The sequence below is a fragment of the Pinus tabuliformis genome, chromosome 3_1 (assembly GCF_031772625.1).
Source record: "Pinus tabuliformis cultivar Carrire ecotype Pingquan chromosome 3_1, CPIR1, whole genome shotgun sequence".
Classification (NCBI taxonomy): Eukaryota; Viridiplantae; Streptophyta; class Pinopsida; order Pinales; family Pinaceae; genus Pinus; species Pinus tabuliformis.
In genome coordinates this window covers 515,303,953-515,376,041 of record NC_142301.1, presented here as the reverse complement: position 1 = coordinate 515,376,041, position 72,089 = coordinate 515,303,953, and the positions used below count along the sequence as shown (strand labels likewise).

Below are 72,089 nucleotides of genomic sequence, written 5' to 3'. Positions count from 1 at the left end.
GGATGGAATGGTGGAGGGTGTCACCACAGCAGAAGTGGAAGGTGCTAAAGGCTCAGGCAGGGTCTGCCTAGGCATAGAGGTGTGATCATCTTCAGAGGGGGGCACGAAGGGTGGAGTGCACAATAGATCCCTGGAAGGCGAGGGTTTGAAAGGAAGGGATGACGGTGAGCAAGCAGTAACAAGTGGAGGGTTGCTAGCGAGAGTGGAGAGAAATCAAGCTTCGGGGAATCAATGGAGAGGATGGCAAAGGGGAGGCTGGATGTAGATGGTTCGAGGAGAGTAAAGATAGGAGGTGAGACAGAGAGGAGAGGTTCAGTCAGTTCCCAGTCATCAGCAGACGGATAAACCAGCGTAGGGTTAGGGCTACGAAAAATATAGACATAGGGGTTAGGGTCGGCAAAATAATCCAGCTCCTCTAATTCCATATCCGACATAATGCAGCAAGCCCAATGAAAATGAAAGGAAGTAGTGACAACGGGAAGCATGGAGAGTATCCAATAGGTGACGGAGAGTGATAGAACGCACATGTACAGATCATGCGATTAACAGTGAAAACAGGGCAACATTATCTATAACCCTTGTTCGGAATGGTCGCCAGAGATAGGGTTTCCATCCTCCATCAAGGAGGCATTGTTGACATGTAGTTAAGGAAAACAAATTTCACCACCATTTGAGAAAACTCGAAAGCCACACACTGAGCACGGTACAGAACGATGGTGATGAAGAGAAGCACTGACGTCAAGGCACTTGCATGAGGAAAGAGTGGCACCGATGCTTATATAACATAAAGTATATTATAGAGATTTTTTATAATATCAAATATTTAAATTTTATTGCAATAATATAAGATGTTTTTAAAAATAGAATCTATACAAGTGAATTAAATTTAAGAAAATGTGGAATAACATGTTATTATTTCTTTTTAAAAATTAATAGTTTAAAATTTCAATTTTTATATGTTAAATGTAAATATTCAAATGTAATTGATGAACAAAAATTTATAGACTGTAGTGAAAGACATATAAGCATAACTTATAACAACTAAATAATTGATTAAGTAGTAAAGTGAGAAAGTCAAAGATAAGTCCATTATTGGTCTTGCACTTTCAGTTTCGAAAGTACATCAATTAATTTAGAAAAAACATCTAAAGAAATTTGTGATGAATTAAACAACTTATATGAATTAAAAGTGACAAAACAAAAGTTTTCCTTGAAGCTACATTTATTCAAATTCAATGTTTCTACCAGAAGCACTATATCTAGCCATATAAACAATCTAATATCTCTATTACATAACTCAAAAATATTAATGCTATGGATTAAGAGGATGCCAAGGTCATTTTGTTAAATAGTGCATCATCTAAATACAAAAATGTCATTTTTGCTCTTAGTTAGATGTCTTCACAAACTATATAAAACATGATTTCATCTCTCTTAACTTAAAAAAGAGAGAAATTACAAGAGATTGTCATTTAGAGTTTACCTTAAACGCAAAAGAAGGATGAGGAAGAGAATGACATGTAATATAGAAATTGAGTGTTACTTTTATAGAAAAACATGCCATATAACAACAAATTGAAAAATCCATACTAATAACATTTTCAAAGGGAGTCTTGGGGGCAGATCAATTGGTAATCCGAGATATGTGAAATCATTGAAACTCGAAAAACCCAGGTTCAAATCCCCCCTGTTGCGACCCGGGCTATGGGGAAGAGTCAAAGATCATATCCCTTCAAAGGTTTACTAGTAGTTACGTGTCAGGAAGGTTGTTGGGTTCCTCTGGGTCACCAAAAAAAAACAAAAAAACAAAAACAAAAACCTTTTCAAATGGAACCTTAAAGAATCAACAAATATCACTATTATTAAAAACTCATAGGACACTTATAGATTTTATGATCTTATTGAAGGTAAAACATTTTTAACATTTTAAGAATCTTTCACTTTGAATATATGGAAGGGGGTGCAATGAAAGAGATATAGTTTTGCAATGGTGTAGGATGCTTGTGAATTCTAAAAGCTATATCTCATTGGGGTTATGAGATGTGCATGTAGGGATCATTATCTTATAGTTATTGGGAGATCTAGGATATGGATTTTGACATCCTACATTTGCAAGGGTGATAAGGTGTTTCATGTGCAAATTATGTCCAATGACATGGGGAACTCTTATATTTTTGGACTATACCTTTCAAAGGGATAGGAGGTAATGTGAATGAGTCTTACTAGTCTAGGAACCATTTTCAAAGAAGAAATTTTTAAAGAATGTTTGTTTCTATTTTTTTTTGTTCACCTACTGTGTATTTACTTTTAGAGCTATAAATATTGGAAGGAGATGTTAGAATATTAACTTACTTTCAAAAATCATGTCATTAATAGATTATAAATAAAAGTAGATAGATGATGGCTGTGATTATTTATCGACCTTTTTCTCTAATAAGGATCAATTAGATTATGCAACAAATTGTGAACTTTATAAAAAAGATTAACATGATTATATGAAAAGGATCTACATATAATTAATTATGTTTCTATGATTTATGTGTTTCATGGTTCATATTTGTTATAAACTTTAGTGAAATAAAAAAAGTTTTAAATTCAATTTAATATGGTCAGAGTCAGCTTATAATAGTGATAATGGTCGAAAGTAGATGTGTTGTTGGACATGGAATCCACCCAAGGCATGTTTTGGGGCTTAAAGCCCAAGTTTTGACCAAATCTTGTTGTAAAGCTCCGCGAATTACGGGCGCAGGGTGTGAAAGTATGATAGAGTCATAGGGTTATCCACCCTAGTTTTGTAATGTAATGTTGGCTGGATAGACCTACCCATGGTCCGCGGACCATGGGATTGTATAAATAGAGCAAGGCTCTACGTGTAAAATAAGACTAATGAATAATGAAGGAAGCATGAGAAGTCTGAGTGATTGAGTCGTAGTGTGAAGTGTGTCTTTGGGCCGTAGAGTAAGGGAAGGCTCTATAGCTAAGTGTGTAGAGTCCTAGTAGTCCGCAGCTAAGTGTGCAGACCACTACAGCTAAGTGCATAGGGGAGTTGAGTCTATAACTGGGACAGAATCAATAAAGAGAAGCTTTGCTATGATTCTATGTATCTGTTTTTGGGTTAATGCATGATTGATATAATTTGCAAATATATTGTTTATTTACTATGCGCACCTGTATGAAGGTCTTCTGTTGTTAAGTATAACTTAAAGCACTCAAATAGGCAAAGATAATTAACTAACATTGGATTATAAGCAAGGTCTTGGGTAATAACACAAAGCACAACGCTCAAACCCTAGGTAGGGCTATGCGAAGACAGTATATCAGGCCGCGAGGAATGGGAAAGTGCACGAAGCAACCTGCACGTAGGGACAAACCGCGGACCAAGCAAACTCATCAGACATCTCTAGGGTGCGGAAAACTAGTTCTAGCACCCTCCCATACTACTTCGGGTGAGACATCAGTCCACAATCTACGGAATGTTTCCAAAAGGGCCATTAGTACCGAGATTTGTTCAGCTAATTAAATCCGAACCTGGGTCAGGCCCAAACAAGCCAACAAATGGTTCCGTTGTCGAGACCGAGATCTGCATAAAGATGTCTGATGTCGTATCACTAGAATCTGACAAAGAAAGGAACTGAAGAGTGGTTGGACAGAAAGATTCACGAGTTCGCGGCGCAGGAAAACAGGAATCCACGAGTATCAAAGGAAGAGTGGTTAGATTTCTACTTGTATATGAAAATCTGCAAAATTTTCTTTACGTCCTTCCCTACTAATTTGTACAAGTGGATTGCGAAGCTAGAAGATAGCCAAGGAAGGTGTAAACTCAACAAACCTAGTGTGTGGACTCCAGAGTTGGTGCGCAGACTGGAAGCATCAAAAGATAGGATCGTGCACGTTGTCGATCACTGGCTGGATCAGATCATAGGAGGGTTCATCACCGAATTCGTGGTAGATACTTAGGTCAGCTATAGCGAGGCAGAATGAAGCTTTCTCAAGGGACTACGAGGTAAGTACGATAAATCTTTGAATAGTTGGATTAAAATTCTACTGTGTGAAATGCAGGTTATTCAAATAAATTTATGTTTGGGGCTATGCGGAGTGGGAGGATCTATAGAAATGAAGGTAGCACAGAACTAGAAACTAGCCCCTTGATTTCACCTCCACGAGGAGGCGAAGAAAATCTCGCAAAGGTTTCACCAAGAAGTGTGATCAATCTGATAAAGTAGAGAATTCTACACATACCATCTCCATCCACACCACCACCAGTTTCACCATCTTCACCCCTGACTTCACCCATACCACCTCTGCCACCACCATGAAGCAGTATGGATAGCACGATAAAGTTACCAATGTTCAAGGCAGTATGGAATGAAGATCCAGACCAATTTTGGTTCATGGTAAAAGCGGTATGGGAAGCGCAAGGTGTCACAGACGACAATATACAAAAGGAAACGTTGGTCAGTGCTCTACAAGATCACGCGCTGACCTGGTACATTAAGCATTCCAATGAAAATCCGAATGCAGGGATAGCGGATATCCAATATGCGCTAAACAAGGAATTTAGCAAGCCAAAATCGAAATCACAGTGAATCATTAGATTCAAGGAAATCACAATGCTACCTAGAGAAACCTCGTGGGAGTTGGATCAAACACTGAAGTGCATAATTCACGAAGCAAACATGACCTTAAAAATGGACAACACCGCGAATGGTTTGTAGCCTCATTAACACCGCATCTACGAAATGCGTTGTCACAACAAAGGCTAACCACTCAGGCTAAAGCTTTGGAGGTCGCAATGAGATTGCACGAGACTCTGATACAAGATCCTAACCTAGGAGTCCAACAGATTCACGTGCAGTTGAAGAACTTGTGCCTTGAGATGCAGAGTTTGAAACAAGACATGATGGCTCGTCCAGACGTGCGCGACGAGGTATGGTGTGTAATGTGCAAGGGCTAGGGGCATGATAGGGACCATTGCCCAGTGTTCGCGAATTACCTAGCGGGAGGAGGACCAATGCCATTGAGACCAGAGGCACAAGTAGGACTAAGCGTGGCACCTACATTGTGGTTTGCGATTTGTCAGATAGGAGGGAAGCATGCTACAAATAACTGTCATCTATTACAGAAGTATACGCAAAACTCCCAGCAGTTGTTCTGCAATTTATGCAAGTTAGTAGGCCATGATGAGCGCACTTGTAGAAGTTATGAATTGATGATGGATAAGACTCCTACCTACAGATTTCAGGCTGAAACATGGCCCCTCGATCAAAATGCAGGAATGATGCGCACTGGATTTCAGAGACGGCGATGAGGTCGAGGTGGAATGGGACCAGGAAGAGGTCGCAGATAGCTGATATGTTACAATTGGGGAGGGTTGGGGCATTATGCCCATGATTGTACAAATCCAACAAGACCATCATGCTTATATTGTACGCAATTTGATCATGAGACAGAGGAATGTCCCACACTGATAGCAAGGTTGCTCAATAAAGGAGCACTCTAGCCTCCCCAGACTCAGAACCTGCAAATGATGAGGTCTGAGCCACGCGAGGAAGACCCGAATGTAAATATTATGCTCCAGAGTGGTATCACGATAGGGGTTGATAAAGGTAAGTAGCCCGAAGAAAGTACCTGGGTTCGCAAGGCTCCAAAAAAGGAACCAGAATTTGATTTGGAGCGCGCTAATGGAAGCTAAGAAGATCTTCACAGATGCCTTCACTTCAGGAAGTAAAGACAGAATGGAGTCAGAAATGGACCCATTGATGCTCACTACATTCTTGGAGACATGCATGAAGTTGTTTTGCGACAAAAAAGCTGTGAAGGGGCTACAATAACTCATAACTAGATGCGATGGGACCACACCAGGAGAACCACGTGTAGTTCGGAAGCTCAGGAAGCACATGACGTGAACAGGAAGGGAGATGAGATTGACTGTGCAGATTGGGGAATATGAAATGGATCAAGTGATTTTGGATCTAGGATCGAACGCGAATGTCCTACCAAAGCATACATGGAAGCGCATGGGAAGGCTTGCACTCCAATGGTCTCCTATCCAACTACGAATGGCGAACCAGCAAAAGATCCTACCTATGGGGAGATTGCAGGGAATCACAGCAGACATCGAAGGAGCGAGCGCACTAGCAAATTTTGAAGTGATAGAGATTGTGGATGACAGCAATCCCTATCCTGTGTTATTGGGAATAGATTGGGCCATTGATAGGAATGGAGTAATAAACCTAAAGGAGCGCAATATGATTATTGAGACAAAGTCACTGCACGTAGTGGTACCTGTAGACCCTGTGGAAGGATCACGTTACATAGAGACAGTGCGCGATTACGACAACAACGACGATCTACACTGCATCTACAACATAACCACGTGGGAATAAGATTCGGTAAATCCAACCGCGGATGGCCAAATATCTTGGGAGTGTGAAAGTTCCTGCACATCAAATTTTAATGAAGAGACAGAACGATGGCAGAACCAATTACACGAGGTAACCACGCTCAACTGTAACATGATGACAAGGTCACTGCGCTACATAGCAACAGAGGTAAGGGATATTCCTATGTACGATGGGTTAGGTGAAGTGGAGGAGTTCCTTAACAAATTTGAAAAAGAAGTGTCGAAACAACAGCGTTTCGACACTCTGACATGGGTACTTCGCGCTATGCCCGCAAGGTGGTGAGGTACGCACCAATAGAGTTTTGAGGATTGGCGCAAATGTAGGAGGATGATGCGCCTACGATTTGGGAAGCCTCAGATGCAGATAAAAGTCGTATGATGGATGAAATGTCCCACACGCCCACTTCTCCATATGGATACATGCATATGGCGTGCAACCTGTACGAAGGCACACTATCCTCGCCGTAGGAAACATGATCGGTAAGCAAGAACTGGCAGGGCAATGGCGCGAATGACCCCTATGTTTGGGACCGGGGAGTATGGTAAGGCCAAGCGCGCAAATGGAGGCCAAATGGAGCAGGCGACAGGCATTTAAGAAGCGATTTATGGGCAAGATCTAGGAAAATATACTACCAAGGGAGAATTGATGAACCGGATTTTGGGGGAACAATCGAATTCAAATTCAAAATGAATTATAAATTACAAAGGTCTGCCCAGCAAACAACACTTGGTCATTTGCGAATTGAGCTATTGAGCAGAGCCATGAGTGTTGTGAGCCGAGCGTTGATTGAGCCCCTGAGTTCGCGAGTGCTATATTTCCGGAAGAATATGATGGCAACTGCTCAAGACATTATGGAGATAACTTAAATGACCACCGGAAAGGCTGCACAGGCCCTGGCTGTAGAAGATGCTCCGAAAGGAAGCGGGATTGTGGTAGAAGTCCTGAAATCACCACGCAAGCCAAGACCTAAGAAGGACAAACAAGAAATGGTTCCCATATGAGTGTCCCCAGGGAACCCGCTGCGCACCAAGATGTTAATGGAGGAGAAGGGGAAAGTTGTCACCATAGAGACAAATGAAGAAGAATAAGATCTGGACGATATTATCATCACGGAGGACGAGGATGAAGGCATGGAGGAGGACACTCAACCTGCGCACCATGCGACAAAATTGTCTGCATATGTCCCACTACGAAAAGGGAAGGCAAATGTGCCCAAGGACCTAGACAAGACCAAGAGATCGCTCCAAACCCCGCTCCTTCCAGACAACATTATGTTTGAAGGAATGCACCTAGGACGCGTGTCAAGCCTGAAATTCGAATATTGGGACCTCACTGACCACGAGAAGTTCCCTCACCTTAAGAACAGGAACCTTATGAAGCCCAAGTAGAACACCGCGATGGGGGTGACAGAATTAGAGCCACGAAAGTGGTTGCGCGGAGTGGAAAAGGCTAGGCTACCGAGCCTTCTCTGGGTGCGCACTTCCACCGTGCCCCAATAACTATTTTCGTCATCAGGAAACTGCTCTGCCTAGTGCATGATGGGTGTTTTTGGCTGGAGGAGCCCATCCCCATCACGACAGATCTGATTCACCACATCTCCCAGCTTCCATGCAAAGGAGAGGACCCCGTGGACATATCAGAAGGGAAGGGCAGTGACTTGGCCATTGTGGAGGCCATGAAAAAAAAGTACAAGCTGAAAAGAAGAAGAGGGACTATGCCATCTCCAACATCAAAGAGAAAGCAGTGCACGTGGTGACCCAAATCCTGGTAAGAAAGGTCATACACAAGTGTCGCACGGACGAAGTACCCGCACCGGTGGTAGCACTAGCTGAGCAGTGCACGGAGGGGGTCCAGTTTAACTGGTCTAAGTTCCTCTACAAGGAGTTTTTAGAAAATTTCCACGAAGCTCAGGAACAGGGCAAAACGTTCCACTATGCATGGCTTCTGCTATCCATAGTGCTCGTGGCAAGCGAATTACCAAAGGACAGTCAATTCCCCATAATTGGCAGGGACCTGCCAGAGGCTGTAAAGTATGCTTCACTCTAAGCCACAAAGGACGCTAAGAGGATCTGCGACAATAAAAACTTCTAGGTGTTCATGGAAATGAACCTCCGAATGGGGATCAACAGCAAGTTGCGGTTGTCGCCCATTATCTACAACAGTCTGCAGAGTTTTGCATAATTCAAAGTGGACATGCATAACATTTATATCAAGGCAGGTAAGGAATCTACTAAACAACTAATAGAGCTACCCTTCATAGCCATAGACGATGTCATTTTCAATGTCCTCGAGGCATGGCCGCCAGAGTGGCATGCCCCAGACATCTCAGATATTGAGAAGTCGGCGGCACAAAAGAAGAAAGACTAAGCCAAGCTACGCATTTCACAGTTCGCTGAAAATCGAAGGAAGGAAGCAACGACAACAAAAGTGTGAGCGGCACGAGACGCAGCAAAAAAAGCAGTTGAGCAGGAGAAGTTTGCAGTAGCACAGGAGGCAACCACGAAGGCGAGCGAGGGCCACATGACATAGGGCAGGAAGCAAAGACAAGAGAAGGAGACGTGGACCCACAAACCGCATCAACACAGTTGAAGCGCCAGCACCCAGCAGAGCGGACAGGGTCACATAAGAAGGTCAAGGCCTCGAAATTGTCCATTGACCCTATCACCTTAACCGAGGGTGATCTGCATGACATCGACGAAATGGTGCGTGATGTCACCAATGAGGCTCTCCAAGATTTCATGTAGGAGAACTAGATTGTGTTGGGGGCCCTCAAAACGCAGTTGCAAGAATTACAGGCATGCCCCCTCAGGTTGGTACCCTTTCAACCAACCTCGCAGTCGGATCCATGGCTGCAAAGCAGATTTTGTGCACGCAGATGACAAATACCATAGTGTCGCTAGAAGGGGCACTAGTGATATCAAATGAGGCTGACAAGCCTACGATAACTGTGCTAAAAGGTTTCGATATCAATATAGCTACACTCCCACATGAGACCTTATATTTGTTGCAGGATGGGATAACTGTAGATCTGCAAGCTAGGGAGAGCTGTGCCCTCCAAGTCCTTAGTGAGCAAAAAATAAATATCGAACAACTAAGCTTGCAGTGCGACAAATTGGTGTTGCAGAATTAAAAATTGGTACATGTGATAGACGACACTTGCCAAAGCGTCCCAGAGTTGGCCATCGTAGCAGACATACCAGTAGAGGCGTGGATCCACAGGTTAGTAGCAGGGGTCTGTGAGGCAAGGGAAGAAATGACAATGGTTCAGCTAGATTTGAACCTTCAGATTGCCAGGCTACAGTTAAAGGCACAGCCATCCACTCCCCCAGAAGTCAGAGAATAGCGCGCTAGCGCTATCACAACAGGATTGGAGGAAATTGGAGGTGTAGTGCGAAACTACACCAGTATGTTGGAAGAATCACTTAAGGTCCTCTCAAATCTGCAGGAGGACCCCAACATCCAACACTTAGAGATAGAGGCGTGAGAACTCTAACAGCAGTATGACAATGTCCAAGGAACTGCGCAAACAATGGTCCTCACTTAGAGGCTTACGTGGATGCAGCAGGCTAAAGCACTGAATGAGCAGGTGGATGCGACACGACATAAGGAAGCATTCCTAAAGGTGCGCGTCTAGCCTTGGATTGACGAGGCTTTCACCATCACGACAAAAATCGAAGGCAAGCTCGCACACATGCATAGGATGCACACATTGATTCAGAGAAGCACTCCTGACACAGATGTCTCAGAACAGCATATGCAACAAATCCAGTAAGCAGCAGCTCAGTGTGCTACTAACCTCCACACAATTTAAGAAGAATTGGAGGGACTCCATGCAAAGATCACCGTGGCCAACAGAGTGACTCGAGGGCGAGTCACGATGTTTGTGTTGGGGGCCTGTTGGGCATGGAATCCCCCCAAGGCATGTTTTGGGGCTTAAATCCCAAGTTTAACCGAATCTTGTTGTAAAGCTTCACGAATTGCGGGCGCGGGGCGCAAAAGTATGATAGAGTCACAGGGTTGTCCGCCCTAGTTTTGTAATGTAATGTCAGCTAGATAGACCTACCCATGGTCCGCGGACCATGGGAGTATATAAATAGAGTGAGGCTCTAAGTGTAAAAGAATAATAATGAATAATGAAGGAAGCATGAGAAGTCTAAGTGATTGAGTCACAGTATGAAGTGTGTCTTTGGGTCGTAGAGTAGGAGAAGGATCTACAGCTGAGTGCGCAGAGGCCTAGTAGTCTGCAGCTGAGTGCGCAAACCCCTGCAGCTGAGTGCACAGGGCGAGTCGAGTCTGTAACCGGGGAAAGAATAAATAAAGATAAGCTTTGTTATAATTCTGTGTATCTTTTTTTGGGTTAATGCATGATTGATATAATTTGCAAATATATTGTTTATTTACTGCACGCACATGTATGGAGGTCCTATGTTGTGAAGTATAACTTAAAGCACTCAATTAGGAAAAGATAATTAACTAACATTGGAATATAAGAAAGGTCTTGGGTAATAACGTAGAGCGCAACACTCAGAACCTGGGTAGGGCTGCACGAAGACAGTATATCAGGCCGCGAGGAACAGGAAAGTGCGCAAAGCAACCTGCGCGTAGGGACAAATCGCGGACCAATCAAACTCATCAAACATCTCCAAGGTGTGGAAACCTAGTTCTAGCACCCTCCCATACCACTTCAGTTGAGACCTCAGTCCGTGCTCCGCGGACTGTTGTCGAAAGGGCCAGTAGTATTGGAATTTGTTTGCCTAATTAACTCCGAACATGGGTCAGGCCCCAACAAGCCAATAGTTGCTAATTGATTTGAATTCATCGCACCCTTCAGAAAGAAAGGAAGAAAAAGGTTAATAAGATTAGATATTTTATTATGTTTCAAATTGCATTCTTACAAGATTTAGCTAGTAAAATTAAATAAATTAATAAATATTTTTAAAGGTAGAATAAACAGGTTACGGAAATTTAATTTCTAATACCAAACAAATTGAAGAGTTTTTTTCCGATGTAATTTATTAAAAATGTAAAGAATAGAAGGATCAAAAGTATAATAACATTTTCTTATGATGAAAGAAACTAAGATGGATTTGTCTTATAATTGAAATACTAAGGCTTCACTTTGTTAATCAACATTTTTTCATATTCATTCATAAAGGGGGTTTCGTAATTGTGAAAAAGAGAGTCAATATATTGTAGGTATTAAGGCGAGGGGTTGAGATATATGATAAGGGGAGTTATAGGTGTTGAGATATATGGTAAGGGGAGTTATAGGTATCGGGGGTATAAAAAGGTATATTTAATAAAGCTAAGAGATATATATTAAAAATAAAGATTATTTTTATTAGAGACATCTATTAAGAGAGGGATCCAACAAAAATATTTTGAAAGGTTTTTATATTATCCAATTAAATTAGAGATATTATTTAATATGGCATAAACACATGTACTGTGGCACAAGTTTAGTGAGTGAAGATCTTATAAGTTGAAACTGGACCTTATTAAATTGTAAAAATATAAAAAAACACATTTATGAGAAGACCAGTGAAAACTAAGAATAATAAAAACACTTAACAAGTTAGAAAAAATTATCAAATTTACTTTATTTCCTCCTCAAATTATTTTTAACCTTTCTTAACCCCCATTTACTATTTTGTAAAAGAATTAAAATTAAATAAAAAGTACTAATATCGATTCATTGAGCTTTGAATTTACAAAACGCTAATAAAACAAAACAAAAAAATAGTCTCTTAAATTAATTTATTAAAATAGTTATCTTAAATTTATAAATTAAATATAAACCCAATTCCTACCCCAAACAATTCTCTAATCAATAATAATATCAAAACCACCATTCAATTTATTAATGAAGAAACATATAACATCATTAGATACTTAACTACATCAGGTAAAAGTGTGCAAGTATCTAGATCAAATGATAGAAAAACTTTTTTACAAACATATTATAGTTCCATTTCAATAAAAGAAATAACAAAATCTGCGAGGCATATAAAAGAAAAACTATGGCAATGTTGTGATACGATTAGTTAAATTATTGGTTTGGACAAATGGCTCCATTAATATTTTCCTTTTCAGTATTATTTATAAAAATGTTATTAAAAAAAATTAATAAAATTATTTAAATAAAATTTAAATTTATACTAAATAAATTATTAATATGAAATAAATATAACAAATTTTTAAATAAAAAAAATTCTAATAAAAAAAAAAACTAGAATTAATAATCAATTATTTTACTCTCCACCACATCACTTTAATGAAAATTCCCCAAATTATCTCTTATAAATTTTTTCTTTAATGGTTTGAATTGTTAAAAATACCTATATAACTCTAACCACAACATCCAAACATCAATTCCTATCCATTTACTTATTATATATACATTTAGATTATAAAAATCGTTAAAATCCTCACATAGCATTTTCGCTAGTGTTATAAGATCCATTTTTAAACCATTTCTACTCATTTGACTTAGATTTACTTTATTTATTAAAAATAAATTTGGTATTTTAAATCTTTTAAACTTTATAGATACATTTTAGTTAGATTATTTTTATTAATAATTATTTAGGTAAATTAAATTAAATTAAATTGTCAATGAAAATATATAATGATTATTTAATTTTATATATATATATATATATATATATATATATATATATATATATATATATATAAATTATTTGAGAATTAATTATAGAATATAAGGTAAGATGATAGTTTTAAGTATTCAAAAAGTATAATCTTATGATAGACTTATACTCAAAATGTTTTTGCTGTATAGACTTAATAGAAGACACTTTGTAACACAATATTTTGCTTTTATGGTGATTTAAATTAATATTAATTTTTTTGAGACCCTGAGAAGAAATAGGCTTTATATTTAGAGCTTACACATTCAAATCAAGAAAAAAAAGAATAAGACTATTGACATAGTTGATAGTGGAAAAGGGGGAAAGAGTATCCTAAGGTTTAGCTTGTTGTAGATATTCAAGTTGGCTTCTTTGGTTACTAATTTTATTCTCTACGCATTGAATTTGTTTTCTTCATTAAATCAATAAGCTCATTGTGATAATAATTGGGTTACTAATTGATTATAAGACACTTGCAAATGTATCATTGCATCTTGAAGTTCCTTGAATTTTTAGCTAGGGTTACATGTAATGTTTCACCTACAAATGATGGCTTTTAAAGCCACCCTATTCAATTTCCCAAATTCAGCCTTTGAAGGCCAGAGAACCATCAATGTCCAAGTACATAGAGCCAAATTCTACGCAATGTTTGTCATTGAAATCAAGGAAGGAATTTGATCACTTCAAGCCATAAGCCAAAACATTATAGGGTAGCCATGTTTGTACCCACACGAATACCTCAAAAACCCAGGGAAAGAAATTCAACATCAATGCAACTACATTGAACTTGAATATCACCCCGTCCAAACCTATAAAGCTAAAATCCAAACAAAGACATCAACAATGACCAAAGATATAAGTTGTTACATCAATTTGTCGCATGTAAATTAGTTAACCCCTATAAACCGAGATTCCACGTCATATACCCTAACATCAGCCACCTTGGGAACAAAGCAGAAATAATTTTATATTTGAACCATTTCACTAATTAAATTCATTAGTGAAATGAATTAAGACACCTTCATGCCACCTAAATTCATTAGTGAAATGAATTAAAACACCTTCATGCCACCTAATGAAAAGGATACGTACATTACCCATGACACCATAGGTTTCTAGCTCGGGAGAGCATAAAATACCACGTAGCATTATAAATCAAAGAATAAGGAAGTGTGTATTTTGATCATTAACTAATTTAAGATAATCTTGCTTCATCATGGTTGGCTAGATTTGTGAAGGAGTTTCTCTTGGCAATGTTATACCCAAGGACATGCTTTTCTTAGAACTCTAAAATCGAACCATAATTATAATGAATTCTTTTGAAGACTGCATTGAGGGTCAAATATGGAGGAAGAACCATAATGTAGATGTGCAGTGTAACCTCACAGATGTGTCACTCCATTAAAAATAATATTGTGCTATTTATAAATATAAAACATTAAAATAATATTATTACTACTCATAAATATTTTAATGTATTTAATGTATTTAATTTATTTTTACAAACTATTATAATAGAGATGTATAACATTTTATACCTAATATGGAATTGAAATGTAATATTTTAAAAATAAAATATTTATTATAATAAAATATTTCAATAATAATATAAATTAATATATTTTTATATCAATTTTATAAATAAAAAATAAAAAATATATACAAATATTCTACAACCAATTATAAGACAGATGTACAATTGTTTTTATATTCAATATGAAATTGCCATATGACATTTAAAAATAAGGTTAATAATACTTCTTTTAATGTGCATTGTGTATAAAATATTTCAATATTCACTTTAATTAACATAACTATATGCCAATTTTATGAAAAAAGCCAAAAATATTAAAAAAAGAAAAGAAAAATTCATTTAACAATTAATATGGAATTTATTCATATTATTTGAAAAATATATTAATAATAATTTTTCATAATATTAATAATAAGTAAAATATTTCAATATCCATTTTCTCATCTATATATATATATAATTTTAAAATAATTTTGTATTTTCTTTCATATTTATTAATATATATGAGAAATAAAAATTTCATTATAAAAATTAATAATAAATTAATCAAATTCTAATACCAATTTTATATATATATAAAATCTTAATTTCTAACTTATAAATAATGAATATTAAATTAAAATAAAAATTTAATATTCATGATACATAAATATTTTATTATTGATTTTAGACTTTGTAAAAAATATTGTTATGCTTCAAACATAATTATAAATGATAATTATAATTTAGTATAAATTATTTTTTTCCTATTTTATAATTAAAATATTTTAATATTAAAATTGAAAATGAATGTATACTTATTTTTAAAATCAAATTCTAATACTAATATATATATAATTTTTTAATTTCTAACTTATGAATAATGGATATTAAATTAAAAATAAAAAATTAATATTCATGATACATAAAATATTTTATTATTGATTTTATAAAAAATATTGTTACGCTTCAAACATAATTATAAATGATAATTATAATTGAGTACGAATGATTTTCCCTATTTTATAATTAGAATATTTTAATATTTAGAGTGAAAATGAATGTAGATTTATTTTTAAAATATTTTTATATAAAAGATATATATTAATATTTAAAAAATAAATAAATAATTTTAAAAGATTAATATGAGTTATAAATAAAATATTGTAGATTAATATTAATTATAAATAAAATATTTTAATATTTAATTCAAATCGAAATTGTTATTATTAATATGTAATATATAATCAAAAGATTTTTTATATATAAAAGATACATGATGGTGGTGGTTAACATCCATTGAGACCTCCCGGATGCGGGTGCTTGACAGATTAGAGGGTACGAAGATGGCGTATCACATGGGCAGGTGTCAACCCAAGCACACCACGGGTTATCGTGCAGGACGGGCAAGTTGGTCTTGCACAAGCCTATTAATGCAGGCATTTACTCTCTCCATCCGCTTCATGGTTTACTGTGCTATGGCGCTCCATAAGCTCATCATTCCCGCGGCCTCGTCGCATACCTCTGCAGCTCTATGGATTGCAGCCTTGTGTGTCTCTCTGAGCTATTCCACAAGCGGACTTAGGCCCGTCATTCCCTTTCTAGGCTCAAGAGCGTTCCACAAACGCTGGGCTCTGGTTCCAGGTTCATACTGTTCAATCGGGGTTCCGTTTCCACCTCACTCTGGGCACTCCTCTGCGTGTATTCACTCTCTTGACAATTATCTGTACATTGTCATGCCGCGCGAACGGCCCAGGATGGGGAGCGGACGTGGTGGCTCCCTTGGTCGTGCCACCTCTTAGTGGTCCACCCCCGTTTCTTACTCTTCCTCGGACGCGCTGGAACCAGGGCGGAGCAGTCCCCCTGTCACCAGAAGTGGCAGAGACAGGGGTCGTGGGCGAGTCAGGATGGTTGATTGTGAGCATGCTGCCCACCCCAGTGTTTGCTACCGCATCCCGTGTTCTCTCGCCAGCTCCACCTTTATAGTCTCAATCACTATTGAAAATGTGAAGATGTCCGGGGTTCGAGAGTGGCCCATCCTGGAGCTCTTGCAAAACAGAGGATGGCGAATCCGACTGACAATCAACGCCAGGTCATGGGAGGTCCCTCTCTGGTGAATCCGGCTGTCCCTGCAGGTCCAAGTGCACCAGCTCGAGGAGAACCTACAGGCTCGGCGGTTCATCATTCTGACTCAGAGGACTCACTACAATTCGGGTGTAGGGTCGTTGAGGAGCCATACACCTCTAAGGATGACTGATCCCACCCAGGTTTCCGCCCTTTGTAGTTTCTGAAGTAGGAGCTCGACTCTGTTTTGAATCTCGAAGTTAATGCATGTTTCAGGTCTCTGTCTGTCAATGTTTCGTTTATGTCTAGCGTTGTCTAGTTGTGCAAGTTTCGTTTTAGTTTATGTTCAGCACTGTTTCGAGTCTTATGTGAAGTCAAAATACTACTGGAGGTCTACTGTGTACTGAGATCATGATCATTTTTGTAAAATTCCAACTTCATGGCAAGACTTTCAAGGCTGTGGCTTTGTTGCAATTTTTTTGTATAAATAATAGGAGTAGACAGATTGAGAAAAAAAAAAACATCCATTGAGACCAAATTTTAGTCTATCCAACCTAAAGAAATGAATTATTATTTAAATTGATTTAAGATTTTATTCTTATGCTTAAAAGGCTTGGAGAGAAGCCTCAGTATAATTTGAGCTTGGAGAGAAGCACCAGTATAATTTTGACATCATAAAATGCTAGGAAGGTCAATATTGCAACAAAGATTATGAAACTGAGATCTAATGTGGTTCTATGCCTGGCACTCTAAGAGGAAGTGATTTTCATCCTCGATGTTCATATTCTCACATAGATGGCAGATCCTTTCCATCCATGGTGTTTTAGGAACTGCCCAACCACCGTTTCACTATAGAGCTCATGAGAGTTCGTTTTAATCTTGGCCATATTAATTTTCTTCTTTGAGCTAGTTAAAACAGAGAGATACTTTTGATCTTCTAGGGTGGGGTTGATGACCTCCTTATAATATCTTAATTTTCTTTTCGCTACTAAATCTTTCTCACACCACATTTTTTTTTTGTGAACTTAGAAGTAACAATATTTTTAATGTTATTGATATTTTGCAATGCAACATTCAGGTTGATCTTCCAATAGTTTGACCAAGCCTTGGTATCTTTATACCAACCTCCTTTGAGACTTAGCCTATTTTAGCTATAATTTAAAACTAGCTTAAAAAATATATATTAACATTTAAAAAATAAATAAATAATTAAAAAAAGTATTAATAATAAATAAAATATTTAAATATTTAATTTAAATTTTATATAAAAGAACTATTAAAATATTTAATATATAATTAAAAGATCTTAATTAAATTGATTTCATAACTGATTAGGTTCCCATTATTCTGCATTTAAGTTTTCATAGACCTATTATAATTGACTTTTTTTTTTTAATTCTTGTTCCTTCTTTTTTATATTTATATATATATATATATATATAATTACTTAATTTTTTAGGAGAAAATGTTTTTCTATGAAATCAATTTGAAGCGGAAAATAAAACTATATATGTGACAGAAAATTACTTCCAATAATATTTAAAAAGGTTAGTCAAGTCTATACAAATGTACCTCGTCCGATGGACTTTAGTTTCTCCAAAATTCTGAATTAGTTTAGAGCCCGTCAAAACCTCTCAGACTATAATTGAGGTGAACTATAAACTGTTTCGTAATTTTTCGCCCTTTTTGGAATAAGTTTCAATCCGCTCACATTTCTTAATGGCGGAGGAATAATACAAAAGGTGTGGCTTTTAACAGTTGGTAAGTTATTTTAAAAATGTAATCAATCTAATGATGCATGTCTATGAGCCTCTCACATTATTCTTTTGGCCGTTATAATTCTAAATATTTAATTATTCAAGTTATTTTTTGTTGTTCCCCTAATTTCTTGTCTCTTTAGCCGTGTCAATTCATTCTACCAATGATGCATGACATAGAATCTTAGCTTATAATGCATGGCATGGAATCTTGGCCTAGAGGGGTTAACTCTTAAGGGTGACGATGCAACAACTTATCCTTTGGTTATCCTTTGGTTATTGTTGATATTTTTGTTTGGATTTTGGTTCTATAGATATGGATTGAGTGGTCTTGAGGCTCAATGTAGTTGGGTTGATGTGAAATTTTTTCTCATTAGCTTTAGAGGTAGTCGTTGTTGGGTACAAACATGGTTACTCTGCAATGATCTGGTTTATGCTTTGAAGTGATCAAATTCTTTTCCTTGATCCCAATGAAAGACATTGTGTAGAATTTGGCTCTAAGTACTTGGTATTTGATGGTTCTCTAGCCTACAAAGGTTGAATTTGGGAAATTGAAGAGGGTGGTTTTAAAAGACATCATTGGTAAGTGAAACATTACATGCAACCACACTTAAAAAATCAAGGAATTATGAGATACAATGGCACATTTGCAAATGTATTATAATCAATTGGTAATCCAATTATCAACAACAATGAGCTTTTGGATTGAACATCAACAAAAAATTCTATGGGTAGAGGATGAAATTAGTAACTGAAGAAGCCAAATTAATTATCTACAACAAAGTAGAGTTTAGGGTATTCTCTCTTATTTCTTCTATCAATTATGTTAGTAGTCTTTATCATCTTCTTCTTGATTTGAATGTGGAAGCTCTAAATATAGAGCCTATTTCTTCCTACAAGCTAGAAAATACTCTAGTTAATTTAAGTCACCATGAAAGCAAAAAAGTGTGATAAGTATCCTCTATTGAGTCTATATAATTATAATTTTGACATCAATTTAGAAATTAAAGTGAATTTATATTGAATATAAAAATATCTATATAAAATTATATATGAAAAAGTAATGTCTAATAATATTTAAGTGATCAAATATATTTAAAATCAAAATCAATAAATTAATATTAATTTAAATAAAATAATTTATTATTAATTTTAAAATTTCTACATAAAAAACTTAATTGGTTAGGATTAGAATTTAATTATAATTTATTAACAATTATTTTTTCTATCGCTAAAATATTTTAATATTATTTGTATAAAATATTTTAATATATTTTTTTGACCTGTTTCAAACCAACTTGTCCAAACCACACTTGTTGGTTCGAAAAAGGTCGATAAATATATCATGATGTAATTTCACAGAAAAATCTTCTCAACATTAATATGGATCAAAAAAACATCAGCTCAATAAGTAAATAAATATTTTTTAAATTAAAATTAAAATATTTAAGATTAATTATCAATAAAATATTTTAATGTATAATTTTTATATTAGAAGAATTGTTATTATTAAAATATATAATATATAGTTAAAAAAATAGTTGGAGTGATTTGATGAATAATTTGTTTCATATTTTTATGGGTTCAAATATGAAAAAACATTATAATTGACCATTTTTAAAAATTCTTATTCCCTTAAAAAAAAATGTATAAATTTAATATATAAAATATAAAATAATTTATGGATAAAATGTTTTTTTTAATATAATAAATTTGAAGTGAAGATAAAATTATATTAATATATATAGCTAAGAGAAAATGATTTTTAATAATATTTAAAATAAAGCAAAGTTTTTTTTTGTAGAAATCATGTAAGAGAAATTTTTGGCATATACATTTCAACCCATAAATCTACTTTAGTTGGTTCTTTTATATAATTTTTACCAAAAAAATACTTAATTCATTATCGATCACAAAAACTTGAACACTTGTACTAAACATAGTTCTCTAATAAACTTTATTTTCTCCAACATTCTGAATTGTGTTAGAGCTCGTCAAAACTATCGGTCACTGTAGATTTACAAGGGAAACTATAATTGAGGTGGTGAACTATAAACACTGTATCATAACTTTGACCTATTTTGGAATAATTTTGAACCCGCTCGCACTTCTTAATGACCGAGGAATAATGCAAAAAAGTGTGGCTTTTAACAATGGTAAGGTATTTTAAAAACGTAATCACTCAATGATGCATGTCTGATGTGCCTCTGACATTACTCTTCCGGCTCCTATAATTCTAAATATTTAATCAAAATAGCTTGTACCGCGTTTGAAGCCATCGGCGGTGAATCACTTCCCACCGGACAAGGAACCGATGCATGTGTGTCTGACCATGTCAATGGAAAGGGATCAGACTTTTTCGAAACCAGTGACCTAAGACCGAGCGCTCTTTCCAAATATAAAGATGCATGCATCTTTTAGAAGAGGGGAGGCAGGCACTCAGTCATTCTCGTTAGGTTATCGCATTTTCCGAACGTAGAGGCAGGTAGCCAGAATAAAGTTTTAGAGAAATCAGGGCATGAAGAGGAAGCACAGCAGCGAGGTGATCGCAGTGAGGCCGTTGATGTCATATACCCTCCTTGGAATAGCGTTCGGATACTTGATGGGTGCTCTTGGTCCCCATATTACTCTATCTTCACAGCCTGCCTATTTTACTCCTCACCGCCATTCATATAGAAATTGCATTTTTGCGCGCTGCAACCCCAATATTGTCTCCTTATCCATGGTTAAAAATGGCAGAAACGGCAGCTTAGCGGCGCTGCCACTGCCCCCGGCCATTTCAGTTCCACATACGGATCTGTATATGCGCAGGCCGTGGGGAAAACCTAGCGAGGACTTGCCGCGGAAGCCCAAATATCTAGTCACCTTCACTGTGGGCGTAAAGCAGAAGGATATCGTGGACAGCGCCGTTCAAAAGTTTTCGGAGAGTTTCACGGTGATGCTCTTCCACTACGACGGGAAGGCCAGCGAGTGGGACGAATTCGAGTGGTCGAGGCGGGCCATCCATGTGTCCGTACGCGGACAGACGAAGTGGTGGTTCGCCAAGCGCTTCCTGCACCCAGATGTGGTGGCGCCGTACGAGTATGTTTTCATCTGGGACGAGGATTTAGGGTTGCAGAATTTTGACGCGGAGGAGTACGTCAAGGTTGTGGATAAGCACGGGCTGGAGATATCGCAGCCCGCGATGGACCCGGGTAGCAGGGGTCTGACGTGGCTACTGACGAAGAGGAAGCCGGACATGGAGGTCCACAAGGTGGTGGCAGTGCCCTACAACAACAAGCGCCGCGGCGGAGGGCGGTGTCAACACCCGCTGCTGCCGCCGTGTGCAGCGTTTGTGGAGATGATGGCGCCGGTATTTTCCCGGGAGGCGTGGAAGTGCGTGTGGAAATTGATACAGAACGACCTGGTGCACGCTTGGGGTTTGGATTTTAATTTCCACCGATGTGTGGGCGGAGGAGCCATGGGTGCGTATGAGAGGATAGGTATCGTTGATTCGCAATGGGTGGTGCATAAACATCTAGCTTCTTTAGGGTTAGAGGGATTAGTTAAGCAGAGGTGTCTTCTGGAGGCGAGGTTATTCAGCGATCGGTTGGATGAAGTGGAATTTGAACATGCTTGCTGCAACCTGTTGCGTCGTCCTCATTTGACCATCAAATAAGTGAAATCTGTTATCAAAAACCATTGTAAAGGTACTTGAGAATTGTTTGGCATTGAATGGTTTACGATTTGAATGCATAAACCCTGAACGCCGAGGTTCACATCCATTACTGCACAGAGGTAACCCAGGATTAACTAAGTGCCACACTTCACATAACTTGTCGTTATCGGATTAATTTCTCCATTTGATGCCTTCAATTTTATCTCAGAGGCTCACTTGTTTGTAATACCGACCGATACAGGTTTTGTGCCTTTGGCATGGATGGAAGAAGTCAAACAAACATGTTTATTATTATATTTATTTATTTATTGATTTGTTTACTTGTGCATCAAACTCTTAGTCTGGTCCATTTTATGTGTTTACCTGTGCATCTCAATCTTCTTCTACGTATACTGTAATTTATGCTTGATACAATTTGCAATTATTTCGTGGTTCATACTCGAATGGTATTATCGCCATATAGGACTACAGTGACATTAAACTTCGTTGGAAAAACAAACTTCTGCTGACCCTCCTTTTGGAGTCTTCCAATATAGACAATTTGGTGGAGCCATATGATATCATATTCTTGATGTTTGAGTTTTATTGGTGGAGCCATATGATATCATATCTTTGATATTTAAGTTTTATTTTTTACTCCGTTGGAAAACCAAACTTCTGCTGGCAATTTGGTGGAGCCCTATGATATCATATCCTTGATATTTGAGTTTTATTGGTGGAGCCATATGATATCATATCTTGAGTTTTATTGTTTGTTAGTTGATTTCAAAATTCAGGATGATTTTAAGATCTCTATTTATTCATTTCAGAGAGATCTGTCTTATATTTTTATGGTTAGAAATGTGGATTCAAATAATTATGGGGTTAGAAATGTGGATTCAAATAATTATGGACACTATAAATCTAGAAGAATACTTTACACAAAGTACAAATCGTAGAAGCCTCAAAACTATAATTTTTATATGTTAAATTTTAAATTTAAATTTTTTATTTTTTTTATTTATATGTCATGTTTAGTGTATTGATGAGGTGTAGTTGGTTTGGGTGGAATTAGTTTATGTAAGATTTGAAATTATATTTTTAGGGGAAAGGTTGGTGATGAAAATTACTTTAGAGAAATTAAAACTATTCTAAAGAACATTTAAGCTCATTTTTCTTAGAATAATTCCAATATAAACTCGTCTTAGTCAAAAATAAGGAGAAAAGGAATTTTTATATAATTTTATAAAGTAGATTTTATATAAACTAAAATTTTCCATTCTAAAATTTTAAATTTTAAAGATATAAAATTATTTATTACTTTTTTTACTAAATATTTAATTATGTTTCTTTTAAGCTAGATTTTATTACCTTAGGTCAACCAAAATGTCATCACATAGACTATCCATTCACTAGATGGTCTCAACTTGTCAAATGGGAAACCAAGTATTTTGACCATCTACCAATAGAGTAGCAAGACCAAACTAAAATTGTTCCAACATCACTAGAGAGTCTATGCAAATATCTTACTACACAAAACTAATTGTAACCATCTAACAACTATGAATTAGAAGAGTTTATTGGGGCAAGGTCTCGTACACTGGACCTTGGAACAAGGAATGTGCTACTCAAACTGAGCCAACTAATCATCCATGCTCTCCATGTGAAAGTGCATGTTTTTCTACTCTCTTTTAACATCATCTAGGTTTGTTAAGACATTGTACTACTTAACCCCTCCCTCCATCAGAATTCTCACCATTAGTGTTTTCATGTTCTAATACAAAAAGAGAGCTTGTTGGTATTGTTTCCTATGACCCTAGTGTGGCAAGGGTCCGAGATTAACTGTCCAAATTATTTTAGAAGTTCTGAGTCAAACAAGGCATGGCGGTCTTTGGCGACCATGGCTTCTAATTTTTTCATTTCATTCCAAGTGTCTTCAGGGATATTCAAGTGGAAGGAATCTGTGACCTCCTAGGCTTGCTTTTGGTTGTGATTCCTTCCATGAGAACCTCGATCACCTCCTCCACCTCTTCATTTCCTCATTCATTGCCTCTGCATAGTGGTTGGCTAGCATGGATTAGCCTCAACTAAAACACCGACTCCCTCAAAATAAAACACTAGAGATGCCTGACATGGCTCTATGCTTAGAGATTGCAGAAGAGGATTTACCATCATAACCACAATGGGAACAAACCCACTGAGAATTTTCCTTATGACATAGCCTGTGTAACCAAATGGAAAGGCAACATGAATAAGAATTTATTATGCAACAGAAACCCAATAACTGTTTTTTTTGCGAGGTGGCCATAGAGGAACCGAACTGACCAATATCCCAAATGAAGAGGAGCCCCCCCAAAATACTCCTAATAGACACCATGGGTTTAAATGGAGTAGGGAGGAACCTTTTCACTAACCCATAAAATAACTCAATTATAATCCAAGTACTATCATTATGACCAAGAGCCCACACAATGCACTAATTATAATTACTATCATTATAGATAAAACACTAGTGGGCAAACAAATCCACAGGGCATGACATAGTATCAAACCTATAGATTTTTGTAACAAAAATTCTACATATGTGACAAAGCCACACGACTAGCTTTAGGAAAATCTAGATGAGGTTAGTCATACCAATGGAATTCTCTCTCCTAGACTCAAGACTCAACCTAATAGCACCACTTAAAACACCATACCAATAAGGAAGCCATGCAATTAACCAACTAATATTCACATCATTGGGAATGGATTCAATAGAAAAAACCATACTTTAAGTTCTAACCCAATAGCTGAACAAGAAGACATAACGAAGTTAAGAGTTACCTTGAAGGAGCCAAGTCACAACTTTTTCTTCTAGGGAATACCAACTGGCCAATTGGTTGATACTTGCGACCCTATACCATCAAAAGCATGCAGACACACTAGGTTCTCCCCCAAGTTCAAACCTCTATACCAACAAGGATTCCCACATTCTTACCAGTAGCTATTTTATGCCACCGAACTATTCTTCCTTTCTGCAATCCATTTTTATCATCCCAAAAATGTTTTTACAAAACAATAAATCGCATGTGATTACTTATAATGGGGTGGCCATGCAACTCTGTATTTAATAATTGTTATTCTAATTATCACTGAAATGCCGAGAATTTTACATCTAAAGTGCTGAGAATTTTACACCTCTATGAAAGATATGTTTGTTTAACTTTATTAAAAATCAACATTAAAATATTATTTTTCCAAATTAATTTAATAATATATTAAAAATATTTAAATATTAATTTTTTGAATTAATATTTACTATTTTAAATAACCCTATTAACAATATTCAACTATTTCTTTTGCATTAATTTTATCACTAAGAGATATTAAAATATTATTTTTTAAAATTAATTCAATAATATATTAAAAAGTATTTAAATATTATTTTGAATAGGTTTGATGATATGCTGAGTACATATTTCAAAAGAGATTAATGGCAAAGCCATCGAAGAGATTCTTGGAAATGAATAGGAGGATATCTTTTAGAAAAAATTAATGGTCTTTCCTCGTGTATTAAGGATCCACGGTGGGCTGAGTTGGCAGCCATCTTACGACAGGATAATGATGAGGCGATCGGGCACGACAGGACTGTTTAGCTACCTTCCAATAATGATTCGGAGGTGTAGGGAATGGCATAATAATGAACACAGCGGTGGGATCATGTACGAAGCAGTTAAAATTCCCATTTGGCAGAACGATTTAATGAAGACATGGGATGAATTGCCCATCCCAAGGCCGACTGCAACGCGGGTATTGTGGTGGGAGTGCGGTGGCATCGGGAGGCCAAGGAGCTTATCACATCAACGCCTTAGTCCTGCGATGTGTAATAATGGGCAAGCTTGGGAGCTACCTCACAATAACGATGGAAGGTGGTCGAATGGCGGTATAAGGCTGCATGGAACTGTTTTACTCTTGCATGCCTGTAGAAGAATAGGATTTTCTCTGTATCCAACTCAACAACGTGAGGGAGGTTCGGTGCTTCTGTTGCAACAGCGTATGGTGGAATTTGGTCTGCCGAAAAGAAGAATTGGGCAATTGCTGTCTGCGAGTATGGTTGCAGTCCGCAACGAGGGTAGGCGAACGCGCAGTCAGGGGGTGATTCTGGAGGAGCAAGGGAAACATGCGGCTAAGGAAACTTTGCGATCCATTTATGTCGACATCTCTGAGGAGTCGGATGACCAGAAAGGAGATATCAGGGCGAATTATGCAGAGGAGACGCTAAGGCCGACCTCGGGAGGCAAGGTAGGCAAATGGATGAGGCACTCTGGCTCAATGGGCGCCAGAGACGATGATGTTGCGGAGGATGATGGCAGTCCAGAGGAAGATGACGACGAGGAGGTTCATGGAAGCCGCGGTCGAGGTCGAGGCCGAAGGGGTCGCGGTGGTGCACGAGGTCATGGTCAGAACCGAGCTCGCAACGATATGTATGAGGAAGGTTGCAGTACCGGGGTTCCTGGAAGGAGGCGAGGCAAGAAGGACATGCGACGGAAATTGCAGGAAGCTGAGAATGCTTATGTGCAGGAAACCCATCCCAATGTTCGAAGGATTATCGACCACCTGGAGGAAGAGGCGCTGCAGGACCAATCGGACCCTGAGATGGCAGAGTGGGAGCATTATCTTCCCGACCCGGGCCACACCAGAGGGAGGATGTCCCTTTACAAACAGTCTTTGCATGTTTATTGGGGTATGAAGCGTTTGCTCGCCAAGTCACTGGAACAAGTAGCAGCGGAAATGGTGGAGCTTGCCCAAGAGAACCTGAAAAAAGAACTGAAGAATCTACAAATAACTCTCATGATGCAGGACAGGAAGATGGACAAGCTGGTCCAAAGATGGTGGCATAGTTAAGACAGAACCTGATATCCAGCCAGAGGCCATGAAGCAGTAGCTTATGGAGGTTCTTATATGACTCTTTTTGTATTTTTGCTATCTTAGAGGGCTTAGAATCAAGTTAAGTAAAGCCAGTTTCTCTTTACAGCTTTGCATAGTATGTTGTTAGGTAGAATAGCAGGTTCTTCATTCTCGTTAGACAACCTGAACATTTACTTCTTTTGGATGGGGATTATATATTTTTGAAGGCCACCTGGTTTCCCTTCTGGGCGGGTGGCGCCATGTATATGTACATAGTTTTCTTATTCTTATAGTAATAGAATCATATCTCAGCTTACAAAAAAAAAAAGAGGATGTTCTTAAGAAGTGACTATTATAATAAGAGTTGTTTATAATGTGATTTTTTGGAGTGTTTGGTGATCGATGGAAAAATTTGAGATGAAATTTTGATTTGTATTATTTAAAATATTTTTTTTACAATATATATGGATTTAGCAAGATTAAAAATTTCTAGGGCACTTCTATTGTGTAGGATTTACCCACCAATCTTGTGATTTCAATGAACTCCGACAGGATTTTAGAGAAATTAAACCAGAAAAATATATCAGAAATCCACCTAAAAAACTTCCAAAAAATCGCACTAAAAACAACTCCATTATAATATTTAAAGAAAAATTTAAGAGAACACTTTAATGTTTTAAATGCATCCTAAAATATTTATAAGATATTTTATGGATTTTTATTTTTATTTTTTTAATTAGGCTAGTGAAACTCTATGGATTTTTATTTTTATTTTTTTAATTAAACTATTGAAAAGATGTTTGACGTTGAAAATGTTTTGGTGATATTTATTTTATTGTTTTTTCCGTAAAATTTTATGTTTTGGTCTTATATTTAGTAATTATTTTTTTAATTAGGCTATTGAAAAGATGTTTGAGGTTGAAAATGTTTTGGTGATATTTATTTTATTTTTTTTTTCCGTAAAATTTTATGTTTTGGTCTTATATTTAGTAACATTAACCACTTGAAAACGGGTACGTTTAATGTAGGCAACAATAATATCAAGGGATATGGATAATCAAAATTGTGATGGTTATCATGTTTATGAGTTTTTTAATTAATATTCCTAATTAATATAAATCAAATGTGTGATTTAGGTTGTTGGAATGGGATTTGTTTTCTTCTGGATTTATGTTTTTTTTGTTTTTCTATGGAATTGGTTTGTTGATTTGATTTAAGATTTTTAGATAACGCGCGCACACATTTTTTATTAATATATATATATATAAAATAAATAAAAATAATAATAAAGTTATATATAAAAAAAAATTTACAGAGGGGTGAGGCTTTGGCTGATAAGTACATTCACATTTTTTAATGCTATTTTTTTCAAGTTCTACTGGGTTTGTGGGTCCATGAGAAACAACATAGATGCGAGATTAGTTATTTGATAATAGAAGAATGCATATGCACTTTATTACAAGTATGTGGGTATTCTAGAAATGTGTGAGTATTTATTTTCCATATGGAGGTTCAACAAGCACCAAACCTAAAATAAGAAGAAATTATGTGTATTTTCTTATTATTGCACTTAAATCGGGTTGCATCATTAAGTGAAGATCTCAGGGTGATCTCAAGGTGAGTCAATAATTTATTGGAGTGATGTGGGTAAGGTTCAGGATCAACATTTCCAACCGCCATTATACCATTAGGATTATATCCAATAAGCCCACAAGCCAAGTAAATCAATAACTTATGACATAACAAGAGTTTAGATGTCCCGACCTCACTAGAGTGGGATCTTTCCTAAGGGTCATTTAATGTTCGAGCCTTATACCAATTTATGATTGGTAGAATTAAATAAATTAATGAATACTTTTAAAAGTAGAATAAATAGGGTGAGTTATTTTGATTTCTGAAACTAAATAAGATTATAAAAAGGCATTAGAGAACTTTTGAAGTCTAAAATGGGCCTCCTAATAAAAATGTACAACAAAAATAAACTTTATAAGAACCAATAGGATTCAAGATGATGATGTCAACATGGAGTGATTCACTATTTTTGGGTTAAAAAAGTAAAAAGATTAGAAAATAATAAAATAATAAAACTATTTTTTCAACTTATCTCCCTAAGGTTTTACTCAAATTTTGAGTGGGAGTACTTGTTGGATGAAAATTTTAATTCCTCATGCAAGGAACACCCATGTTTCATACTTTCGATGGGCCCTGCTACACGAAAAATGAGAAATACATGAAAAACGTGATTGCAATCACGTTTTTCATGTATCTCTCATTTTTTGTGTAGTAAGGTCCATGGAAAGTATGCAACATGGGTACTCCATGGATGAGGAATCAAATTATTCATCCAGCGATTGTTCCCACTCGAAATTTGAGTAAACCCATAGGGAGACAAGTTGAAAATACGAGTTGAAAAAGTAGTTTTTCTTTTTTCCCTCTAAAATTTGATGATGTAATCTAATATTATTTTATTATTTCCACTATTATTTTATAATTTCCTTAGGAGGTCCATTTTAGACCTCAAAATTCCCCTAATGAGTATTAACTCAAAGTGATATCTATTAAAAATAAGGGTTTAATTTTAATAATGGTGATGCTCTTCTGCTACGACGGGAAGGCCACCCAGGGGGACGAATTCAAGTCGTCAAAACAGGTCATCCATGTGTCCACATGCAAACATACAAAGCGGTGGTTCATCAAGTGCTTCCTCTACCCAGACGTGGTGGCGTCGTATGAGTATGTTTTCATCGAGGACAAGGATGTAGGGTTGCAGAATTTTGACGTGGAGGAATTGGAGATATCACAACCTGCGATGGACCGGGTATCAGGGATCTGACATGGCTATTGATGAAGAGGAAGCCGAACATGGAGGTCCACAAGGTGGTGGTGGTGTCGTACAACAACAATCACGTCAGCAAAGGGTGGTTTCGTGACTCTCTAATTCCAGTGCGTGCAGCGTTTGTGGAGATGATGACATCGACGTTTTCTCAGGAAGCGTGGAATTGTGTGTGGAAATTGATACAAAATAACCTGGTTCATAGTTGGGGTTTTGATTTTAACTTCCATAGATGCATGGTCAGAGGAGGCATGGGTGCGTATGAGAGGATGAGCATCATTAATTTATGATGGGTGATGCATAAACAACTAGATTCCTGTGGGTTAGAAGGAGTAGTTAAGGAGAGGTGTCCTATGGAGGAGGTTATTAAGCAATCATTTTGATGAAGTGGAATTTAAACATGCTTGCTACAACATGTTGTGTCATCCTCATTTGACCAACAAGTAAGTGAAATATGTTATCAAAAGCCATTGTAAAAGTAGTTGAGAATGGCCTAACATTAAATTGTTTACAATTTGAATGCATAAACCCTGAACGTTGAGGTTCACATCCATTACTACACAGAAGTAACCCAGGATTCACAAAATGCAACATTTCACATTACTTGTCATTATATGATTAATTTATCCATTCCATACTTGAATTTTATGTCACAGAGGCCTACTTATGTATCCTACCAGATATAGCTATCCAGTTTGGATAGGTGGGAAAGTTCAAACAAACATGTTTATTATTATATTTATTAATGGATTGATTTGTTTATTTTGCATCTCATTCTTCGCCTGGTCCATTTTTCATTTTGTTCCATGTATATTCTTATTTCTACTCAATATTGTTACGAATTATGACATAATTCATGCTTAATACACCTTGGGATGTGATTATGCCAATATTAGTTGTGACAATGCACTACAATGATATTAAACTTCGTTGGAAAAATGAACTTTCAACTGACCCTCTTCAATTATCGCACTATAGGCTTGAATTTTGGGCTTTTTGTTAGTTGATTTTATAATTGAGGATGATTTTAATATGGAGTTGTCTTTAAGTGATTTTTTGGAGTTTCTGATAGATTTTTAGGCATAATCTCATGAAAAGTTTTTTAGTGAAATCTTGATTTGTGTTGTTTAAATATGTGATGCAGGAGCATCCAACTAGGACACCATGACCGGGTGTTGGTCTCCGCCAAGATGGAAGTTGTCTTAACAAGTTGTTTTTTTTATGTTAGTTTGTCAAAGTAGGGTGTAAGTTTTTGTTTACTTTTAGTTTCAGTACTAGTTAGGGATAGTTTGTTCGGTTAGGGTCATTAGTTTGTCTATCTTTAATCAATAGAGATTTAATAACTGTTCTGTCATTTTGGAGAAAAAACAAAATGTGTTTGATGTAAAATCTTGTCAAAGAGCAGAACCAAATACAAGCATCGTTATGTAACTAAATAGAATTATAATTGAAAACAGTAACTACATAGCTCAAATAACTGTGAACAAAGACTACAAATATACATGAAAAATCCATTGAAAGGGTTCATCATTTTTAGCATTCAAGCAATAATAAGAAAGGAACAGACAATTCGAATCCATCTCTGTATCCATAGTATTTTCATTTTGCTTCCTAATTCACCGAACATCAAAGTAAACGATACAATGCTCACAGGCAAGTTTATTTAATTCTTGTTTTCTAAGAGACAGAGTCCAGACAGCGAGATAGAGATGCATTTCCAAAATGAGGGTGTAGGAATTTACAGGGTAAGTTCCTCAGAAAGAACACCAAAAGGACACCTCTCACAACCAGATCATAGATCAATACACCAGTATTTTTGACGTGGTTAAAACCCTCAAAGAGGGAAACAGTCCACGGCCTGCGCCAACGTGGCTACTACAGGCAATTTATTAATCAAAGAATGAAAATTTACATAAGCTTCTCTCATGCACGGATTACCCGAACAACGACCCTCCATGCGCTTTAAATAGAACTCATGGACCAATCGGGTGTCAAGCCACAGATCAAGTGTCGGTAATACCGAGGAGAGAGTGAACCGTCGGATCACTACATATCGTGACCGTCGGGTTGTAAGTTACAAAATGTACAATGGTAAGAAACACACTTTACCTAACTCTATACCTAACTCTATACTAGACCAAGTTGAACTTAACTATTTCCTATGTGTCGGAATATCCTAACATCCCCCCTTAAGAACAACTTGGGATAGGATTGAAGGATTTACAAATATGACACAATAGGAGAAGGAAGGAGGCACTTGATCCGGATTTAAACAGGAACGCAATAGATTACAGAGATAACCATAAATACAAAGATGCAATAACCATAAACACAGAGATGCAGCGGAAATAATGCTTCATTTCAATAATGGAAAATACTGAAATATGCTTACAAATAGAAATAACCTAGCTAGGGCGATGGTAGCTTATCTCTGAGAAGAGATGTGTTGGCTACATGCCTCTGAACTGTTTTCGAACTGAGTTACAATGAGGCTCGAAGGCCTATTTATTGTTGAGAAACAATGAAAAACCCTTCACATCCCGAAACCTAACCCTAGAAGATGAAACGCCAAATTGTGGGCCCCGTTTGGGTAAATTGGTACATCAATTTCCCAGGGTCGTAACTTTGGCATACAATCTCCGTTTGACGCGTACGATAGCTCGTTAGAAAGATTTATCCGAGTACTACCACTTTGGGACTGATGTTGCCCCAGATTCCCAAAAAAACGTCGTTTAGGGCCTCAAAACGGCTCCGGAAGTTCAGGACCCGAAAAACTGCTAAAAATAGTAAACTGTGCTACAATTTAGGAAACTGAAAAGACTGAAAGAGATAGTTGTGAGGGTCCAAATGGGTTGGTGGGTGGCCACCAACATCCACCTAGATCATTCCTCCCCCTTAGGAAGCAATGGTCCCCATTGCGTTGAGTTCCTCCATCTGCTGAGTTGGTTCTCTGGTGAGCTGTTCTGCAATCTCTGATGTGTCCAGAAATGGTGGAAAGCATGGTCGACGATGGTCCACATTGAATACCCGGTGCAAGCGAAGGAATGGAGGAATGTTGTGCTTCAAAGCATTGTTGCCCATAGCCTTGGTACTGCTGTGAGGACCATGTCGGAGTGGTCGGAGCTTCTGATGGGCTCTTGTAAGGCGTTCTTTCTGCAGATGTAACCAAACTTTGTTGCCCACCTGAAAATTATGTGGTACCCCTGTGGGTGAGGAGAAGTTGTTCCTGTGTTCTACCATGACCGTATCCCTTTGTTGCTGATGCTGCGTGTAGGAACCCTTTGCAGGGGTCATGGATGTAGCAACGATCTTCCCCTTATTTTGGGAGTGAACCAGACAAATAAATTTCCTGGTCTGTGATATGAGCTTGCTGCATTTCTTGGTAGTGATCAAGGATGTGGCAGTAGGTGGGGCTACCTCTGGTATCCTGTATAATGAATCATTCAAAGAAATAATGACAGCACGAGGCCTTGACTCATACACAGCATGTCGCCTCCACAAGTATGGTTGGCCTAATAATACATCGCAAACATCCAGAGGTGTAACATCACACAATACCTCGTCTGTGAAGGGTTTGATGCTATAGGGAAGGCGGCACTGCTGGTGAACTTTCAGATCTCGTCCTTCGTGAAGCCACCCGATACTGTACGGATGTGGATGTGGGGTAGTCGGTAGGCCCAACCGCTTCACGACCTCTGCTGAAACGAGGTTCTTTTGGCTGCCACTGTCGACAATGAATTGTAGCGGCGAACCCTTCACCCACATCTGTGAGTGGAAAAGACGCTCCCCTTCCTCTGGATTTTCGGGCTCATCTTTCTGGATCTTGGCGGTGGCAACAGTGGCGTTGGGATCCGCATCAATGATCTGCTTCCCTTTACCATTCCCCTTGTCGGGTTCTGGCTCAGGGTCGGAACATGCATCAGATTCAGAAGCCTTCAACTCAGCCACCAGCGACTGCTTGGTCCAACCCTCACTTGTGTTATGAGTGGGACTCTTGTGGAACTCACACCACTTTCCTGTGTCCTTCTTCGGCTTCGTGGTGTTGTTCTTTTCTTGCGGCTTCGACGGGTTGTCTTGGGTCACCCCGCCTTGGCTTTGTCCTTTGGGCTTCGGATTTGCAGATCCAAAGTCTCGCTTCTTCTGTTTGAACTTTTGCTCGATTTTGACAGCGTATCGGTATGTTGTGCCGAGTGAGGGGATGTTCAAGAATCCCATCTCTTCCTGGATGTATCTGTGTAGGCAGCCGCGGTATTTGAGTACCAGATGCAGCTCAGAATCTTTGATACCCAACTGTGTGCGAAGGGTATGAAAAATGTTTGTGAACTCTGGCACATCTTGGTCTCGTCCCTGCCGCAATGTGGTCCATTTGATGTATTTGTCCTCATAGCTTCCGACAGGGTAGTACTGCTCTTTGATGTCATCCCGAAAGTCATTCCAAGTGGGTGCGGCTGAAAATAGTGAGCCTGTACTTTCATCCTTCTGCTCGCAGTAGGATTCCCACCAGTCCTTGACGTGGGGGGCTGCTTTGAGAAGAGTGAAAACAATCTTTTCCCGACTTGAAAATTCGTGAACAGAAAAATACCCATCTAGCAGATTTAACCATTTATCTACGGCGTCTGCATCTATTTGAACCTCAAATATGGGGATTTCAAAATTAACTTGTACCTTAAACGGTGTGGTGTTTCCAGAGTCGTTGTTGGAAGCCGATGCGTCGCCTCTGGGTAGCCGCTGAAGGATCTGCGCAAAGCTATCCATCATCGCGTTCCGTTGTCGCTCGAGGGCTTCTTCGAGCAAGATTTTGATGGGATCTCCTGCCCCCTCGTCTTTCTTCTCGTCCGCCATGGGAGGCCGTCGGGATTTGCGAGGCTGGTCTTGCAAAGGTTCGACCAGTTCAAGCCCTAACTCCTTATATCCCGACCTCGTTGGGGACATGCAAAGAAAAACAGAGAAAAAGCAGACCGCTCTGATACCACTGATCCGGATTTAAACAGGAACGCAATAGATTACAGAGATAACCATAAATACAGAGATGAAATAACCATAAACACAGAGATGCAGCGGAAATAATGCTTCATTTCATTAATGGAAAATACTGAAATATGCTTACAAATAGAAATAACCCAGCTAGGGCGATGGTAGCTTATCTCTGAGAAGAGATGTGTTGGCTACATGCCTCTGAACTGTTTTCGAACTGAGTTACAATGAGGCTCGAAGGCCTATTTATTGTTGAGAAACAATGAAAAACCCTTCACATCCCGAAACCTAACCCTAGAAGATGAAATGCCAAATTGTGGGCCCCGTTTGGGTAAATTGGTACATCAATTTCCCGGGGTCGTAACTTTGGCATACGATCTCTGTTTGATGCGTACGATAGCTCGTTAGAAAGATCTATCCGAGTACTACCACTTTGGGAGGCAACATCGGTCCACGGACCCATGTTGCCCCAGATTCCCAAAAAAACGTCGTTTAGGGCCTCAAAACGGCTCCGGAAGTTCAGGACCCGAAAAACTGCTAAAAATAGTAAACTGTGCTACAATTTAGGAAACTGAAAAGACTGAAAGAGATAGTTGTGAGGGTCCAAATGGGTTGGTGGGTGGCCACCAACATCCACCTGGATCATTCCTCCCCCCTTAGGAAGCAATGGTCCCCATTGCGTTGAGTTCCTCCATCTGCTGAGTTGGTTCTCTGGTGAGCTGTTCTGCAATCTCTGATGTGTCCAGAAATGGTGGAAAGCATGGTCGACGATGGTCCGGTGCAAGCGAAGGAATGGAGGAATGTTGTGCTTCAAAGCATTGTTTTCCATAGCCTTGGTACTGCTGTGAGGACCATGTCGGAGTGGTCGGAGCTTCTGATGGGCTCTTGTAAGGCGTTCTTTCTGCAGATGTAACCAAACTTTGTTGCCCACCTGAAAATTATGTGGTACCCCTGTGGGTGAGGAGAAGTTGTTCCTGTGTTCTGCCATGACCGTATCCCTTTGTTGCTGCTGCTGCGTGTAGGAACCCTTTGCAGGGGTCATGGATGTAGCAACGATCTTCCCCTTATTTTGGGAGTGAACCAGACAAATAAATTTCCTGGTCTGTGATATGAGCTTGCTGCATTTCTTGGTAGTGATCAAGGATGTGGCAGTAGGTGGGGCTACCTCTGGTATCCTGTATAATGAATCATTCAAAGAAATAATGACAGCACGAGGCCTTGACTCATACACAGCATGTCGCCTCCACAAGTATGGTTGGCCTAATAATACATCGCAAACATCCAGAGGTGTAACATCACACAATACCTCGTCTGTGAAGGGTTTGATGCTATAGGGAAGGCGACACTGCTGGCGAACTTTCAGATCTCATCCTTCGTGAAGCCACCCGATACTGTACGACTGTGGATGTCGGGTAGTCGGTAGGCCCAACCGCTTCACGACCTCTACTGAAACGAGGTTCTTTTGGCTGCCACTGTCGACAATGAATTGTAGCGGCGAACCCTTCACCCACATCTGTGAGTGGAAAAGACGCTCCCCTTCCTCTGGATTTTCGGGCTCATCTTTCTGGATCTTGGCGGTGGCAACAGTGGCGCTGGGATCCGCATCAATGATCTGCTTCCCTTTACCATTCCCCTTGTCGGGTTCTGGCTCAGGGTCGGAACATGCATCTGATTCAGAAGCCTTCAACTCAGCCACCAGCGACTACTTGGTCCGACACTCACTTGTGTTATGAGTGGGACTCTTGTGGAACTCACACCACTTTCCTGTGTCCTTCTTCGGCTTCGTGGTGTTGTTCTTTTCTTGCGGCTTCGACGGGTTGTCTTGGGTCACCCCGCCTTGGCTTTGTCCTTTGGGCTTCGGATTTGCAGATCCAAAGTCTCGCTTCTTCTGTTTGATCTTTTGCTCGATTTTGACAGCGTATCGGTATGTTGTGCCGAGTGAGGGGATGTTCAAGAATCCCATCTCTTCCTGGATGTATCTGTGTAGGCAGCCGCGGTATTTGAGTACCAGATGCAGCTCAGAATCTTTGATACCCAACTGTGTGCGAAGGGTATGAAAAATGTTTGTGAACTCTGGCACATCTTGGTCTCATCCCTGCCGCAATGTGGTCCATTTGATGTATTTGTCCTCATAGCTTCCGACAGGGTAGTACTGCTCTTTGATGGCATCCCGAAAGTCATTCCAAGTGGGTGCGGCTGAAAATAGTGAGCCTGTACTTTCATCCTTCTTCTCGCAGTAGGTTTCCCACCAGTCCTTGACGTGGGGGGCTGCTTTGAGAAGAGCGAAAACAATCTTTTCCCGACTTGAAAATTCGTGAATAGAAAAATACCCATCTAGCAGATTTAACCATTTATCTACGGCGTCTGCATCTATTTGACCCTCAAATATGGGGATTTCAAAATTAACTTGTACCTTAAACGGTGTGGTGTTTCCAGAGTCGCTGATGGAAGCCGATGCGTCGCCTCTGGGTAGCCGCTGAAGGATCTGCGCAAAGCTATCCATCATCGCGTTCCGTTGTCGTTCGAGGGCTTCTTCGAGCAAGATTTTGATGGGATCTCCTGCCCCCTCGTCTTTCTTCTCGTCCACCATGGGAGGCCGTCGGGATTTGCGAGGCTGGTCTTGCAAAGGTTCGACTAGTTCAAGCCCTAACTCCTTATATCCCGACCTCGTTGGGGACATGCAAAGAAAAACAGAGAAAAAGCAGACCGCTCTGATACCACTGATCCGGATTTAAACAGGAACGCAATAGATTACAGAGATAACCATAAATACAGAGATGCAATAACCATAAACACAGAGATGCAGCGGAAATAATGCTTCATTTCATTAATGGAAAATACTGAAATATGCTTACAAATAGAAATAAACCAGCTAGGGCAATGGTAGCTTATCTCTGAGAAGAGATGTGTTGGCTACATGCCTCTGAACTGTTTTCGAACTGAGTTACAATGAGGCTCGAAGGCCTATTTATTGTTGAGAAACAATGAAAAACCCTTCACATCCCGAAACCTAACCCTAGAAGATGAAACGCCAAATTATGGGCCCCGTTTGGGTAAATTGGTACATCAATTTCCCAGGGTCGTAACTTTGGCATACGATCTCCGTTTGACGCGTACGATAGCTCGTTAGAAAGATCTATCCGAGTACTACCACTTTGGGAGGCAACATCGGTCCATGGACCCATGTTGCCCCAGATTCCCAAAAAAAACATCGTTTAGGGCCTCAAAACGGCTCCGGAAGTTCAGGACCCGAAAAACTGCTAAAAATAGTAAATTGTGCTACAATTTAGGAAACTGAAAAGACTGAAAGAGATAGTTGTGAGGGTCCAAATGGGTTGGTGGGTGGCCACCAACATCCACCTGGATCATTCCTCGCCCCTTAGGAAGCAATGGTCCCCATTGCATTGAGTTCCTCCATCTGCTGAGTTGGTTCTCTGGTGAGCTGTTCTGCAATCTCTGATGTGTCCAGAAATGGTGGAAAGCATGGTCGACGATGGTCCACATTGAATACCCGGTGCAAGCGAAGGAATGGAGGAATGTTGTGCTTCAAAGCATTGTTGCCCATAGCCTTGGTACTGCTGTGAGGACCATGTCGGAGTGGTCGGAGCTTGTGATGGGCTCTTGTAAGGCGTTCTTTCTGCAGATGTAACCAAACTTTGTTGCCCACCTGAAACTTATGTGGTACCCCTGTGGGTGAGGAGAAGTTGTTCCTGTGTTCTGCCATGACCGTATCCCTTTGTTGCTGCTGCTACGTGTAGGAACCCTTTGCAGGGGTCATGGATGTAGCAACGATCTTCCCCTTATTTTGGGAGTGAACCAGACAAATAAATTTCCTGGTCTGTGATATGAGCTTGCTGCATTTCTTGGTAGTGATCAAGGATGTGGCAGTAGGTGGGGCTACCTCTGGTATCCTGTATAATGAATCATTCAAAGAAATAATGACAGCACGAGGCCTTGACTCATACACAGCATGTCGCCTCCACAAGTATGGTTGGCCTAATAATACATCGCAAACATCCAGAGGTGTAACATCACACAATACCTCGTCTGTGAAGGGTTTGATGCTATAGGGAAGGCAGCACTGCTGGCGAACTTTCAGATCTCGTCCTTCGTGAAGCCACCCGATACTGTACGGCTGTGGATGTGGGGTAGTCGGTAGGCCCAACCGCTTCACGACCTCTGCTGAAACGAGGTTCTTTTGGCTGCCACTGTCGACAATGAATTGTAGCGGCGAACCCTTCACCCACATCTGTGAGTGGAAAAGACGCTCCCCTTCCTCTGGATTTTCGGGCTCATCTTTCTGGATCTTGGCGGTGGCAACAGTGGCGCTGGGATCCGCATCAATGATCTGCTTCCCTTTACCATTCCCCTTGTCGGGTTCTGGCTCAGGGTCGGAACATGCATCTGATTCAGAAGCCTTCAACTCAGCCACCAGCGATTGCTTGGTCCGACACTCACTTGTGTTATGAGTGGGACTCATGTGGAACTCACAACACTTTCCTGTGTCCTTCTTCGGCTTCGTGGTGTTGTTCTTTTCTTGCGGCTTCGACGGGTTGTCTTGGGTCACCCCGCCTTGGCTTTGTCCTTTGGGCTTCGGATTTGCAGATCCAAAGTCTCGCTTCTTCTGTTTGAACTTTTGCTCGATTTTGACAGCGTATCGATATGCTGTGCCGAGTGAGGGGATGTTCAAGAATCCCATCTCTTCCTGGATGTATCTGTGTAGGCAGCCGCGGTATTTGAGTACCAGATGCAGCTCAGAATCTTTGATACCAAACTGTGTGCGAAGGGTATGAAAAATGTTTGTGAACTCTGGCACATCTTGGTCTCGTCCCTGCCGCAATGTGGTCCATTTGATGTATTTGTCCTCATAGCTTCCGACAGGGTAGTACTGCTCTTTGATGGCATCCCGAAAGTCATTCCAAGTGGGTGCGGCTGAAAATAGTGAGCCTGTACTTTCATCCTTCTGCTCGCAGTAGGTTTCCCACCAGTCCTTGACGTGGGGGGCTGCTTTGAGAAGAGTGAAAACAATCTTTTCCCGACTTGAAAATTCGTGAACAGAAAAATACCCATCTAGCAGATTTAACCATTTATCTACGGCGTCTGCATCTTATTGACCCTCAAATATGGGGATTTCAAAATTAACTTGTACCTTAAACGGTGTGGTGTTTCCAGAGTCGCTGTTGGAAGCCGATGCGTCGCCTCTGGGTAGCCGCTGAAGGATCTGCGCAAAGCTATCCATCATCGCGTTTCGTTGTCGCTCGAGGGCTTCTTCGAGCAAGATTTTGATGGGATCTCCTGCCCCCTCGTCTTTCTTCTCGTCCACCATGGGAGGCCGTCGGGATTTGCGAGGCTGGTCTTGCAAAGGTTCGACCAGTTCAAGCCCTAACTCCTTATATCCCGACCTCGTTGGGGACATGCAAAGAAAAACAGAGAAAAAGCAGACCGCTCTGATACCACTGATCCGGATTTAAATAGGAACGCAATAGATTACAGAGATAACCATAAATACAGAGATGAAATAACCATAAACACAGAGATGCAGCGGAAATAATGCTTCATTTCATTAATGGAAAATACTGAAATATGCTTACAAATAGAAATAACCCAGCTAGGGCGATGGTAGCTTATCTCTAAGAAGAGATGTGTTGGCTACATGCCTCTGAACTGTTTTCGAACTGAGTTACAATGAGGCTCAAAGGCCTATTTATTGTTGAGAAACAATGAAAAACCCTTCACATCCCGAATCCTAACCCTAGAAGATGAAACGCCAAATTGTGGGCCCCGTTTGGGTAAATTGGTACATCAATTTCCCGGGGTCGTAACTTTGGCATACGATCTCCGTTTGACGCGTACGATAGCTCGTTAGAAAGATCTATCCGAGTACTACCACTTTGGGAGGCAACATCGGTCCATGGACCCATGTTGCCCCAGATTCCCAAAAAAACGTCGTTTAGGGCCTCAAAACGGCTCCGGAAGTTCAGGACCCGAAAAACTGCTAAAAATAGTAAACTGTGCTACAATTTAGGAAACTGAAAAGACTGAAAGAGATAGTTGTGAAGGTCCAAATGGGTTGGTGGGTGGCCACCAACATCCACCTGGATCATTCCTCCCCCTTAGGAAGCAATGGTCCCCATTGCGTTGAGTTCCTCCATCTGCTGAGTTGGTTCTCTGGTGAGCTGTTCTGCAATCTCTGATGTGTCCAGAAATGGTGGAAAGCATGGTCGACGATGGTCCACATTGAATACCCGGTGCAAGCGAAGGAATGGAGGAATGTTGTGCTTCAAAGCATTGTTGCCCATAGCCTTGGTACTGCTGTGAGGACCATGTCGGAGTGGTCGGAGCTTATGATGGGCTCTTGTAAGGTGTTCTTTCTGCAGATGTAACCAAACTTTCTTGCCCACCTGAAACTTATGTGGTACCCCTGTGGGTGAGGAGAAGTTGTTCCTGTGTTCTGCCATGACCGTATCCCTTTGTTGCTGCTGCTGCGTGTAGGAACCCTTTGCAGGGGTCATGGATGTAGCAACGATCTTCCCCTTATTTTGGGAGTGAACCAGACAAATAAATTTCCTGGTCTGTGATATGAGCTTGCTGCATTTCTTGGTAGTGATCAAGGATGTGGCAGTAGGTGGGGCTACCTCTGGTATCCTGTATAATGAATCATTCAAAGAAATAATGACAGCACGAGGCCTTGACTCATACACAGCATGTCGCCTCCACAAGTATGGTTGGCCTAATAATACATCGCAAACATCCAGAGGTGTAACATAACACAATACCTCGTCTGTGAAGGGTTTGATGCTATAGGGAAGGCGGCACTGCTGGCGAACTTTCAGATCTCATCCTTCGTGAAGCCACCCGATACTGTACGGCTGTGGATGTGGGGTAGTCGGTAGGCCCAACCGCTTCACGACCTCTGCTGAAACGAGGTTCTTTTGGCTGCCACTGTCGACAATGAATTGTAGCGGCGAACCCTTCACCCACATCTGTGAGTGGAAAAGACGCTCCCCTTCCTCTGGATTTTCGGGCTCATCTTTCTGGATCTTGGCGGTGGCAACAGTGGCGCTGGGATCCGCATCAATGATCTGCTTCCCTTTACCATTCCCCTTGTCGGGTTCTGGCTCAGGGTCGGAACATGCATCTGATTCAGAAGCCTTCAACTCAGCCACCAGCGACTGCTTGGTCCGACACTCACTTGTGTTATGAGTGGGACTCTTGTGGAACTCACACCACTTTCCTGTGTCCTTCTTCGGCTTCGTGGTGTTGTTCTTTTCTTGCGGCTTCGACGGGTTGTCTTGGGTCACCCCGCGTTGGCTTTGTCCTTTGGGCTTCGGATTTGCAGATCCAAAGTCTCGCTTCTTCTGTTTGAACTTTTGCTCGATTTTGACAGCGTATCGGTATGCTGTGCCGAGTGAGGGGATGTTCAAGAATCCCATCTCTTCCTGGATGTATCTGTGTAGGCAGCCGCGGTATTTGAGTACCAGATGCAGCTCAGAATCTTTGATACCCAACTGTGTGCGAAGGGTATGAAAAATGTTTGTGAACTCTGGCACATCTTGGTCTCGTCCCTGCCGCAATGTGGTCCATATGATGTATTTGTCCTCATAGCTTCCGACAGGGTAGTACTGCTCTTTGATGGCATCCCGAAAGTCATTCCAAGTGGGTGCGGCTGAAAATAGTGAGCCTGTACTTTCATCCTTCTGCTCGCAGTAGGTTTCCCACCAGTCCTTGACGTGGGGGGCTGCTTTGAGAAGAGCGAAAACAATCTTTTCCCGACTTGAAAATTGGTGAACAGAAAAATACCCATCTAGCAGATTTAACCATTTATCTACGGCGTCTGCATCTATTTGACCCTCAAATATGGGGATTTCAAAATTAACTTGTACCTTAAACGGTGTGGTGTTTCCAGAGTCACTGTTGGAAGCCGATGCGTCGCCTCTGGGTAGCCGCTGAAGGATCTGCGCAAAGCTATCCATCATCGCGTTCCGTTGTCGCTCGAGGGCTTCTTCGAGCAAGATTTTGATGGGATCTCCTGCCCCCTCGTCTTTCTTCTCGTCCGCCATGGGAGGCCGTCGGGATTTGCGAGGCTGGTCTTGCAAAGGTTCGACCAGTTCAAGCCCTAACTCCTTATATCCCAACCTCGTTGGGGACATGCAAAGAAAAACAGAGAAAAAGCAGACCGCTCTGATACCACTGATCCGGATTTAAACAGGAACGCAATAGATTACAGAGATAACCATAAATACAGAGATGAAATAACCATAAACACAGAGATGCAGCGGAAATAATGCTTCATTTCATTAATGGAAAATACTGAAATATGCTTACAAATAGAAATAACCCAGCTAGGGCGATGGTAGCTTATCTCTGAGAAGAGATGTGTTGGCTACATGCCTCTGAACTGTTTTCGAACTGAGTTACAATGAGGCTCGAAGGCCTATTTATTGTTGAGATCCGAAACCTAACCCTAGAAGATGAAACGCCAAATTGTGGGCCCCGTTTGGGTAAATTGGTACATCAATTTCCCGGGGTCGTAACTTTGGCATACGATCTCCGTTTGACGCGTACGATAGCTCGTTAGAAAGATCTATCCGAGTACTACCACTTTGGGAGGCAACATTGGTCCATGGCCCCATGTTGCCCCAGATTCCCAAAAAAACGTCGTTTAGGGCCTCAAAACGGCTCCGGAAGTTCAGGACCCGAAAAACTGCTAAAAATAGTAAATTGTGCTACAATTTAGGAAACTGAAAAGACTGAAAGAGATAGTTGTGAGGGTCCAAATGGGTTGGTGGGTGGCCACCAACATCCACCTGGATCATTCCTCCCCCCTTAGGAAGCAATGGTCCCCATTGCGTTGAGTTCCTCCATCTGCTGAGTTGGTTCTCTGGTGAGCTGTTCTGCAATCTCTGATGTGTCCAGAAATGGTGGAAAGCATGGTCGACGATGGTCCACATTGAATACCCGGTGCAAGCGAAGGAATGGAGGAATGTTGTGCTTCAAAGCATTGTTGCCCATAGCCTTGGTACTGCTGTGAGGACCATGTCGGAGTGGTCGGAGCTTGTGATGGGCTCTTGTAAGGCGTTCTTTCTGCAGATGTAACCAAACTTTGTTGCCCACCTGAAACTTATGTGGTACCCCTATGGGTGAGGAGAAGTTGTTCCTGTGTTCTGCCATGACCGTATCCCTTTGTTGCTGCTGCTGCGTGTAGGAACCCTTTGCAGGGGTCATGGATGTAGCAACGATCTTCCCCTTATTTTGGGAGTGAACCAGACAAATAAATTTCCTGGTCTGTGATATGAGCTTGCTGCATTTCTTGGTAGTGATCAAGGATGTGGCAGTAGGTGGGGCTACCTCTGGTATCCTGTATAATGAATCATTCAAAGAAATAATGACAGCACGAGGCCTTGACTCATACACAGCATGTCGCCTCCACAAGTATGGTTGGCCTAATAATACATCGCAAACATCCAAAGGTGTAACATCACACAATACCTCGTCTGTGAAGGGTTTGATGCTATAGGGACGGCGGCACTGCTGGCGAACTTTCAGATCTCGTCCTTCGTGTAGCCACCCGATACTGTACGGCTGTGGATGTGGGGTAGTCGGTAGGCCCAACCGCTTCACGACCTCTGCTGAAACGAGGTTCTTTTGGCTGCCACTGTCGACAATGAATTGTAGCGGCAAACCCTTCACCCACATTTGTGAGTGGAAAAGACGCTCCCCTTCCTCTGGATTTTCGGGCTCATCTTTCTGGATCTTGGCGGTGGCAACAGTGGCGCTGGGATCCGCATCAATGATCTGCTTCCCTTTACCATTCCCCTTGTCGGGTTCTGGCTCAGGGTCGGAACATGCATCTGATTCAGAAGCCTTCAACTCAGCCACCAGCGACTGCTTGGTCCGACACTCACTTGTGTTATGAGTGGGACTCTTGTGGAACTCACACCACTTTCCTGTGTCCTTCTTCGGCTTCGTGGTGTTGTTCTTTTCTTGCGGCTTCGACGGGTTGTCTTGGGTCACCCCACCTTGGCTTTGTCCTTTGGACTTCGGATTTGCAGATCCAAAGTCTCGCTTCTTCTGTTTGAACTTTTGCTCGATTTTGACAGCGTATCGGTATGCTGTGCCGAGTGAGGGGATGTTCAAGAATCCCATCTCTTCCTGGATGTATCTGTGTAGGCAGCCGCAGTATTTGAGTACCAGATGCAGCTCAGAATCTTTGATACCCAACTGTGTGCGAAGGGTATGAAAAATGTTTGTGAACTCTGGCACATCTTGGTCTCGTCCCTGCCGCAATGTGGTCCATTTGATGTATTTGTCCTCATAGCTTCCGACAGGGTAGTACTGCTCTTTGATGGCATCCCGAAAGTCATTCCAAGTGGGTGCGGCTGAAAATAGGGAGCCTGTACTTTCATCCTTCTGCTCACAGTAGGTTTCCCACCAGTCCTTGACGTGGGGGGCTACTTTGAGAAGAGCGAAAACAATCTTTTCCCGACTTGAAAATTCGTGAACAGAAAAATACCCATCTAGCAGATTTAACCATTTATCTACGGTGTCTGCATCTATTTGACCCTCAAATATGGGGATTTCAAAATTAAGTTGTACCTTAAACGGTGTGGTGTTTCCAGAGTCGCTGTTGGAAGCCGATGCGTCGCCTCTGGGTAGCCGCTAAAGGATCTGCGCAAAGTTATCCATCATCGCGTTCCGTTGTCGCTCGAGGGCTTCTTCGAGCAAGATTTTGATGGGATCTCCTGCCCCCTCGTCTTTCTTCTCGTCCGCCATGGGAGGCCGTCGGGATTTGCGAGGCTAGTCTTGCAAAGGTTCGACCAGTTCAAGCCCTAACTCCTTATATCCCGACCTCGTTGGGGACATGCAAAGAAAAACAGAGAAAAAGCAGACCGCTCTGATACCACTGATCCGGATTTAAACAGGAACGCAATAGATTACAGAGATAACCATAAATACAGAGATGCAATAACCATAAACACAGAGATGCAGCGGAAATAATGCTTCATTTCATTAATGGAAAATACTGAAATATGCTTACAAATAGAAATAACCCAGCTAGGGCGATGGTAGCTTATCTCTGAGAAGAGATGTGTTGGCTACATGCCTCTGAACTGTTTTCGAACTGAGTTACAATGAGGCTCGAAGGCCTATTTATTATTGAGAAACAATGAAAAACCCTTCACATCCCGAAACCTAACCCTAGAAGATGAAACGCCAAATTGTGGGCCCCATTTGGGTAAATTGGTACATCAATTTCCCGGGGTCGTAACTTTGGCATACGATCTCCGTTTGACGCGTACGATAGCTCGTTAGAAAGATCTATCCGAGTACTACCACTTTGGGAGGCAACATCGGTCCATGGACCCATGTTCCCCCAGATTCCCAAAAAAACGTCGTTTAGGGCCTCAAAACGGCTCCGGAAGTTCAGGACTCGAAAAACTGCTAAAAATAGTAAACTGTGCTACAATTTAGGAAACTGAAAAGACTGAAAGAGATAGTTGTGAGGGTCCAAATGGGTTGGTGGGTGGCCACCAACATCCACCTGGATCATTCCTCCCCCCTTAGGAAGCAATGGTCCCCATTGCATTGAGTTCCTCCATCTGCTGAGTTGGTTCTCTGGTGAGCTGTTCTGCAATCTCTGATGTGTCCAGAAATGGTGGAAAGCATGGTCGACGATGGTCCACATTGAATACCCGGTGCAAGCGAAGGAATGGAGGAATGTTGTGCTTCAAAGCATTGCTGCCCATAGCCTTGGTACTACTGTGAGGACCATGTCGGAGTGGTCGGAGCTTCTGATGGGCTCTTGTAAGGCATTCTTTCTACAGATGTAACCAAACTTTGTTGCCCACCTGAAACTTATGTGGTACCCCTGTGGGTGAGGAGAAGTTGTTCCTGTGTTCTGCCATGACCGTATCCCTTTGTTGCTGCTGCTGTGTGTAGGAACCCTTTGCAGGGGTCATGGATGTAGCAACGATCTTCCCCTTATTTTGGGAGTGAACCAGACAAATAAATTGCCTGGTCTGTGATATGAGCTTGCTGCATTTCTTGGTAGTGATCAAGGATGTGGCAGTAGGTGGGGCTACCTCTGGTATCCTGTATAATGAATCATTCAAAGAAATAATGACAGCACGAGGCCTTGACTCATACACAGCATGTCGCCTCCACAAGTATGGTTGGCCTAATAATACATCGCAAACATCCAGAGGTGTAACATCACACAATATCTCGTCTGTGAAGGGTTTGATGCTATAGGGAAGGCGGCACTGCTGGCGAACTTTCAGATCTCGTCCTTCGTGAAGCCACCCGATACTGTACGGCTGTGGATGTGGGGTAGTCGGTAGGCCCAACCGCTTCACGACCTCTGCTGAAACGAGGTTCTTTTGGCTGCCACTGTCGACAATGAATTGTAGCGGCGAACCCTTCACCCACATCTGTGAGTGGAAAAGACGCTCCCCTTCCTTTGGATTTTCGGGCTCATCTTTCTGGATCTTGGCGGTGGCAACAGTGGCGCTGGGATCCGCATCAATGATCTGCTTCCCTTTACCATTCCCCTGGTCGGGTTCTGGCTCAGGGTCGGAACATGCATCTGATTCAGAAGCCTTCAACTCAGCCACCAGCGACTGCTTGGTCTGACACTCACTTGTGTTATGAGTGGGACTCTTGTGGAACTCACACCACTTTCCTGTGTCCTTCTTCGGCTTCGTGGTGTTGTTCTTTTCTTGCGGCTTCGACGGGTTGTCTTGGGTCACCCCGCCTTGGCTTTGTCCTTTGGGCTTCGGATTTGCAGATCCAAAGTCTCGCTTCTTCTGTTTGAACTTTTGCTCGATTTTGACAGCGTATCGGTATGCTGTGCCGAGTGAGGGGATGTTCAAGAATCCCATCTCTTCCTGGATGTATCTGTGTAGGCAGCCGCGGTATTTGAGTACCAGATGCAGCTTAGAATCTTTGATACCCAACTGTGTGCGAAGGGTATGAAAAATGTTTGTGAACTCTGGCACATCTTGGTCTCGTCCCTGCCACAATGTGGTCCATTTGATGTATTTGTCCTCATAGCTTCCGACAGGGTAGTACTTCTCTTTGATGGCATCCCGAAAGTCATTCCAAGTGGGTGCGGCTGAAAATAGTGAGCCTGTACTTTCATCCTTCTGCTCGCAGTAGGTTTCCCACCAGTCCTTGACGTGGGGGGCTGCTTTGAGAAGAGCGAAAACAATCTTTTCCCGACTTGAAAATTCGTGAACAGAAAAATACCCATCTAGCAGATTTAACCATTTATCTACGGCGTCTGCATCTATTTGACCCTCAAATATGGGGATTTCAAAATTAACTTGTACCTTAAACGGTGTGGTGTTTCCAGAGTCGCTGTTGGAAGCCGATGCGTCGCCTCTGGGTAGCCACTGAAGGATCTGCGCAAAGCTATCCATCATCGAGTTCCGTTGTCGCTCGAGGGCTTCTTCGAGCAAGATTTTGATGGGATCTCCTGCCCCCTCGTCTTTCTTCTCGTCCGCCATGGGAGGCCGTCGGGATTTGCAAGGCTGGTCTTGCAAAGGTTCGACCAGTTCAAGCCCTAACTCCTTATATCCCGACCTCGTTGGGGACATGCAAAGAAAAACAGAGAAAAAGCAGACCGCTCTGATACCACTGATCCGGATTTAAACAAGAATGCAATAGATTACAGAGATAACCATAAATACAGAGATGCAATAACCATAAACACAGAGATGCAGCGGAAATAATGCTTCATTTCATTAATGGAAAATACTGAAATATGCTTACAAATAGAAATAACCCAGCTAGGGCGATGGTAGCTTATCTCTGAGAAGAGATGTGTTGGCTACATGCCTCTGAACTGTTTTCGAACTGAGTTACAATGAGGCTCGAAGGCCTATTTATTGTTGAGATCCGAAACCTAACCCTAGAAGATGAAACGCCAAATTGTGGGCCCCGTTTGGGTAAATTGGTACATCAATTTCCCGGGGTCGTAACTTTGGCATACGATCTCCGTTTGACGCGTACGATAGCTCATTAGAAAGATCTATACGAGTACTACCACTTTGGGAGGCAACATCGGTCTTTGGATCCATGTTGCCCCAGATTCCCAAAAAAACGTCGTTTAGTGCCTCAAAACGGCTCCGGAAGTTGAGGACCCAAAAAACTGCTAAAAATAGTAAACTGTGCTACAATTTAGGAAACTGAAAAGACTGAAAGAGATAGTTGTGAGGGTCCAAATGGGTTGGTGGGTGGCCACCAACATCCACCTGGATCATTCCTCCCCCCTTAGGAAGCAATGGTCCCCATTGCGTTGAGTTCCTCCATCTGCTGAGTTGGTTCTCTGGTGAGCTGTTCTGCAATCTCTGATGTGTCCAGAAATGGTGGAAAGCATGGTCGACGATGGTCCACATTGAATACCCGGTGCAAGCGAAGGAATGGAGGAATGTTGTGCTTCAAAGCATTGTTGCCCATAGCCTTGGTACTGTTCTGAGGACCATGTCGGAGTGGTCGGAGCTTGTGATGGGCTCTTGTAAGGCGTTCTTTCTGCAGATGTAACCAAACTTTGTTGCCCACCTGAAACTTATGTGGTACCCCTGTGGGTGAGGAGAAGTTGTTCCTGTGTTCTGCCATGACCATATCCCTTTCTTGCTGCTGCTGCATGTAGGAACCCTTTGCAGGGGTCATGGATGTAGCAACGATCTTCCCCTTATTTTGGGAGTGAACCAGACAAATAAATTTCCTGGTCTGTGATATGAGCTTGCTGCATTTCTTGGTAGTGATCAAGGATGTGGCAGTAGGTGGGGCTACCTCTGGTATCCTGTATAATGAATCATTCAAAGAAATAATGACAGCACGAGGCCTTGACTCATACACAGCATGTCGCCTCCACAAGTATGGTTGGCCTAATAATACATCGCAAACATCCAGAGGTGTAACATCACACAATACCTGGTCTGTGAAGGGTTTGATGCTATAGGGAAGGCGGCACTGCTGGCGAACTTTCAGATCTCGTCCTTCGTGAAGCCACACGATACTGTACGGCTGTGGATGTGGGGTAGTCGGTAGGCCCAACCGCTTCACGACCTCTGCTGAAACGAGGTTCTTTTGGCTGCCACTGTCGACAATGAATTGTAGCGGCGAACCCTTCACCCACATCTGTGAGTGGAAAAGATGCTCCCCTTCCTCTGGATTTTCGGGCTCATCTTTCTGGATCTTGGCGGTGGCAACAGTGGTGCTGGGATCCGCATCAATGATCTGCTTCCCTTTTCCATTCCCCTTGTCGGGTTCTGGCTCAGGGTCGGAACATGCATCTGATTCAGAAGCCTTCAACTCAGCCACCAGCGACTGCTTGGTCCGACACTCACTTGTGTTATGAGTGGGACTCTTGTGGAACTCACACCACTTTCCTGTGTCCTTCTTCGGCTTCGTGGTGTTGTTCTTTTCTTGCGGCTTCGACGGGTTGTCTTGGGTCACCCCACCTTGGCTTTGTCCTTTTGGCTTCGGATTTGCAGATCCAAAGTCTCGCTTCTTCTGTTTGAACTTTTGCTCGATTTTGACAGCGTATCGGTATGCTGTGCCGAGTGAGGGGATGTTCAAGAATCCCATCTCTTCCTGGATGTATCTGTGTAGGCAGCCGCGGTATTTGAGTACCAGATGCAGCTCAGAATCTTTGATACCCAACTGTGTGCGAAGGGTATGAAAAATGTTTGTGAACTCTGGCACATCTTGGTCTCGTCCCTGCCGCAATGTGGTCCATATGATGTATTTGTCCTCATAGCTTCCGACAGGGTAGTACTGCTCTTTGATGGCATCCCGAAAGTCATTCCAAGTGGGTGCGGCTGAAAATAGTGAGCCTGTACTTTCATCCTTCTGCTCGCAGTAGGTTTCCCACCAGTCCTTGACGTGGGGGGCTGCTTTGAGAAGAGCGAAAACAATCTTTTCCCGACTTGAAAATTGGTGAACAGAAAAATACCCATCTAGCAGATTTAACCATTTATCTACGGCGTCTGCATCTATTTGACCCTCAAATATGGGGATTTCAAAATTAACTTGTACCTTAAACGGTGTGGTGTTTCCAGAGTCGCTGTTGGAAGCCGATGCGTCGCCTCTGGGTAGCCGCTGAAGGATCTGCGCAAAGCTATCCATCATCGCGTTCCGTTGTCGCTCGAGGGCTTCTTCGAGCAAGATTTTGATGGGATCTCCTGCCCCCTCGTCTTTCTTCTCGTCCGCCATGGGAGGCCGTCGGGATTTGCAAGGTTGGTCTTGCAAAGGTTCGACCAGTTCAAGCCCTAACTCCTTATATCCCGACCTCGTTGGGGACATGCAAAGAAAAACAGAGAAAAAGCAGACCGCTCTGATACCACTAATCCGGATTTAAACAGGAACGCAATAGATTACAGAGATAACCATAAATACAGAGATGCAATAACCATAAACACAGAGATGCAGCGGAAATAATGCTTCATTTCATTAATGGAAAATACTGAAATATGCTTACAAATAGAAATAACCCAGCTAGGGCGATGGTAGCTTATCTCTGAGAAGAGATGTGTTGGCTACATGCCTCTGAACTGTTTTCGAACTGAGTTACAATGAGGCTCGAAGGCCTATTTATTGTTGAGATCCGAAACCTAACCCTAGAAGATGAAACGCCAAATTGTGGGCCCCGTTTGGGTAAATTGGTACATCAATTTCCCGGGGTCGTAACTTTGGCATACGATCTCCGTTTGACGCGTACGATAGCTCGTTAGAAAGATCTATCCGAGTACTACCACTTTGGGAGGCAACATGGGTCCATGGACCCATGTTGCCCCAGATTCCCAAAAAAAACGTCGTTTAGGGCCTCAAAACGGCTCCGGAAGTTCAGGACCCGAAAAACTGCTAAAAATAGTAAACTGTGCTACAATTTAGGAAACTGAAAAGACTGAAAGAGATAGTTGTGAGGGTCTAAATGGGTTGGTGGGTGGCCACCAACATCCACCTGGATCAGCACTAGAGCCTATCCCCCCTTAGTGACAACTTCCTGAACTCCAAGCATATATCGAATTTTAGTGAACTTCGCCTCTGTGAGAGCCTTTGTGAAGATGTTTGCAACCTGATCATCTGTTGAACAATATTGCACTTCAAGAACATGGTCATGAATGAGCTTTTTGATGAAGTGCATGTGTAGTTCAATGTGTTTGCTGCGTTGATGCTGGACTGGATCTTTGCATAGCTGAATGGCACTTTGATTATCACACCAAAGTGTGGTTGGATGCTGCTGCTCAAAGCCAAACTCTGATAGGATCTGACGAAGCCACAAGGCTTCCTTACTAGCTTCCACGACACCACGATACTCTGCTTCTGCTGACGAAAGAGAAATGGCAGCCTGTTTCTTACAAGCCCGTGTAATAGGTCCTGAACCAAGAGTGAAGACATAACCGGCAGTAGACTTCCGATCATCAGGGTCACCAGCCCAATCAGAATCAGTGAAACCAACTAATAGAGGAGCTGCTTTGGCACTGTAATGAATCCCAAATTGTACTATACCTCGAACATAACGAAGTATTCTTTTGGCTTCTTTCCAATGACTTTCACGGGGGTTTTGCATAAAACGAGCAACAAGGCCAACAGCAAAGGAAAGGTCAGGACGAGTATGGGTTAAATACAAGAGTTTTCCTACAAGTTGACGGTATAAGGTAGCATCAACTTCAGGAGAAGTACAAGAGACTGAAAGTTTGACTCCAGACTGAAAGGGAGAAGGGGCTGGCTTACAGTCTTCCATGTGAAAATGACGAAGAATATCCCAAGCATACTTGGACTGGGAAAGGGAAATACCCTCCTTGGATTACAAGACTTGAAGACCGAGAAAATAGTGTAAGTGTCCTAAGTCTGTCATTTCAAATTTCTTTTTAAGGCTGGACTGCACATGGTTTATAAGGTTGGGATCACTACCAGTAAGAATAAGATCATCAACATAAAGAACAAGGATGATAAGAGAGTTGCCCACTTTCTTGGTGTAGACAGTATTGTCATAATAACACCTAGAAAAGCCAGATTCTAAAAGAAAGCTCTGATACCATGTAGGAATTTACAGGGTAAGTTCCTCAGAAAGAACACCAAAAGGACACCGCTCACAACCAGATCACAGATCAATACACCAGTGTTTTTGACGTGGTTAAAACCCTCAAAGAGGGAAACAGTCCACGGCCTGCACCAACGTGGCTACTACAGGAAATTTATTAATCAAAGAATGAAAATTTACATAAGCTTCTCTCATGCACAGATTACCCGAACAATGACCCTCCATGCGATTTAAATAGAACTCATGGACCAATCGGGTGTCAAGCCAGGGATCAAGTGTCGGTAATACCGAGGAGAGAGTGAACCGTCGGATCACTACATATCGTGACCGTCGGATTGTAAGTTACAAAATGTACAACGGTAAAGAAACACACTTTACCTAACTCTATACTAGACCAAGTTGAACTTAACTATTTCCTATGTGTCGGAATATCCTAACAGAGGGTTTGTATCCCATAGAAGAAATCAACATTGAATAAACAGGAGTGAATGCAGACAAATAAATCAAACGAGTTAATCACATACGTGCCATACATTATTTTCTTAACTTCGAAATCAACCACTAGAACAAATTACCAGAGCAACTACAGAACTTTTTGTTCATCGGAAAAAAAAATAAAAATTACAAACACAATTGCAAATTAACAATTGTAATTCGAAGACGTTGAAGCCAGAATGAAAGGAACGACAGCTAATCATCATCATTAAAACAAGGTAAACGGAAACCAACATTTTCCTGAAATTTTTTTCTTTAAATTATAGAATGAAATGTACGAGCATCCATAGCAGAGTTCCACAATAAACTGGAAACGATCACATTGCCGACGGTCCACAAACCCTAGGTGAGGGTTTTGGGAAACGGCTCCCACACATTAAAAGTTACAGCCAACAATCACAGAACTGAGGAAGCCTATGATAACAAAATGACTGGGATGCTAGCTACAACTAAGAGACAACATTGACTAAGTATTGAGGAAAACCAAACCCTCAATCTCACAGGCCTATTCTAAAGACTGAAGACTAGTTGCGTTGATAGAGCCTACCAGGCAGAGGCCGACGCGTTTGTTCCGAGCATACCCAACTGAAAACCCCAATACCTGCAAAGGAATCAACACACAGTTGTTAGCAACCTGTCGACAGAGGAAAACCAAACAAGTGGATGAGTGCAAGTATAAGAGGGATACATTTTCCCTACTTGAAGGATTCGCAGTGAGAACAGAGAACAAGCCTTTAACCCTTGAATTCCAACCAACAACTGAGACAAAGGACCAGCCACATTAGGAACAGAAGAATGGAAATGACAAATTGAATCATGGATAGAAGAGGCTACTTGCATTGAAGCCGAAGACCAGAGAGCGCCACTGTTTCGAAAACTGAGTGCATGTCAACCCACTGAGTTTCACAAGCAAGACAACCTCATACCAGAACCCGAGCTCGTGGAACATGCAGGAATTTACAGGGTAAGTTCCTCAGACAGAACACCAAAGGACACCGCTCACGCACAGATCACAGATCAATACACCAGTATTTTGACGTGGTTAAAACCCTCAAAGAGGGAAACAGTCCATGGCATAAGCCAACGCAGCCACTTCAGGCAATTTACTAATAAAAGAATGAAAATTTACATAAGCTTCTCTCATGAATAGGTTAACCTACAAATGACCCTCCATGCTCTTTAAATAGAGATCATGGACCAATCGGGTGTTAAGCCACGGATCAAGTGTCGGTAATACTGAGGAGAGAATGAACCGTCGGATCACTACATATCGTGACTGTCGGATTGTAAGTTACAAAATGTACATAGTAAAGAAACACACTTTACCTAACTCTATACTAGACCAAGTTATACTTAACTATTTCCTATGTGTCGGAATATCCTAACATCCCCCCTTAAGAACAACTTGGGATAGGATTGAAGGATTTACAAATATGACACAATAGGAGAAGGAAGGAAGCACTAGAGCCTATCCCCCCTTAGTGACAACTTCCTGAACTCCAACCATAAATCGAAGTTTAGTGAACTTCGCCTCTGTGAGAGCCTTTGTAAAGATGTCTGCAACTTGATCATCTATTGAACAATATTGCACTTCAAGAACATGGTCGTGAATGAGCTTTCTGATGAAGTGCATGTGCAGTTCAATGTGTTTGCTGCGCTGATGTTGGACTGGATCTTTGCATAGTTGAATGGTACTTTGATTATCACACCAAAGTGTAGTCAGATGTTGCTATTGAAAGCCAAACTCTGACAAGATCTGACGAAGCCACAAGGCTTCCTTACTAGCTTCTACGACACCACGATACTCTGCTTCTGCTGAAGGAAGAGAAATGTCACCTTGATTCTTGCAAGCCCATGTAATAGGTTCTGAACCAAGAGTGAACACATAACTTGTAGTAGACTTCCGATCATCAGGGTCACCAGCCCAATCGAAATCAGTGAAACCAACCAATAGAGGAGTTGCTTCGACATTGTAATGAATCCCAAACTGAAGTGTACCTCGAACATAACAAATTATTCTTTTAGCTGCTTTCCAATTACTTTCATGTGGGTTTTGCATAAATCGAGCAACAAGGCCAACACAAAGGAAAGGTCAGGACAAGTATGGGTTAGATACAAAAGTTTTCTTACAAGTTGATGGTATAAGGTAGCATCAACTTCAGGAGAAGTACAAGTGACTAAAAGTTTGACTCCAGACTGAAAGGGAGAAGGGGCTGGTTTACAATCTTCCATGTGAAAATGGCGTAGAATATCACAGGCATACTTGGACTAGGAAAGGGAAATACCTTCCTTGGATTGCAAGACTTGAAGACCAAGAAAATAATGTAAATGTCCTATGTCTGTCATTTCAAACTTCCTTTTAAGGCTAGACTTCACATGGTTTATAAGGTTGGGATCACTACCAGTCAGGATAAGATCATCAACATAAAGAACAAGAATGATTAGAGACTTGCCCACTTTCTTGGTTTAGACAGTATTGTCAGAATGACACCTAGAAAAGCCATTTTCTAAAAGAAAGTTATCCATTTTGGCATACCAAGCTCGAGGAGCTTGCTTGAGACCATAAAGGGATTTCTTAAGCCGACATACAAGGCCGGAGTCTGTTTGTATAAAGCCAATAGGTTGTTCCATATAGATTTCTTCATGCAAGTCCCCATGCAAGAAGGCAGATTTAACATCCATCTAATGGACTTCCCATCTGAAAGAGGCAGCAAGGGAAAGAACAAGGCAGATAGAGTTCATTTTGGCAACAGGGGAGAAGGTTTCAGTGTATTCAATGCCTTCAACTTGTGAAAAACCCTTAGCAACAAGACGAGCTTTATGTTTATCAACTTTCCCATCTGGTCCATACTTGGTTCTGTAAGCCCATTTGCATCTAACAAGTTTTTGTCCCGTTGGTAGAGGAACAAGATCCCATGTATCATTTGCCAATAATGAATGATATTCTTCATTCATAGCTACTTCCCAATCTGGATGGCCTAAAGCTTCTGCAAAGGTGTCAGGATCATAATTCACTAAAGCTTGAGACAGTAAAGAAGAGGCTCTATCAAACTGAGAACATGTACGTCACTGATCTGTAGGATCACTGGCAAGATCACTTGCTGCATCCCGAGTAGCACGGACCCATTTTGGAAGCTGAGGAGCTGGAGGAGGATCCTAAGAATGTGGGGGAGGATTTTCATCCTCGCTTTCATCATCTGAAGAAGAAATATTTTCAAAAGTAGAAGAGATAGGGAGAGGTGGCACATCCTCCAAACTAGGCTCGTAGTCCAATATATTTTCAGCAAACTTTACATCTCTTCTAATGATAACATTTTTGGACTTAAGTGGAATAAGTCTATATCCTTTGACATCTTCCGAATATCCAACAAAAATGCATTTTTCACTCTTAGGTTCTAAAGCTTTATGTTTCTCATCTGGAATATGGGCCCATGCTTCACTTCCAAAAACACGAAAGTGACTTACATCTAGTTTAATTGAGCTCCATGCTTCTTCTCGAGTGATATTCTTTAAAACCTTAGTAGGAGTGCGATTTATTATGTAATTTTCACAGTTAATTGCTTCTGCCCAATAATTAAGACTAAGTCCTTTAGATTGAAGCATACAATTAGCCATTTCCTTTAAGGTGCGATTCTTCCTTTCAGCTACACCATTTTGTTGTGGAGTATATGGAATAGTATGTTGCATTTGAATTCCATTCTCAGTGCAAAAGTTGATGAATTTGTTGTTAACATATTCTCCGCCATTATCAGATCTTAGCTTAAGAATTTGATGTCCAGATTGTTTTTCAACAAAGGCCTTAAAGGCCAAGAACATGTTAAATACTTCACTCTTGAGTTTTAAGAAGTATACCCAAGTGCGTCTGGAGAAATCATCAATGGAAGTTAAGAAATACTTGTAGCCAGAGAAGGAAACAACTGGAAGTGGACCACATAAATCACTATGCATGAGCTGTAAAGGGGCTGAGGCGTGCCAAGAGGGACATTTTTCAAAACTGTCCCGATGATGTTTTCCGAGTACACATTCGGAACAAACACCATCTCTACAAGATACCATTGGAAGACCTGTCACCATATTTTCTTTACATAGATTCTGAAGAGAGCGATAGTTTAAGTGACCAAATCGCTCATGCCAAAGTTTGCTCACTTCATCATTATGAGCAACAAATACCGAGGGAAGATTTGATGACCCAAAGTTGTGAAACTTATACAACCTTGTAGAATCATCAGCAATGCCAATAGCTAAAATCTATCTATGATCTCTTAGGTCCTTAATTACAACATCGTGAGGTGAAAATTCAACAATTTTACCTTCACCTGAATGAGTTATCTGATATACAGATAGAAGGTTGCAGGATAAGGTTGGAACACATAATACATCATTAAATTGACCATTGTCTATATGAACAGTTCATGTCCCTACAACACTAAGAGATCTATGATCACCAACATATATATTTTTGGTGTTACAATCATTTAAAGAAGAAAACATGGCTTTGTTTTTGGCCATGTGATAAGAAGCTCCAGAATCAATGAGCCACTCATGAGAATGAGAAGAAGAAGATACATTTAGTGCATAGCCAGACCGAGATGCTTGACAACCACATGCAGAAAGTGTCATTCCTGAAGATGAAGTTGAAGTTGAAGAGTGCTCCAAATGGATATTATGCTTCTTCATTGCTGCTTCCAAGGCTTCCATCTTCTTAAATCATTTGGATTCTAAGTGGCCATCTCGATTACAAAAGTTGCAATGTCTATCAGTCTTCTTCCCTTTGTTTTTATTTGTCTTATCATTTTTTTGAAATGATTTTTCATTTTGAGGCTGAAATTGCTTAGGACCCTTGTTTGGTTTAGGACCATTCGTTTTAGGATACAACTTCTTAGGATTCTTTGGATTTAGTTGTTTCTGGGCGGCTAACGCTTTCTTAGAAGAGTTTCCAAGATTAAGAAGACAAAGGTGTAAGTGTTTTTCTTGTTCTCTTATTAAAGAATCACAAAAAGAATCAAAGGAAGGGGACTTGTAGTCTTGTCCTTGAGAAATGAAGGCTTCTCTTGTAGAATGGAAGGTGGAAACAAACAAAGAGTAGGCTGGTCCCAACTTAGTAAGAATGGAATAGATAAGGTTACTATCTTCTTTCTTAACCTTAACACCTTCCAAGAGAAGTCTAAGGGTCTTGAACTTGGACAAAAACTCTTCAATGCAAGAAAAACTATTGGGGTCCAATGTAAACAACTCATTTTCAAGTTAATGGGCTCTAAGTTCATTTTTGATTCCAAAAACTTTAGTAATCTGTTTCATTGCTTCATCAGGAGCATCAAGTTCTGCAATATGGAATCTAAGATCTGGAGAAATAGACATCCCTATCAACCCACGTGCTTGGTCTTGCCTATTTTCCCATTTAGCTGCGTTATCTTCATCTTTCAGTTTGGTCTCTTGGCCTAAGGCTATTCTGTAAAGACCTTTACTTTTAAGTAAATCCACAATGTAGGACCACCATTGGAAGTAGTTAGTGCTGTCAAGAATAACTTGGCATGGACTTTCCATTTGAACAGAAACTAAAGCTATAGATGCTAAAACTAAGTGTTCCAATGGAAAGATCTCGAAAAATTAGGATGTTAAAAAAAAACGGTTCTGAAAACGGCTTCCGGATGAAGAAGTTATGGCTTTTTGAAGAAAATTTGATGAAGTCGCCGACGAAGTGCGAGAATGTGCGGAAATGAAAAATCCGCCCCCACAAAAAGGAGACTTGAACTCAAGACCTCTACTCTCATAAATTAGCTTTGGACCAAGTGAGCTATACAAAAAGTTTGAAAGAGAGAGAGAGAGGGGTTGAAGCTTTGGGTTGCGTGCTTACTTTGAGAAAGCTCTTTTTCCCTACAAAACAAAAAACAGAAAACCAAACACAGACATACAAAAAAAACGAACCCTGCGGCTCAAAGTTAGCTTTAGCCGGAAACTAAATATTTTCCTCGATGTTTCTGATTTTCCGAGATCACACTAAGGCGCAGCGAAAAAGAACATATGCATGAGAAAAATCCTTCCTTTCTGTTTCTGATTTGCCCAGATCGCACAGAGTCGTGGGAAAAAGAGCATATGAAGAAATGAAAGGTTCATATCCGGTAATAAAAAAAGCTAAATAAACCGAAACCGAAATAAACAGAGAGGAAATAACTGTAAAATGCAAATAAACATTGTATACCTCCAGATCTTAAAAATGACGCAGCTAGGGCTACCAGAAATCTTTTCGCGTGAAACGAAAGGGGTTCCTCACTGGAACAGATGCTCCCAACACAATAGGGCAGTCCTCTCGGCCCGAAAGCAGTCAAAAACAATAGATCTAGGAAACGGTAGTCGGATGCAGTTCTACCGGCTTCAGATTTGGATCACCAATAGACGTGGCCCTCAAATAGCTCTGATACCATGTAGGAATTTACAGGGTAAGTTCCTCAGACGGAACACCAAAGGACACCGCTCACACACAAATCACAGATTAATACACCAGTATTTTGACGTGGTTAAAACCCTCAAAGAGGGAAACAGTCCACGGCCTGAGCCAACGCGGCCACTTCAGGAAATTTATTAATAAAAGAATGAAAATTTACATAAGCTTCTCTCATGAACGGGTTAACCTACAAATGACCCTCCATGCTCTTTAAATAGAGATCATGGACCAATCGGTTGTTAAGCTACGGATCAAGTGTCGGTAATACCGAGGAGAGAATGAACCGTCGAATCACTACATATCGTGATCGTCAGATTGTAAGTTACAAAATGTACATAGTAAAGAAACAAACTTTACCTAACTCTAAACTAGACCAAGTTATACTTAACTATTTCCTATGTGTCGGAATATCCTAACAGAACAAAGACTAGTTGAAACAATTGTAAAAAGAGCACAAAAATCTACTTACACAGGTGGCAGCAGAACCATTTTTGGTTGCTCAACAAACCAAGGCCAAAGATTATCCAAGCAAGCATAAGAATCAAGCAAGTATAAGAGTCACACTGTCAGAATAGAAAAACCATAAGGCGCACCCAACAGTTGCAACGTAGCTGCATTCACAAGCAGCAAAACCACACCAGAGCAAACCCTCGGCGAACAAGTGCAAAATGGTTGAATGAACGATGGAGGAAGAGTTTTGGCATGAAACAAAGAGCAGGAAATGCGACCCAAGATATAGTACACAGTATTGATTGCACACATAAATGCCACCTAACATTTTCCAGAAAAATCCAAAAGATTGGTAATCATAAACTAATCCATAGCTAAATCACACTTAAGTAATTTAATTATTGATTAGTCCGAAGAGTGTTGGGCTAGTCCCATCAATATGGATTCATCATCCTGGGAAATATCTCGGGCACTTCTATTCTACAAATTTCACTAGTTAAACTTGTGACTTCCATGAATCAATGCCAAATTCTAGACAAATTAGATCTGAAAACAAACCAGTTTTTTTTTTTCAAAAAGTCACACGTAAAACAACTCATTTTAGTAATTGAAACTTAAAAAAAATACATTTTTTTTAATTATATGATTTTTTTTGGTGTATTGATGAAGTGTAGTTGATTTGTTTGAGATTATAAGTTTAAAATTTATGGAAAGGGTTTGATCATGGAAACTATTTTTAGAGGAATTAAAACTATCCCAAGAAGCATCCAAGCTCATTCTTATAGAGGTTTTCCCAAGAAAAAGAAAATTGATACAATTTTATGAAATAAATTTTATATTAATTAAATTTTCCATTTTCAAATTTTAATCTGTCAAAATATAAAATTATTTATTAACCATTCTCAATAAAATAATTAAATATTTTTTTTTTACTTTCTGAATTCAAGCTTCTGTGATCCATAATGAATTAAGAAAAGTCTTTCGGTAGAAATCACATAAGAGAAATTTTTGGCCAACGCATTTCGAACCAACCCGTGTGTTTCATCATGAGGACCAGATGAAGAGGCAGACCATGGCAAAGACTTAAATAGAGAGCAATGTAGCGACCATAATTTCAAGTAACGACTATTTTTGAAAATTAATATTTTAATTACGATGTTAATTTATTAAAAACAAATATTATTAAGTAACTGCTATATTAAATGACTAGTTTTTGAAAAATAATATTTAAATTAATTTATTAAAATCAAATATTATTAAAAAATTCTATTAATGGGAAATAATTGAAAAATATAACTAACAAGAATGAAAAAAATCAAAATCAAACTCCAAAGAAAGAGGGAAGTCAAAAATTATAAAAAGGGGTCAAGAGCTGAGACAATATCATTTAATAAATAAAAATATTAATGGAAATAAAATAAACTAATATAAAAATAAATAATGGAAAATAAATAAAATAAAACAAATATATATATATATATATATATATATATATATATATATATATATATATTCTAATGAGACTGCTTTTTTCTGTGAAAGTTATGGAAATTCCGGCCATATTTTCAAAAAATCTGGCAAGGAGTTTTATAAATCCAAGTAAAAGATGTCAAACTTCATAATTTTAGGTGCCCCAAAATTTTTTGATGTGCTAAATCTATTTCCACTCTACAAGATTTTTTGAAAATGTTTTGCCCAAATTTCGGCGACTTTTGGTCATCTGGGCAATTCCTCCGCCTCCGTGGACGACTCATATATATATATATATATATATATATATATATATATATATATATATATATATATTCAAAGAAAAGTAATCAATAATAAAACAGGGTCAACAATAAATATGGGGCTAAGGCCTAATAAACAAATAACAAAAATACTAAGAGGAGTTAAGAACGAATAGGAAGATAAAAACTTAAGAAAACACGAAGGATCAAGAATATAAACTCTAATGAAGAATAAAACAACAACAAATACGGTAAAAAAGACATCAATGCCTACATAGATAAATAAAGAAACAAAATAAATCCCAAAACGAAACCTAAGAAACTAGGACAGAGACCCAACTTCTACTAATAATCCATCAATCATCTCTAGAAATCGAATAAAGACTCAATAATTTGAATAGAGATGATGGCTAGATTATAAGTAGAAGTTGGGTCCTTGTCTCGTCATGTCGTCCTGGTTTTTTAGGTTTATTTTTGGGATTTATTTTGTTTATTTATTTATCTTTGTAGGTAATGCTGTCATTTTATAGTATTTGTTGTTGGTTTATTCTTCATTAGAGTTTATATTCTTGATACTTCATGTTTTCTTAAGTATTTTATCATCCTATTCGTTCTTAACTCCCTTTAGTATTTTTTTTATTTGTTTAATGGGTCTTAGCCTCTTATTTTATTGATGGCCCTCTTTTATTTATTGACTATTTTTCTTTGAATACATACATACATACATACATACATACATACATATATATATACTTACATATTTTTATTTTTATTTTATTTATTTTCCATTAATTATTTTTATTTTAGTTTATTTTCTTTTCATTAATTTTTTTATTTGTTAAATGATTTATTGACTCATTTTTATAATTTTTTACTTCTTTCATTGTTTGGATTTTGAATTTTTATTATTATTGTTAGTCATGTTTTTCGATTATTTCCCATTAATAAAAAATTTAATAATATTTGATTTTAATAAATTAGTTTAAATATTATTTTTCAAAAATAGTCATTACTTCGTCTCTATATAACTCTTTATTTAAATATTTGCCAAATTTTTTTCTTATACGATTTCTACCCACAAATTATTTTTATTTTTATACTTTATTAAATATTAACATCAAAAAATATATAAATATTATTTTTTGGAATTCATATTTATTATTTTATATATGTCTAGTAACACATAATGGTTTATTGGGAGCATTCAACCCTGTTCTTTTGAATTAATTTTATTTTATTTTAAATTAATTTAATAACATATTAAAAAGTATTTAAATATTATTTTCTTGCATTCATATTTATTATTTTACATATGTTTAGTGACGATAATGGCTTATTAGGAGCATTCAACCTTGTTTTTTTGAATTAATTTTATAATTTAAAAATTTAAAATATATATTTTTAAAATTAATTCAATAATATATTAAAATTATTTAAACATTATTTTTACTAAATAGATATTTATTAGTTTGGATATATTTTGAATACCTAATGGTCTCTTCTCGTGTATCAATTACATTTTTTAAAATATCAATATAATATTTCAAATGTATCATGCCATATTTGATTAAAAAATTCAATAATATATTAAAATTATTTAAACATTATTTTTATTAAATAGATATTTATTAGTTTGAATATATTTTGAATTACCTAGTGGACTTTTCTGGTGTATCAATTACATTTTTTAAAATATCAATATAATATTTCAAATGTATCATGGCATATTTGATAAAAAAATTATGGATTTGTTTTTATCATTTTAATTAGGTTATTGAAAAGAGTTTTAATGTTTTGAATGTGTATATAATGGTAATATTTAATTTTTTAATTTGTTTTTTATTAGTATTGGTGGTTTTTATTTTTGCATTTTGGTTTTGTATTAAGTGATATTAAGCTAATCGATAACGAGTGCTATTAATATATTAGTTAATTGCCAATAAGTATTATTAATGTAGAATATAATATTATCAAAAGATGACCATGGGTACTATTAATGTATTAAGTGATATTAGCTAATTAACAATATACTATTAATGCAGGATATAATATTATCCAAAAATGTGATTAATGCACAATATAATATTATCAAAAAATGACCACGGGTACTATTAATGTATTAAGTGAGATTAACTAATTAACAATAGGTACTATTAATGCAGGATATAATATTATCAAGAGATGTGGTTAATAAGAATTGTGATAATTTCTTTGTTTCTCTAAACTTTTTTATCAATATTATTAATTCGTTGATTTGGATTTATGGAATGAGGTTTTCCTCCAAATTTATGTTTTCTTGTAGCTATTGTATGGGGTTAGTTTATTGATAAGTTTCAAGGTTTTTAGTCATAGCCATTATGTTTAAATTAATTTAAATAAAACAAATATTTTTATTTATTTATTATTTAATAAATTTAAAAAATGAATAAAAGAAAAAACAGCCCCAAACAAAATACCTTTATTGTGAGGAGGCTTTGGCTCATAAGCATATGCACGTTTTAATGTTAGTTCACTCAGATTATACTGGGTTTGTAGGTCCGTGAGGAAAAATGTAGTCCCAAGGCTATTTTTTTAATGCGTAGTTTAACAAGGTGGAAGAGTTGCTTGGAAAGTTATGGAAATTGTGGTTATATTTAAAGAAAATTTGACAAGAATTTTCGTAAATTCAACTTATAGTTGTTAAACTTTAAAATATCAGTTGTCTTAGACGTTTTTGATGGTGCTGAATCCATATCTATTATCAAAAACACGATTCAAACAGTCTCTACAAGATTTTTTGAATTTTTTTACCCAGATTCCAACCACTTTTGACTGTCCAACGAATTCCTCCACATTGTTAGATGACTCCTTTCTTTTAATAATAGACAAATGCACATGCCCATTTTTAACCGCATTTGTGCATTCTAGAAATGTGTGAGCATTCCATTTCCATGTTATTGTGGACACCGCCGTTCAAAAGGTTTCGGAGAATTTCACGGTGATGCTCTTCCACTACTACGACGGGAGGGCAGCGAGTGGGACGAATTCGAGTGGTCGAGGCGGGCCATCGATGGGTCCGTACGCGGACAGACGAAGTGGTGGTTCGCCAAGCGCTTCCTGCACCCAGATGTAGTGGCGCCGTACGAGTATGTTTTCATCTGGGACGAGGATTTAGGGTTGCAGAATTTTGACGCGGAGTACGTCAAGGTTGTGGATAAGCACGGCTGGAGATATCGCAGCCCGCGATGGACCCGAGTAGCAGGGGTCTGACGTGGCTACTGACGAAGAGGAAGCCGGACATGGAAGTCCACAAGGTGGTGGCGGTACCATACAACAACAAGCGCGGCGGAGGAGGACGGTGTCAACACCCGCTGCTGCCGCCGTGTGCAGCGTTTGTGGAGATGATGGCGCCGGTGTTTTCCCGGGAGGTGTGGAAGTGCGTGTGGAAATTGATACAGAACGACCTGGTGCACGCTTGGGGTTTGGATTTTAACTTCCATAGATGTGTGGGCGGAGGAGCCATGGGTGCGTATGAGAGGATGGGTATCGTTGATTCGCGATGGGTGGTCCATAAACATCTAGCTTCCTTAGGGTTAGAGGGATTATTTAAGCAGAGGTGTCTTCTGGAGGCGAGGTTATTCAGCGATCGGTTGGATGAAGTGGAATTTGAACATGCTTGCTGCAACATGTTGTTTCGTCGTCATTTGACCATCAAGTAAGTGAAATCTGTTATCAAAAATCATTGTAAAGGTACTTGAGAATTGTTTGGCATTGAGATGTTTACAATTTGAATGCACAAACCCTGAACGCCGAGGTTGTTCACATCCATCACTCATGCACAGAGGTAACCCAGGACTAACTAAATGCCACACTTCACATAACTTGTCGTTGTGTGATTAATTTATTCATTCGATGCCTTCAATTTTATCTCACAGAGGCCCACTTGTTTGTCATACCTACAGATATAGGTTTTTTGCCTTTGCGATGGGTGGGAGAAGTCAGACAAACATGTTTATTATTATATTTATTTATTTATTTGTTTAGTTGTGCATCTCAATATTCGTCTGGTCCATTTGTCCTTTTGTTCCATGTATATTCTAATGTATACTCAATATAGTTACGAATTATGACATGATTCATGCTCAATACACCTTGGGGATGTGATTATGCCAATATTATACAATGCACTACAATGATATTAAATTTCGTTTTTAACTTCGTTGGAAATACGAACTTGGAGCCATGTGGCATTATATCATTGAAATTTGGGTTCTTCAATTTTGGTGGAGCCATGTGGCATTATATCATTGAAATTGGGGTTTTATGAAGTTGTTTTAAGTGATTTTTTTGAGTTTTTTTTTGGATTTTCAGGTAGAATTTGATAAAAATATCTGTAGTGAAATCTTGATAGTCTTATTTAAATATGGATTTAGCATTTTGAAAAATGTCTAATGTATTTTTATTGTATAAAGTTTACTAGTCAAATTTGTGATTTCAATGAATCTATGAGGAATTCTAGACAAATTATATCAGAAAATAAACTGTAAATTTTTCAAAAAATCACACCTAAAATAACTCATTTTAAAAAAAATCAATTTTTTTTTTTTTTTATATGAATTTTTTTATTGTATTGATGAAATGTAGTTGATTTGTTTGAAATTAGAAGTTCAAATTGTAAAAAAAAAATTGATCATCGAAATTATTTTTAAAGGAATTAAATTTATTTCAAAAAAATATGTAAACTCATTCTTTAAAATTAATACAATTTTATGAAATAAATTTAATATAAATCAAAATTTCACATTTTCCATTAAAATTGACTTAATAATATATTACAAAGTATTTAAATATTATTTTTTTAAATTGATATTTATTTTCTAAATTGATATTTATTATTTTACGTATGTTTAGTAAAGGATAATGGCTTATTAGCAACCTTCAACCCTGTTCTTTTGAATTAATTTTATAATTTAGAGATATAAAATATAATTTTTTAATAAATTTAATAATATATTACATTTTTTTTTTTAAATAAATATTTATTATTTTATATATGTTTAATGAAATGTTGAATACATATTTCAAAAGAGATAGATGGCGAAGCCATCCGGGGAGATTCCTCTTAATAAATAGGAACATATCTTTGGAATAAGTTTAGTGGTTTTTTTGGTGTATCAATTATATTTTTAAAAGGTATCAATCTAATATTTCAAATGTATTATTTTTTATTATTTTAATTAGGTTATTGAAAAGAGGTTTAATGGGTGGAATGTGTACATGTTTGGTTTAACTTGTTATGTATTTCAAATGTATTATTTTTTATTATTTTAATTAGGTTATTGAAAAGAGGTTTAATGGGTGGAATGTGTACATGTTTTGTTTAACTTGTTATGTATTAACATTGGTGGTCTAAATTTTTTCATTTTCTCTTATATTAAGTGATATTTAACTTGTTATGTATTAACATTGGTGGTCTAAATTTTTTCATTTTCTCTTATATTAAGTGATATTAGCTAATTGACAATTTAACCTGTTACTAGTCTCTGCCTCCGGCATAGCAGGGACTATAGCGTTCGATACGGCGTTGAATTGTTATTAATTTTCGCGTTGACCATCAATTTCTATGGGTTAAGTACTGTTTAACCAAAGTTTATGCTGGGCACTTTCTTTGCAAGAAAACTTTAACCAAAGTTTTCAGTTTACCCTCTTATTGCCCACCTCACTTGGCCCGATGTGCGCGCAACTTAATTTATCATAAGTTCTCTCTAGTGCCTATTCTCCGTGCCCTGCATGCTGCAAGTGCCAGATGTTTGAAGTCTATGCAGAGGTGTCCACGTTTGTCCAGAAATAATTGTTTACGCTTCTTCCTATACATAGCATTAGTGGCAGCATCAATCTAGCTGGATAGAAGGGCGAATGCACCCATTTTCACCGGCCTGGTAAAACAGACAACAAAATCACAGGAGGTTGCTAGCATCATTTAAAATATGTCAAGAAATCCTGCAAAAACAAGGTAGCAGACACAGATATTTGATCTCTGCCAGCGTGATGGTAATGACCAGAAGAACAAACCCCTAGAAAGAATTTATAGGAAATTTTGAAGGAATATTCAATTGGAAAGCTGTCATTTGCGTAGTTCAGGTCAGGTTCTCCTTACTTACCTTTGCGTTTAGGCTTTGAGGGGAATCAATATAGGGACCTTACTGGCGCCCTTTCGTCTCTGTGTTTGCTTGCTCCACTTCTTTCTCCGGAATCAATATTTCTGTGCAATTGTGCAATTTTGTAATTCAAGTTTCAGTAATTCCATTAATAGCTTTCAGTAATTCGCCAAAGCACACTATCAGTGATTCCATTAATAGCTTTCAACAAAGCACAATATGAAGAAATTAATAGCTTTCAACAAAACACAATATGAAGAAATTTTCACAGTAAATTTTTATTGATGATTCAATGGGAATTATATACTTCACAGTCAATTTTCAATTTTCATTTATGATTGAATTCTATGCAATTGTGCAATTTTGTAATTCAAGTTTATGTAATTCCATTAATAGCTTTCAGTAATTGGGCAAAGCACAATACCAGTAGTTCCATTAATAGCTTTCAGTAACTCGGTAAAGCACAATATGAAGAAATTTCCACAATTAAATGTCACATTTACTTAGCTACAGCTATTGCGGGCCATTAATCGCGGGCCATTAAGGGATTAGGAAGGCAACAGAATTAAGGATCGAAAATCAATTCGGCAATTCGGCGAAGCATAATATGTTGATGAACTAAGTCAATTATGAAACATTGCTCCTACAAACTACACACTGCAATTACGCCTACAACTTTGCTAGCAAAGCATCTGCATAAACAAATCTACCAAAAAACATAAAATGCAACTTATAACAGATAGACAAAAACTTTTGCATTAGCCCAATTCAATATTTGGGTTTGTCATTTCAAGAGTAACTTACTTCCATAATAGGCAATAAAGGGGAAGAATTACATAGCTCTCTCACAAAATACAAGGTACATAAATTAATATGAAACCCAATACAGCTAAATTATACCATGCTCGATTCTGCATTTGTCGTTGTTGCGGTGATGCTCCATCGTCGCTCTTCCAGCTCCTCCATCAGACCCTTCCATTTCCCCACTGTGTAAATTGCTTCCACAAGTTTCTTTCCCTGCAGATCAACTGCCCATTTCCTTCAGCTCTCCACCAATGTAGGCCCCACTCTCTGTATGCAAACACCAAGAATGTCTGCGAATGAGCTTTGAAATTCATCCAATAGTTCCGTAAATTCACCAAATGTGCAATCTGTATTCTTGCACAATTTGTAAGACCAGTTCCCTGCCGCTACCTTCTTCCAATCCACAGAGTCTTCTCGATTTTCATTCACCTCAGCTTGATCTTTACTTTCTTCCGTGAGATTATTGATTGCGTGAACTGCCTGTCGCACTTTTGAAATACCCGTTGACTCTCGAAGTACTGCGCGTAAGGATTCGAATAGACTTTCTTCCGTGAGATTATTGATTGCGTGAACTGCCTGTCGCACTTTTGAAATACCCGTTGACTCTCGAAGTACTGCGCGTAAGGATTCGAATAGACCATCTGCAGCTTTACTCAACAACTTATTGGTTTCTTGATTAGACTCATCGACCAAATCCACAAATTCATATGCCTGAAAGTATGCCTGTAAACAACTTTCCCCTTCAGGGGGAGACATTAGGTCTATTATATTGATCAATGATAAAGCCGTTAGCTTCCAAGATTGTTTGGTAAGATATATAAAACACTTTTCCACGTTTAATGCAAGGCCGAGATATCTCTTGCACAAGAACTTCAAACTCGTTTCACTTCGTCCTGTTTCAGTATCCAAGCACTTAATGCCTACACATCTTGCAGACAATTTTTATGTCAAAAGCTTCACCAGGTCAGCAAATTTTTTGCCTTCACTATGGCCGTCTATCAAATTTGTTCCCTGACTCCAAATCCACAGGGTGCAGAACCATTCTTCCAGTTCGAAAATATCATTAGGTGCAGTGGTTCCACGACCTCAAATCGTAGAACCATCCTTCTAGTTCTGAGCGCAGTGGTTCCCCAACCCCAAATCACTAGGCTGCAGAACCATCCTTCCAGTTCTTGCTGCGTTTCTGGGTGAGATAAGGTGGCATGGAAAATATTCAAAACGTGGCTGCTTTCTAGTTCAATCAATAAATGTCGTTGCAAGTGTTACTTGGTTGTTTTGGTATTTGGACGCGTGTTCATAATAAAAGCGAACAAAGGGCTCACCCCTATTCCGGCACACCTCCGATGTGGGTTGGTCTCATTGGCTTGGTTTTCCTCCGCATGCCACCTCTTTCTCTACAATACGTGTTCACCCACATAAATAATATTTCAAGTTTACCCACCAAAAACTCCAATACGTGCTCACCCACATAAATACTATTTCATGTTTACTAAGCAAAAAATACAAACCTCTCCGTGCATTGATTTAACTATTAAAATCTTATAAAAAAATTTGCAGTCTATTATTCATATTGTATTTCAGTCTATTAATCATATTATAAAATTTTATATCTGATTATATAAAATTCATCACTCAATCAAATTATGATCGTGCAAAATTGCAAGGTAGCTCTATTACCGGGTTGAGGTTCAAACCCTCTCATAAAGCACACCGACACACGCAAAAGCACACGACAATGTGACTGGTATTATGATCCCTTTCCCAACAAGATGGGAAAACAGAGACAATGGGTAAATGAAGAGACGAAACAAATGGGAAAACAGAGGCATTGGATAGACAAAGAGACGAAAATGAACATGCATACAAGTTCCCTTTCTTCAATGATACTCGCAGACAGGAGTTGGAGCTGTTCAAAGCTCTGATTCCTCCAGATACAAGTGGCACAAATGGAGTTGTTCAAAGCTCTGATTCCTTATGGATACCGGATAATGGAACCACAACTACGTGAAGAACATGCATAGTCTCTTATAGGCAGGGATTGCCGCTACGTAGTTGCCCTTGTTTATTAATATTGATGGTATAATTCTTTTCATTTGGTCTTGTATTAAGTGATATTAGCTAATAAATCATGGATATTATTAATGTAAGATATAATCTTATCAAGAGATGTGGCTAAGTTCTTCCATCAATATTATTAATTTGTTGATTTGGCGTAATGACATGGGATTTACCTCCAAATTTGTATTTTCTTGTGGCTATTTTATGAGGTTACTTTATTGATTAAGTTCAAGATTTTTAACCATAACGATTCTGTTTACATTAATATACATTGAAAAAAAAATAAAAAAAATTAATACATTTAAAGAATGAACCAAAAAAACCAACAAAAAAAAATACCTTTACCGTGGAGGAGGCTTTGGCTGATAAGCGTACGCACATTTTAATGTCAGTTCACTCAGGTTCTACTGGGTTTGCAGGTCCGTGAGGAAAAATGTAGCCCCAAGGCTATTTCTTTTAATAATAGACGAATGCACAATGGCACATGCACGTTTTTAGAAATGTGTGAGCATTCCATTTCCATGTTATTTAACCAATGTGATGCCTTAAAAACGCCAAACCTAAAATGGTAGGAAAACATGCGCGCTTTCTAAGAACCCATGTGCACTGCTAAAAAATTTTACAACCACATTTAGTTGTTGAATCAAAATGGAGTAGTATTTTTGTTATGTGAGTAACTCAGGGTGAATCAAGAATTTGTTTGAGTAATATGAGAAGGTTGATAATCAAATTTTTTGACTGTGATTATATTACCAAAAGTATACCTAATTTCTAACCAGCTAAATAAACCAATAGTTTATGACTTGCCAGAGTTGAGATGTCTTGACCTTACTAGAGTGAGATCTGTCCCAAAGGTCACCTACTATTCGATCTTTATCTTAATTTATAGTTGTTAGAATTAAATAAATTAATGAATATTTTTTAAGGTAGAATAAATAGATGACGTATTTTAATTTCTAACACTAAACACAAGTATAAGACGCAGTATTGGGTGAAAATAAAAGATATCTATTAAAATAAGGGTTAAATTTTGTAGGCATATGTGTTAGCTTTGGGTCTAATAAAAGACTTTAAAAAGTATTTATTAAAATCTAGTAAAATTAGAGGCATTCTTTAAAATGCCATGAAAGTAGATGCTATGACAAATTGATTGAGTGGATAACTTGTTTGTTAAAATTTGATGCATTATAAATGCT

At 39.2% G+C, this 72,089-nt stretch overlaps 1 protein-coding gene and 1 pseudogene across 1 annotated transcript; both read left to right on the top strand.

Moving 5' to 3' along the window:
• Positions 1–20,673: 20,673 nt before the first annotated feature.
• Positions 20,674–22,321, top strand: LOC149188081 (uncharacterized). Its single transcript, XM_089412922.1, has one exon. The coding sequence runs from the start codon at positions 20,907–20,909 to the stop codon at positions 22,044–22,046; it is 1,140 nt and encodes a 379-aa protein (XP_089269048.1). The 5' UTR covers positions 20,674–20,906; the 3' UTR covers positions 22,047–22,321.
• Positions 22,322–29,777: 7,456 nt separating this feature from the next.
• LOC149188080 (uncharacterized) lies at positions 29,778–65,606 on the top strand (annotated as a pseudogene).
• The last annotated feature ends 6,483 nt before the right edge of the window (positions 65,607–72,089 follow it).

Excerpts from the sequence above, each read along its gene's own strand:
- LOC149188081 (XM_089412922.1), top strand. The coding sequence starts at position 20,907 with ATGAAGAGGAAGCACAGCAGCGAGGTGATCGCAGTGAGGCCGTTGATG.